Genomic DNA, 72,089 nt, shown 5'->3' on the forward strand with positions numbered 1-72,089 from the left:
AGCGAATGTACTCGTCCGAGCTTGATATTCGTGCGAATATTAGGGTGTTCGGGATGCTCGTTACTCGTAACGAGTACCATGCGGTGTTCCGGTTACTTTCAGTTTCCTCTCTGAGACGTTAGCGCGCTTTTCTGGCCAATTGAAAGACAGGGAAGGCATTACAACTTCCCCCTGTGACGTTCAAGCCCTATACCACCCCCCTGCTGTGAGTGGCTGGGGCGATCAGATGTCACCCGAGTATAAAAGTCGGCCCCTCCCGCGGCTCGGCTCAGATGCCTTGTGACTTAGCTGAGGGAAAGTACTATCATGCTGGAGCTGATGTAGGGAAAGCGTTAGGAGTCAGTGTAGGCTTCAAGAACCCCAACGGTCCTTCTCAGGGCCACATCTAATAGTGTGCAGTACTGTGTTAGCACTGTATTTTTTTTTTTTTTTTCAAAATTGGATCTGCAGAGCATTGCACCCAGCAATAGGGACAGAAGTGGTGGTTAGGCAGGGAGAGTGTTAGCAGTGAGTGTAGGCTTCAAGAACCCCAACGGTCCTTTCTAGGGCCACTTCTATCCGTGTGCAGTACTGTCCAGGCTGCTGTTAGCAGTGTTGCATATTTTTTTTTTTTTCTCAAAACCGGCTGTGCAGAGCATTGCACCCGGCATTAATACTACAGGGATAGAATTGTGTAGGCAGGGCCAGAAGACATACATTATTCATTGAATAGACGCAGTGTGGCTTTTCCTTTGAAAAACAAGGGAAAAAATTCTATTTGGCCTGCCTCTGACAGTCCTCAGGGCTCTGGGTACGTGTGTGCTGCGTGCAGAACGTTAAAAAAAATCAGACGCAGCCAGCTACGTTTTACTGCAGGCTTGCACCAATTTTTTTCCTGCATGGGAAATCCCTGATCTGCTGGAGCCAATAACTTTGCATCACTGCAGTTCTCTGACACATTTGCAGGGCCACAACACAGTTATTAAACTTAGTAGTATTCATTGAATACACGCAGTGTGGCTTGTCCTTTGAAAAACAAGGGAAAAAATTCTATTTTGGCTGCAGGCTTGTGCCAATTTCTTTCCTGGCTTGGAAATCACTGGTAATACAGCATGCTGAGGGGTAGGGGTAGGCCGAGAGGACGTGGACGCGTCCGAGGACGCGTAGGCCCAAGTGAGGGTGTGGGCACAGGCCGAGCTCCTGATCCAGGTGTGTCGCAGCCGACTGCTGCGCGATTAGGAGAGAGGCACGTTTCTGGCGTCCCCACATTCATCGCCCAATTAATGGGTCCACGCGGGAGACCTTTATTAGAAAATGAGCAGTGTGAGCAGGTCCTGTCGTGGATGGCAGAAAGTGCTTCCAGCAAGCTATCATCCACCCAGAGTTCTGCGCCGTCCAGTGCTGCAAATCCGAATCCTCTGTCTGCTGCTCCTCCTTCCTCCCAGCCTCCTCACTCCACTACAATGACACATGCTCAGGAGCGGGAAGACTCCCAGGAACTGTTCTCGGGCCCCTGCTCAGATTGGGCAGCAGTGGTTCCTCTCCCACCAGATGAGTTTATCGTCACTGATGCCCAACCATTGGAAAGTTCCCGGGGTCCGGGGGATGAGGCTGGGGACTTCCGGCAACTGTCTCAAGACCTTTCAGTGGGTGAGGAGGACGATGACGATGGGACACAGTTGTCTTGCAGTGAGGTAGTAGTAAGGGCAGTAAGTCCGAGGGAGGAGCGCACAGAGGATTCGGAGGAAGAGCAGCAGGACGATGAGGTGACTGACCCCACCTGGTGTGCAACGCCTACTCAGGACAGGTCTTCAGAGGGGCAGGCAAGGGCAGCAGCAGGGCAGGTTGCAAGAGGCAGTGCGGTGGCCAGGGGTGGAGGCAGGGCCAGACCGAATAATCCACCAACTGTTTCCCAAAGCGCACCCTCGCGCCATGCCACCCTGCAGAGGCCGGGGTGCTCTAAGGTCTGGCAGTTTTTCACAGAGACGCCTGACGACCGACGAACAGTGGTGTGCAACCTTTGTCGCGCCAAGCTCAGCCGGGGAGCCACCACCAACAGCCTCACCACCACCAGCATGCGCAGACATATGATGGCCAAGCACCCCACAAGGTGGGACGAAGGCCGTTCACCGCCTCCGGTTTGCACCGCTGCCTCTCCCCCTGTGCCCCAACCTGCCACTGAGATCCAACCCCCCTCTCCGGACACAGGCACTACCGTCTCATGGCCTGCACCCACACCCTCACCTCCGTTGTCCTCGGCCCCATCCACCAATGTCTCGCACCGCACAGTCCAGCCGTCGCTAGCGCAAGTGTTGGAGCGCAAGCGCAAGTACGCCGCCATGCACCTGCACGCTCAATCGTTAACCGTCCACATAGCCAAATTTATCAGCCTTGAGATGCTGCCGTATAGGGTTGTGGAAACGGAGGCTTTCAAAGCTATGATGGCGGCGGCGGCCCTGCGCTACTCAGTTCCCAGTCGCCACTACTTTTCCCGATGTGCCGTCCCAGCCCTGCACGACCACGTCTCCCGCAACATTGTACGCGCCCTCACCAATGCGGTTAGTGGCAAGGTCCACTTAACTACGGACACGTGGACAAGCACAGGCGGGCAGGGCCACTACATCTCCCTGACGGCACATTGGGTGAATTTAGTGGAGGCTGGGACAGAGTCAGAGCCTGGGACCGCTCACGTCCTACCCACCCCCAGAATTGCGGGCCCCAGCTCGGTGGTGGTATGTTCGACAGTGTATGCTTCTTCCACTAAAGCACCCTCCTCCTCCTCCTCAACCTCTGTCTCGCAATCTAGATGTGTCAGCAGCAGCAGGACGTCGCCAGCAGTCGGTGTCGCGCGGCGTGGCAGCACAGCGATGGGCAAGCGTCAGCAGGTCGTGCTGAAACTACTCAGCTTAGGAGATAGGAGGCACACGGCCCCTTGAACTGCTGCAGGGTCTGACAGAGCAGACCGACCGTTGGCTTGCGCCGCTGAGCCTCCAACCGGGCATGGTCGTGTGTGACAACAGCTGTAACCTGGTGGCGGCTCTGCAGCTCGGCAGCCTCACGCACGTGCCATGCCTGGCCCACGTCTTTAATTTGGTGGTTCAGCGCTTTCTGAAAAGCTACCCACGCTTGTCAGACCTGCTCGTAAAGGTGCGCCGGCTCTGCGCACATTTCCGCAAGTCCCACACAGACGCTGCCACCCTGCGCACCCTGCAACATCGGTTTAATCTGCCAGTGCACCGACTGCTGTGCGACGTGCCCACACGGTGGAACTCTACGCTCCACATGTTGGCTAGGCTCTATGAGCAGCGTAGAGCTATAGTGGAATACCAACTCCAACATGGGCGGCGCAGTGGGAGTCAGCCTCCTCAATTCTTTTCAGAAGAGTGGGCCTGGTTGGCAGACATCTGCCAGGTCCTTCGAAACTTTGAGCAGTCTACCCAGGTGGTGAGCGGCGATGCTGCAATCATTAGCGTCACCATTCCTCTGCTATGCATCTTGAGAAGTTCCCTGCAAACCATAAAGGCAGCCGCTTTGCGCTCGGAAACAGAGCCGGGGGAAGACAGTATGTCGCTGGATAGTCAGAGCACCCTCCTGTCTATATCTCAGCGCGTTCAGGAGGAGGAGGAGGAGGAGGAGCATGAGGAGGAGGAGGGGGAAGAGACAGCTTGGTCCACTGCTGACGGTACCCATGCTGCTTGCCTGTCATCATTTCAGCGTGTATGGCCTGAGGAGGAGGAGGATCCTGAAAGTGATCTTCCTAGTGCGGACAGCCATGTGTTGCGTACAGGTACCCTGGCACACATGGCTGACTTCATGTTAGGATGCCTTTCTCGTGACCCTCGCGTTACACGCATTCTGGCCACTACGGATTACTGGGTGTACACACTGCTCGACCCACGCTATAAGAACCTTCCCACTCTCATTCCCGAAGAGGAAAGGGGTTCGAGAGTGTTGCTATACCACAGGACCCTGGCGGACAAGCTGATGGTAAAATTCCCATCCGACAGCGCTAGTGGCAGAAGGCGCAGTTCCGAGGGCCAGGTAGCAGGGGAGGTGCGTAGATCGAGCAGCATGTACAGCCCAGGCAGTGCAACAGTCTTTAAGGGCCTGGACAGCTTTATGGCTCCCCAGCAAGACTGTGTCACCGCTCCCCAGTCAAGGCTGAGTCGGCGGGAGCACTGTAAAAGGATGGTGAGGGAGTACGTAGCCGATCGCACGACCGTCCTCCGTGACGCCTCTGCCACCTACAACTACTGGGTGTCGAAGCTGGACACGTGGCCTGAACTAGCGCTGTATGTCCTGGAGGTGCTTGCTTGTCCTGCGGCTAGCGTCTTGTCGGAAAGGGTGTTTAGTGCGCTGGGGGAATCATCACAGATAAGCGTACCCGCCTGTCAACCGACAGTGCCGACAGGCTAACACTCATCAAGATGAACAAAGCCTGGATTTCCCCAGACTTCTCTTCTCCACCAGCGGACAGCAGCGATACGTAAGCAATACGTAGGCTGCGCCCGCGGATGGAAGCATCGTTCTCTCTCACCATCCAAAACGGGGACATTTCTGCTTCATCAATCTGTGTCTAATATTCCTCCTCCTCCTCCTCCTGCTCCTCCTCCTGAAACCTCACGTAATCACGCTGAACGGGCAATTTTTCTTAGGGCCACAAGGCTCACTCATATAATTTTTCTAAAAATTTTTTATACGTTTCAATGCTCTTAAAAGCGTTGAAACTTTAACTTGAACCAATTTTTCGTTAAACTGGGCTGCCTCCAGGCCTAGTTACCACTTAAGCCACATTAACCAAAGCGATTAATGGGTTTCACCTGCCATCTTGGTTGGCCATGGCCAATTTTTACTGAGGTACATTAGTACTGTTGGTACACCAATGTTTTGGGGCCCTCACCTACAGTGTAATCATAGCAATTTGTATGTTCTTCGCCTGCACTCATGGTACAGAAGTGTGTGTGGGGTTGGCCTACACTTTAGCTACATAAATGTAACTTGGGCCTTGGCTATACTGCAGCTACTGAAATCGAACTAAGACTGCGCTCCCACTATACTGCTGCTTCGGAATTGTTACTGGGGCCTGTGTAGGCTGCTACAATGACTTAAATGGAACTAAGACTATGCTCCTCCTATACTGCTGCTTCGGAATTGTTACTGGGGCCTGTGTAGGCTGCTACTATTACTGAAATGGAACTAAGACTGTGCTCCCCCTATAATGCTGCTAGTGATATGTTAGTGGGGCCTGTCGCTAATGCTACGGCTGAAATGTTACTAATTCTGGGCTCTGCCTATACCGCTGCTAATGGTATGTCTCTGGGGTGTGGAAACAGAGGCTTCCCAAAGACATGATGGCGGCGAGGCCATTTCCCACCAACGCTGTTACTGTTAAGGTGCATATAACCATGGACACGTGGAGAGGACACGTAGTGCCTCCAAAACATCCCCCGCCACGGCCCACTTAATCCTGGCCACATTCCGAAAACCAACAAAATAAAACCGTGCTACTAGGTCCGCAGTCACCACCACATTACCACCAACGCGGTTACTGTTAAGGTACATATTACCAGTCTGACTGGGGCATACAGTGTTGGCCGGAGCCCACCTGCATTAAGCACGACATTACTACCTCAGCTGTGTTGGGCAATGCAATGGGATATTTCTATGTACCGCCGGTGGCTTCCTGGCACCCACCCATGCTGTGGGTCCACAGGGAATTATAAATGCATCTGTTTCCACTTCTAAAGAACCCCAGTCTGACTGGGGCATGCAGTGTGGGCCGAAGCCCACCTGCATTAAGCACGACATTACTACCTCAGCTGTGTTGGGCAATGCAATGGGATATTTTTGTGTATCGCCGGTGGGTTCCAGGGAGCCACCCATGCTGTCGGTCGACAGGGACTTCACAATAGGGAGTTGTACCTGCCTGTGTCTATGAATTAAAAAGCCCGGTCTGACTGGGGCATGCAGAGACACCTTGACAGAATGAATAGTGTGTAGCACATAGGTTCCCCATTGCTAGGCCCACGTGTGCAGCTCCTGATGGCGGTGGCACAGGATTCTATTTCTCATTGCTTCTGTACAGCATTGTGGGCTATCGCCCCGCCCCTTTTAAAGAGGGTCGCTGCCTAGCCGTGCCAACCCTCTGCAGTGTGTGCCTGCGGTTCCTCCTCATGGCAGACGCACTTCTAAATACACATGAGGGTTGTGTGGCATGAGGGTAGCTGAAGGCTGCGCAGGGACACTTTGGTGTGCGCTGTGGACACTGGGTCGTGCGGGGGGTTGGGCAGCATGTAACCCAGGAGAAGTGGCAGTGGAGTGTCATGCAGGCAGTGATTGTGCTTTGTTGGAGGTAGTGTGGTGCTTAGCTAAGGTATGCATTGCTAATGAGGGCTTTTCAGAAGTAAAAGTTTTTGGGAGGGGGGGGGGGCACTCTTGCCGCTATTGTGGCTTAATAGTGGGACCTGTGAACTTGAGATGCAGCCCAACATGTAGCCCCTCGCCTGCCCTATCCGTTGCTGTGTCGTTCCCATCACTTTCTTGAATTGCCCAGATTTTCACACAAGGAAACCTTAGCGAGCATCAGCGAAATACAAAAATGCTCGGGTCGCCCATTGACTTCAATGGGGTTCGTTACTCGAAACGAACCCTCGAGCATCGCGAAAAGTTGGTCCCGAGTAACGAGCACCCGAGCATTTTGGTGCTCGCTCATCTCTAATGATTAGATATAAATGTGATACAATAGTTGGTATAGTTTGTAAATTCATATGGTTTATTTATATATTATTTATGTTTTATTAGAGGGAATATGGAATAATTTAATGGTTGTTTTTTTTTCCTTTGTAGAAATGGTTTATTACGAGACATATTTATAATTTAAGTTTATATATGTTTCTATACAAGGGACATGTAATAATAATATAAATTTGGTTTAAAATCTAGAATAAGATTGATATTATACTATTTTTGAACACCTATGAGAGAATATATGTGTAATATTTAGGAGATGGTTTTGTCTGATCATGTGATAATGTTCGGACAAGGGATCGTAGTAAGGATCCTTTTTTATGAATGATACCGGTGACGTGTCATGCCACATGATTACTATGTGAATCGAAGATGGCGCCGAGACGCGGCGTCTTCCGTGATCCAGTGCTGTGAGTGAAACACTAATTTATTTGTATATATAAAGATGGATGTTGTTTGTTTTGTGTTATGCTTCAAAAAGACGGCTGTGTCCGTTGAAACGCGTCGCATTAATAAAGTGGAATATTAATATAGACTGTGGTCCTGGTTCCGGAGCACGGGGGTTCTTTTTTCTTGTTTGCCATTTTGGATATTTGAAGCCCATGCGAGGGCTTTCTACCCCGGGACGTCTCTCCTAGGATTTAGGATTGGGGACCAGGTTCCTTTTTGAGAAGCTATCGTAGAAACTGGGTGCCGGTGGCTCCTTTGTGCAGAGGGGTCCGCTGTGCACCAGGTGAGTGGACACTCACCATTTATTATATTTGATTATTTTTATTATATGTGAGGCGCTGAGATTCTGTTTTTCCTTTCATAATAGTAACATAGTATGTAAGGCTGAATGAAGACAATGTCCATTTAGTCCAGCCTGTTATTCTCCTGTGTTGTTGATCCAGAGAAAGGCAAAAAAAAACCAAGAGCAGGAGCCAATTAGCCCTTTTGGGGGAAAAATTCCTTCCTGACTCCCTAATGGCAATCAGACTGTTCCCTGGATCAACCCCTAATGGTTCCTACCTGCCTGTAAACCCGGATAAATAATTAACCTAAGATTTATATCCTGTAATATCCTTCGCTCCATAAAGACATCAAGTCCCATCTTAAACTCCTCTATGGATTTTGCCATCACCACGTCCTCAGACAGAGAGTTCCACAGTCTCACTGCTCTTACAGTAAAGAACCCTTTTCTGTGTTGGTGATGAAACCTGCTTTCCTCTAGACGTAGCGGATGCCCTCTTATTACTGTCGCAGTCCTGGGTATAAACAGATCCTGGGAGAGATCCTTGTATCGTCCCCTCATGTATTTATACATGGTTATTTGGTCGCCCCTTAGCCGTCTTTTTTCCGGGGTAAATAATCCCAGTTTTGGTGCCTCTCTGGGTATTCCAGTCCTCTCATTCCACTTATTAGTTTAGTTGCCCTTCTTTGAACCCCCTCCAGCACTGTAACATCTTTTCTGGCAATAGACTCCAGTCACTGCCTTTGGCCCATGCAGTAGACATGAGAGAATCATATGAAAGCATGGCTTTGATACTGGAGGCATGAAGAATACTCCATTGGTTGAGCTGAGTGAATTCATTTTGCCTCCGCTACATATCCAGTTGGGCCTGATGAAGAACTTCATAAAAGCTCTTGATAAAGAAGGTCAGGCATTCAAACATTTGAAAAATGTTTCCAAAATTGAGTGACGGAAAACTAAAAATCACTGAAAGATCCAACCTTTGATACTAAAATCAGAAATCTCAAATTAGCCACTTGGTCCTCTTTCAAAGTGACTGTGTATGGTTTTTTCGGCAAAAGAAAAGACAATAACTAGGTATCTATAGAGTGATCTATTGGACAGCTACAAGAACATGGTGTTATGTTCGTTTGGGCAAATAAGCACAAGGCCCACACGAACATGCCCAAAACAGGCTGGTTATAGCACAAACAAGGGAACCTAAGACGGACTTCAGACTGGACGTTCTGACCAAAACACCAACTGGACAGAACACTGCCTACTGCGGACTGGACAGACGGACAGACACAATTTAAGGACTGACAAATGATCACAACTCTCGCCATGCATACCTGTATACATAAGTAGATGATATAGCTATAGAAGTGCAAGATATTGGTTCATACATTGAACCACGACACGAGCCACGATAAAGCTCCTCGTGTCTTTGCGGTCCCTACATTAGCAAGACACATCTACTAGAGGACCCTAAGGGCCACCCTAGCGCAGAAATAGCAAACAAACTCAGCAGAACAAACTGACAGAAAATAAACGTACAAACGGACATGAACCAACAAACTCACAGCAAGCTACAATGGACAAGGATACATGACTGCTCACCCTGAACACCAAACAGACACTGACAGGAGCCGGGTTTATATGTGAGCAAAGACCTAGGGGATTGGCTAGCAGGAGATCACCACATCCAGCCAGCACAACTATGCTGCACCTGTGGGCTTGTGCTGCTAGAAACCATAGTACAACAGATCCCAGCCAGCACAACCCAACAGAACCCCCCCTTTAAAAAAGGGGCCTCTGGACCCTTTGCGCATAAAAAAATTATGCAACTCCTCCAAAAGTCACCTACGCAGTACAGGACTTACCCAACTGCCTAGTACTGCCGAAAATATGTCTCAACCAGGATAGGCGTAGCACAGGACTTATCCAACGGGCCTGATGCAAACACACAACATATCCTGTAAAGGAGGGAGCAAACTTAACACTTAACGTGCACGAAGCCAGAGGGGAAAACATGGCAACCCTCCCTACTGACATAGCTTGCACAGGACTTATCACTACGGGCCTGATGCAGATGCCAGCCAGTCAGCATGATAAGGGAAAAAGCTCAGGTACATACCACACAGGGGACTGCAGAAAACGGAACGGCTGGTCATGTATTACATCCGCTGGGCGCACCTCGCCACTGTACGGACACCAGGACAAAATGGGGATCGCCTCAATAAAGGTGGCCCCACACTGGAACCTCTGGCCTGTTATCCCTGAAAGGGTGATACACAGAACCAGGGGGAAACTGACAACAAAGCAAAAACAAGACAGACAAAACAGACCAAACAAAGCCCCAACATCCTCCAGCCAACGGACTAGGGGAAAGGATTCGGATCGGGCGTCCAGCTACCAACGAAGGAGTAGACATACAGAGACGGGAACCGTGCGTCCAGCAACCAATGGACGTATAAATCAGACAGGACGGAATGCAGACATAATTTATAAACACCACTCAACACGACATGCATGCCATCGTAGCTGTATGAAGCCACGACACCCACCGTACAAGGAAAGGACAAATCGTGGCCGGCATCACCTAGCCTGCACCATGCACAAGAAAATCAGATGTTTGGAGGCCGCACCTGCCAAGGGAAAGGAGAATCCTGCGAACAGCTGCACCTGTGCGGTTACTGTCCCACACTCTCCTGGGTGCACCATCCCAGAATGCCAGGAGGGGAGGAACAGCAGGTGTCCAAACCATCTGCGGGAAAATACGGGGAAACTGCATGTGAACACATAATGCGTAGCAACATAATGTACAACAACATACTAACATAATGCCTCCCCAGTTACAAAAGGGGGTGCATTATGTTAGGTCTGTGTGGGCAAAGACCCAGGGGATTGGCTAGCATGAGATCACCACATCCAGCCAGCACAATTATGCTGCACCTGTCGTCTTGTGCTGCTAGAAACCATAGTACAACAGATCCCAGCCAGCACAACCTAACACATGGGTTGTAGACTGTTTCTAAAAATTCACTTCTTACATTCAGACCTTGATTTCTTCCTGGAAAATTTGGGTGCCTTCAGTGATAAAAGAGTAAAACTTCACCATCCCATTTTGCCAAACCAAATCAGTTTGAACGTACAATATATAAATCTTAGTGTTAGGTTGTGCGTCTGGGACTTGTGGTTCTACAGGTTTCCATGAGCACAGCTTCACAGGTGAGAGATAATTGAGCTGGCTGGTTGTGGTGTTTCTCTAGCCAATCCCCTCTGGTCTGCTGCACATTAATACCAGCATCTCTTGGTAGAAGATACTGGTCATTTTATCTTGTCTTTGCATTCTGTGTTAATCCCACTCAGAGCTGGTGTCATGCATGCTTGTCTGAAGTGTCTCTCTCACCTTCCCTGAGGAGAGTCTGGACACCTGCTGTCCCTCCCCTCCTTGCATTCTGGGGTGAATGCATCTAGTAGTGTGTGGTACGGTGACTGCACAGGTGCATACACCCGCAGGTTTCTCCCTATCCTTTTGCAGGTGCGTCTGATGTCCTATGTGTGTGTCAGGTGGGTGATGCCTGACACTGTCCCCTGTATGTCAGCACAGTGGCTGACTCTATTCCCCTGGTGTGAGGACACTTGGACTAGTTATGGTTTACTATCTGTATGCATGTGAGTTCTGGGTGGGGTTCCTGTTCTATGTTGTATGCATTACCGTGTGTGTAGGTGTGAACAGCAACTTGTTTTGTAAGTCTGTGCAGATGGCTAGACGTGTGAACTGTCGTGTTCTGTGTTCAGTGTCCTACGTGTGTTTTGTACTTCTCTCCAGATTCCTAATCAGGGAGAGCCAGGTCCCAGATGAAGACCGTGGCGCTGTCCTTATCGGGACAATCACGAAAGCAGGGGATCCGCACTTTCCCTGATTAGTAAGGGACAGATGTCCTTTCATCTTTACCTGCAGAGGTGTAATTGGTCCATGCAACATTATGAGAGTTGTGGTTTTATTCGGACACCTTCCTGCGTCCGCCGCACGGACATAACAATGTTAGTGAGTTCTGAGCATAATTTGTTTTGTATTTGAAACCAGTCAATATTTACCAATACTGTATTATTGTCTCTGTATTAGGGCTCATGTCCACGGGCAAAATAAGAATTAAAATCCGCAGCAGATTTTAACTCTTCTCCCGCGCGCGGATCCGCACCCCATAGGGATGCATTGACCACCCGCAGGGTAGATAAAGACCCGCGGATGGTCAATAAAAGGGATTTTAAAAAAAATGGAGCATGAAAAAATCTGGACCATGCTCCATTTTCATGCGGGTCTCCCGCGGGGTCGGCTCCCGCGGGCTTCTATTGAAGCCTATGGAAGCCGTCCGGATCCGCGGGAGACAAAAATCAGAGTTTACTCACACGCTCCGTTTCTTCTCTTCGCCGCGGCGCCATCTTCTCTCAGTCGCGGCCGGATCATTTTGCTTCGGGCCGGCGCATGCGCGGGGCACGTCACCGACGTCATCATGCACATCCGCCGAACCGAAGAAAGAAGATCCGGCCGCGGCGAAGAGAAGAAACGGAGCGGGCAAGAGGTGAGTTTATTCTTATTTATTCTTATTTTCAGCGCTCATGTCTGCGGGGCAGGAGGGACCCGCTGCAGATTCTACATGGAGAATCCGTAGCGGGCCTGATTTTCCCCGTGGACATGAGGCCTTAGTGTCGTGTATTTTAGAAATGTGATGGGATAGATAGAATCTGATTCTTCCACTGAATGTAGCACCCCAAAACTAGGTGAATCAACCTATTTGCAAACCAGAAACAGAAAAAAAGTTACAATTTGTTGACTAGTGTAATCTACAAACCCGGGGATCTATGAACTATGATGCTGGGGATCTATGATGTAAAAAGCTATAATCTATGACCCTGGAGATCTATAATCTGTGATCCTAAGGATCTAATAATCTATCACCGTAGGGATCTCTAATCTTTGACCCTGTGGATTTAGCACCCTGGGGATCTATAACACATGACCCAGAGGATTTATGATCTTAGACAATGGGGCTCTATAAACTATAACCCTGTGTATCAATGATCTATGACACTGGATCTATGGCCTTGAGAATTTATGATCTTTAACCCTTGGGATCTATGAAGTATGACCCTGGGGACGAATAATCCATGTCTCTGGGGATCTATGACCCTGGGGATTTATGATCTATGGCTCAGGGGATCTATAATCTATGACCCTGAGGATCTATTACCTAAGATTCTATAATCTATGGCCCTGGGGATTTATGATCTGACCCTAGGGATCTATGACCCTGGAGATCGATAATCTATGACCCAGGGGATCAATGATCTATGACACTGGGAATCTATGACCCTGGTGATCTAATCTATGACCATAGGGATCTATGATCTATAACCCTGCGGGTCCATACTCTGTGGCCTTGGGAATCTATAATCTATGACCCTGCGGATTTCTAATCTACGAACTGGGGGATCTATGACCCTAGGGATCTATAATCTTTGACCCTGGGGATGTATAATCTATGACTGTGGGGATCTATGATCTATGACTTTAGGATCTTTAATCTTTTGACTGGAGATCTATGACCATGGGGATCTCTGACCCTAGGGATCTATAATCTTTGACCCTGGGGATCTATAATCTATGGCCCTGCGACCTCCAGCTGCCCTGCAGAGATTAACTGCTCCGTTCATACAGGGTCCCAGTGGCCAGGTACAACTTCCAGTGCCGGACTACAGCTACTGCGGAACCCATTAGAAGTTCCATGAAGGAAAAGCAAATAATACTACAAAGGAAACACTGAGAGAAGGAGGCATTAAGGGAAAAGCTGCATGCTACATCCGGCCTGCTGTCCTCTAGACGACACGACGTCACCCGGCACGCGCTCTCCAGCGCGCACCGCCCGTTCCTCAAGTGTTTTGAGCCGTCTGGGGCGCCGTAGGTAAGTGGCACGCATGCGCGGAAGTGAGTTCTCGGCAGCGCCATGGTGGCCTGCAGCCGGTTGGAGTCCGTGCTGAGGGCTGCGCGCCGGGCCCTGAGCAGCTCAGCGGGGAGGAGGCAGCGGCCGCTGGCGGCGGAAAACCCGGGTGAGGTCTCTGCACGTACGGCGGAGCAGGCTGCTGATGGGACTGAGGGGGGTTGGTATTTGTGTTTTCGGGACGTTTGGGGGTGATTCTCACTTTTGGGGTTTGGTGCTGATTTTGCGATGGACAACCCCCAGAATCGGTATTGTGGCTGCTGATTGGCCTCCGGGCCGTGCGCTCGCCGTTCCACAATGTTGCCTATTTGCCTTTCTGTGCTCCCGCCGGCGCCTTGTGTGGATCCGCGGCGGCGCCTTCCGTTTTTGTCAGGGTAAGTTCCCTCAGTGGCTTACAGAAGAATCGGCGCAGGAATCCGTATGTGGAGCGGCTCGCTGTCGGTGACTTCAGTACGGCGGGAAGGGAAATTGCTTGGATTTCCCCGCAATAAAAGCGAGCCGTTGTCGCCGCGGCACACGAGAGATAAAAGAGGCTTCAAGGGGTTAAATTATCCACATAATGCAATACTGTTGTTTGTCCTTCCCAGACCGGCATCGTACCGCAAAAAGCAGCTTTTCGTGCGTGCAGCGAATACGCCAAGAGCAAGCCAAGCATTCCGTGTTGGTGGCGTGCATCAGGAACGTCAACGAGAACCGCTTCCTAAAGTATCTGTCGCAGTTTGGAGAAGTGGCCAATCACTTTTTCTTTGACAGTCGTGTAAGTATTGGTGCCGCGTTCCTCAGACGCACACTGACCTATGGATTTTGGCGTTAACCCTTTAACCCCTTTCCGCTCCAGCGCCTAAGCGATCTCGCGCTATCCGGCCTGTATTGCCAGAGCCTGTGATCGTAGTAGTCCTGCCATGCCTTATCACAGCGATCATCGGTGCTGTAAGTCCCCTAGAGGGACACAAATAGTGTGTTTAAAAAAAAAAAAAAAAAAAAGAGAAAAATGTACAAAAAAGAAACATGTAAAAAAAACCTTTTTTGTGCTTTTTCACATATTAGCATAAAAGGTTAAAAAAAATTAAAATCCCACATATTTGGTATTGTCGTGTCCGTAACGAAGCGTACAATGAGTTGCACGTGCTTTTAATTCTGCATGGGGAAAAACGTAAGAAAAGCTATAAAACGGAGGCAAAATGCTAATTTTTTTAGTGTTTTGCTTTCCTAAAAACGCAATAAAAGTGGTTAAAAAAGCTGTATGTACCCCAAAATGGTACCAATAAAAACTACAGCTCGCAAAAAACAAGGCCTCACAGAGCTCCGTCCATAGAAAAATAAAAGCTATAGGACTTTGAATGCACCCATTTAAAAAAAAAAACAAAACCCAAAAAAGGGTTTTTATTGCAGAAAAGTGGAAAAACCTAAAAAAAAAAAAAATAAAAATAAGAATTTTGGTATCGTTGTAATCGTACCGACCCGCAGAAAGAATGGATTGTGCCATTTATGCTGCATGATTAACGCTGTAAAAAAAAAAAAATCTATGGCAGAATTGATGCGTTTTCTTTTACTGTTATTATAAAAAAAAAAAAAAAAAGTTTTACAATATAGTCCATGTACCCAAAAATGGCGCCATCAAAAACCACAGCTCGCCACGTGATAAACAAGGCCTTATACGGCCGCGTCGACAGAAAAGTTAAAAAGTTATGACTTTTGAAAAATGGAGATGAAAATCCGCCAAAAATCGTTGCGTTCTTAAGCCCAAAATAGGCGGCGTGACTAAGGGGTTAAGGACCTGGCGTCTGTTGCTGGATGCCATAGTAGGTCTCGAATGCTTCTAGTCATCCATCTAATTCTGAGATTGGTTTTCCTAGGATATGTTGTCCTTTATATTAGCGGTAAATTTGCATCAATACATTTTTTTTTCTTTATTAGGAAAAAAAAAAATCAACGTTTACTAAAAGTTTAGACAAACTAGTAATTTTCCTACTTTGAGTCGTCAATAATTGACATTTTCTTGCAGTCCTTTATAAGTGTTTGTTTTGAAGTATTGAAGTTCACAGTAACTTTTCAGATGGCTTTTAAGGACCTTTATATCAGAAAACCCCCATGAATCGCCACACTTTAAAAACTGCACCCCTCAAAGTATTCAAAATGGCGTTTAGGAAGTGTATTAACCCTCTAGATGTTTTACAGGACGTAAAGAAAAGTGCATCCGAAATTAGACCTCCAATTTGTTTGCAGCCTTTTAGTTTTGTATGAATCTTCTTGCAGGAGGTTTGGGATGAGATGCAGGAGTCTCCGGGTTCTGCAGTTGTTAGCGATGCCCCATATGTGGGTGTAACTGCTGTTTGGCACACGGTGGGCTCGGAGGAGAATGATTCCAGCAATACAGCGCCATGTTGTTTGTAGCCCCTGAGGTACCAGTACATTGGGGAGCCCATGTTGGAGACTCGACCCCCGCAGGGAATTCATCGAGGGTCGGACCCTGCAGGTGTTGTGTGACTTTCACATTTCAATTTGAAAACGAAAAATTCCAATTTTCCAGAAGTATCTAGGTTTATCTCTTGATAAGGAGAGCAGTCACCCCACGGTGTGTTACCTGTTCCTCCCGGAAGGCCCAGTCTGTGGACGTAAACCGCTGTTTGGGCGCACGGCCGCCTCAGAAGGGAAGGAGCGCCGTGTGGCTCTATGTATAAGCTGTGGAGTCCATCAGCAGAAATCTTATAACGCTTCAACGTGATAATAGGGTTATTTCCCGGACCTGCGGCATATAGTGAAGCAATCTCTTATGCTCTGGATGGTCACGTGGGACACGTTCCACAGCGTATATGGGGTCCTTCCTTGTTCCTCGCTTGTAGTAGACTCTGCACCATTTTTGGGTCCTTCCCTTCTTACCCACAGAGGGAATATCACTACATAGTATCAGAGTATGCCAGGCGGAAAAAAGACAAATATTCTTCCAGTTTAGCCTGTTTCCAACCATCTAAAAAAAACCCCAATGAGGCAGAAGCCGACTTACCCCATTTTGGGGGAAAAAAATTCCTTCCCGACTCCATAATGGCAGAATAATCCCTGGATCAACATTTGGAAAATTCCTACCTGACTCCAAGTCCGGCAGTAGGAAGATACCCGGATCACCAACCCCGCTGGTCACCTAATGTCTGTATCCAGTAATATCACACAAAGGCATCTAGTCCATCTTAACCTCTTAACGACCAAGGGAGTAAGGGTACATCCTAGTGTCAGGGTATGTATGAAGAGAGATTGCGGGGCGACCTCTTCATACAGCGCAGGCATCGGCTGTATATTACAGCTGACACCTGTGGCAGTAGCTGCAATTGGTCGTGCGACCAATCGCACCTGTTAACCCTATAAATGCCGCTGTCAATTCTGACAGCGGCACTTAAAGTTAGGGGGTTCTGCACCGCCTCCCCATGGTGAAATCGGGGGAGCCGTGCAGGTGTCATGGCAGCCAGGGACCTTCTGAAAAGCCATCCACGTGGGGTGGCTTGATAGACTGCCTGTCAAATCACAGTATGACGTAATGCTATAGCATTATACACACACCACACACACGTTATTGTAATCACACTGACCCAGAGAATAAAGTTATCCTGTCATTTTTGTTGCAGTTTGTGCGCCGTAGAAACAAGGCGCACTGAAAGATGGTGGAATGTCGTGTTTTGTTTTTTAATCTTACTCCACTTAGAATTTTGTAAAAGGTGGGTGGGTGGGGGGTGGGGGGCGAAAATGGGGGAAAAAAAGGGGCCGCGTCATTAAGGGGTTAAACTCATCTATGGATTCTGCCTTCACCACGTCCTCAGGCAGAGAGTTCCACAGTCTCACTGCTCTAAGGGCGCCCACCCACTGGAGTTTTTTTTTCCCTGTGAAATTCGCAGCATTTTTTTCTCTGCAGGGGTCTATGGGACTTGTAATGTTAAAATCGCGATCGCGCAAGATCGCGATTTCGCGGTAAATTGCGATTTTGCGCGATCGCGATTTTAAGGCCTCCTTCCCACGAATGGATTTACGCCGCGTAAATTCGCGGCAAAAATCCGCTGCGTGGCCCCCTGCTATTAGGTTCTATTGAACCTAATAGCACAATGCTCACGATGCGTAATTCCACCGCGGAATTACGCACCGCGATTTTTCCCGTCCTCACCCGCAGCATGCTCTATTTGCCGCGGGTGAGGACGGGCTGTACGCGCTGACGGCTTCCATTGCAGTTAATGGAAGCCGTCCGTTCACGCTATCTCCCGCTGTAACCAGCGGAAGATAGCGTGAAAAAACGCTTCCCCACCTACCGCCGCAGCGTCACTTGACGCGGCCGGCGCGTCACGTGACGCTGCTGGCCGCGTCACGTGACGCGGTGGGCGTGTCACACGACGCGACGGCGGTGGGCGGGGAAGCGTTTTCACGCTATCTCCTGCAGGTAAGTATAGGGGCTCTGGGGGGCGCCGTGACGGGCTTCACTGCGTAATATTACGCGGCGGAGCCCGTCACGCTCGTGGGAAGGAGGCCTAACATTACAAGTCCCATAGACCCCTGCAGAGAAAAAAATGCTGCGAATTTCGCAGGGAAAAAAAACGCCAGTGGGTGGGCGCCCTAACAAAAAGAACCACCTTCTATGTTAGTGATGAAACCTGCTTTCTTCTAGACTTAGCGGATGCCCTCTTGTTACCGTCGCAGTCCTGGGTATTCCATGTGTTAGTTTAGTTGCCTTCTTTGAACCCCCTCCAGCACTGTAACCTCTTTCCTGAGCTCCGGTGACCAGAACTGTACGCAGTATTCCATGTGAGGCCTGACAAGTGCCTTATATAGTGGGAGGATAATGTTCTCGCCCCTATACCTCTTTTAATGCACCTCAAGACTATTTGCCTTTGCAGCAGCTGACTGGCATTGCTTACTCCAGTTCAGTCTACAGTCCACTCGTACCCCCAGGTCTTTTTCCATATCGCTTTTCCCTAGCAGTAGCCCATTTAGTGTATATTGTGACATCCGCTTCTCCTGTAGTTACCAGGCTCCCTTCTTAAGGCCTCATGTCCACGGGGAAAATCAGGCCCGCCACGGATTCTCTATGCAGAATCCGCAGCGGGTCCCTTCTTTCCCGGGGACATGAGGCTGAAAAATAAGAATCAACTCACCTGTCCTGGACGCTGCGGGTCTCCCCCCTCCGTCGCGGCCGGAGTTTCTTTCTTCGGCCTGGCGGATGTGCTCGGCACGCTGGCAGCGTGCCGCGCGCATGCCTCGGGCACATCCGCCGGGCTGAAGAAAGAAGATCCGGCCGCGACTGAGGTAAGATCCGCAGCGTCTGGACAAGTGAGCTTTAATTCAGGTACGGGTGTTCCGCGGATCCGGATGTCTGCCCAGCGTCTGTTTGAAGACTTCTATTGAAGGAGAACTCCCCACCTTCCGTGTTAACCTGTTCCACTCATTGATCCCCCTCACTGTCTAATATCTAATCTGTGTCTCCTCCCTTTCAGTTTCATCCCATGGCTTCTAGTCTTTCCTTGTGCAGATGAGAATAGGGCTGATCCCTCTGCACTGTGACAGCCCTTCAGATATTTGTAGACCGCTATTAAGTCTCCTCTCAGCCTTCTCTTCTGCTAAACATTCCCAGATCCTTCAACTGTTTCTCATAGGACATGATTTGCAGACCGCTCACCATCTTGGTAACTCTTCTCTGAACTTGCTCCAGTTTGTCGATGTCTTTTATAAAGTGGGGTGCCCAGAACTGGACACAGTATTCCAGATGAGGTCTGACTAACGAAGAGTAGAGGGGGATAATGACCTCACGTGATCTAGACTCTATGCTCCTCTTAATACATCCCAGAATTGTGTTTGCCTTTTTGGCTGCTGCATCACATTGTTGACTCATGTTCAGTCTATGATCTATTAGTATACCCAAGTCTTTTTCACATGTGCTGCTCCTTAGCCCAATTCCTCCCATTCTGTATGTGCTTTTTTTTCATTTTTCTTGCTCGGATGTAGGACTTTGTATTTCTCCTTGTTAAATACCATTCTGTAAGTCGCTGCCAACTGTTCAAGCTTTTCTAGCTCTCTTAGAACAGGGGTCCCCAACTCCAGTCCTCAGGGACCACCAACAGGTCATGTTTACAGAATATCCCATGGTAAGAACACCTGTGGCAATGTCTGAGGCACCGACAATAATTACATCACCTGTGCAACCCTGAGGAAATCCTGAAAACCTGACCTGTTGGCGGTCTCTGAGGACTGGAGTTGGGGAACACTGCCTTAGAATACAAGTTCTATGTTCATCCATCCTGGTCTCTTTTTTTTTTTTTAATTGCTTCCCATTCTTCCTTATTTTAGGAATTGTTAACGATTGTGCTTTGAGAATCTCATTTCGCAATATTTCCCAACCTTCTTGGATATTTCTGTCCTTAAGAACATCCAGCCATTGGATTCTTCCTATCCTCTTTCTGAGTTCAGTGATCTCCTTCACTGTCTAATATCTAATCTGTGTCTCCTCCCTTTCAGTTTCATCCCATTGCCTCTAGTCTTTCCTTGTGCAGATGAGAATAGGGCTGATCCCTCTGCACTGTGACAGCCCTTCAGATATTTGTAGACAGCTATTAAGTCTCCTCTCAGCCTTCTCTTCTGCTAAACATTCCCAGATCCTTCAACTGTTTCTCATAGGATGTGATTTGTGAACCACTCACTACACTATCTTGGCAACTCTTCTCTGAACTTGCTCCAGTTTGTCCATGTCTTTTTATTAAATTGGGGTAGCCAGAACCGATCACAGTATTCCAGATGAGGTCTGACTAATTAATACTAGAGAGAATAATTATCTCACGTGATCTAGACTCTATGCATCTCTTAATACATCCCAGAATTGTGTGTTGTTTTTTTTTGCCTTTTTTTTTTTTTTTGCTGCATCACATTGTTGACTCATGCTCAGTTTGTGATCTATGAGTATACCCAAGTCTTTTTCACAAATGTTGCTTAGCCCAGTTCCTCCCATTCTGTATGTGCTTTTTACATTTTTTTTCTTGCCAAGATGTAGGACTTTGCATTTCTCCTTGTTAAATACCAGCCTGTTAGTCGCCGCCCACTGTGCAAGCTTTTCTAGATCTTTTTGAATTCTCTCCCTTGTATTGTTGGCAAATTTGATCAGTATTCCCTCCTCCAGATCACTTATAAAGATGAATCTCATTTCACAATATTTTTCAACCTTCTTGGACGTTTATGTCCTTAAGAACATCCAGCCATTGGATTCTTCCTACCCTCTTTCAGAGTTCATTAAAATCTGCCTTTCTGAAATCCAACCTTTTAGGTCTGAGTCTTCTCAGTTCTTCCTCCCCTTGTTGTCAAACATCCAAGGATATCATGTTCACTGCCTTTTAAGGTCCCAGCCACCCTTACTTCCTCCCTGTTGGTGAGAGTTAGGTCCAAGATAGCAGATCCCCTTGTTTTCTCTTCCACCTTCTGGAAGATAAAGTTGTCAGCAAGAGCAGATAAGAATCTGTTGGATCCATTACTTTTACCTGAGAGATTCCCACCAAATGTCTGGATGGGTAAAATCTCCCATGCTCACTATGTTGGGCTTTTTTTCAGAGCTTGGCCATCTGATGTAGAAAGAGTTCCTCCATATCTTCTGCTTGTCCAGGCGGCCTATAGTAAACGCCTACAATGGTGTCCTTTCTGTTGTTCTCTCCTTGTATTCTTACCCAAACAGTTTCTACAGAACTCCCAGCTCTGAAGCTTGAATCTCAGTGGAGATTAATGTTCTCCTAACATACAACACAACACAACACCTCCTCCCCTTTTATTAGGTCTGTTTATTATAAATACATTGTATCCCTCAAGCCTTGTATCCAATCATGTGTATCATCCCACCAAGATTCCGTGATGCCGATGACTTATTTCTTTTTTCCTGTGTTAGGAGCTCCAATTCTCCTTGTTTGTTTCCCAGCTTTGTGCATTTGTGTAGGAACATGTTAGTTTGTGATCGGGGTCTCTTGCTCCTCTACTTGCCTTCTGGAATTTTTGTCTTTGTTCTTTTTTTTCCACTTCTAATAACAAGGTTCTCAGTTGTATTCATTAGCTGTATATTTTTGCCTTTCACTTCCCTTCCCATATTTTTCTAGTTTAAAGCTCTCCTGATGAGTGCAGCAAGGCACCCACCAAATATATGCTTACCTGTCTGTAAGGTGCAACCCGTCTCTAGCAAGCAGTCCATCATATAAGTAATTCACTCCATGGTCTAGGAATCCAAACCTTTGCTGACGGCACCATCGACGTAGTCAGTTGTTCACCTCTAGAATCCTGTTCCATCTTCTTATTCCATGACCATCTACTGGGAAGATGGATGGGAAGACCACCTGAGCTCCTAGTTCCTTCAGCTTTTTTTTTCGAGGTCTTCAAAGTCTATGCAGATAGTTCCAAGGTCCTTTTTTGCACTGTCATTTGTCCCTACAATTTCATGTATTGGCTTTTAGCTCCACCTCCTGATCACATGATGGTGATGTCATCACAGGTCCTTTGTTCTCCTTGTGTACTGAATGACGAATTGCGAACTACATCCCCCACAAACCCTTGCACCCTCTGTGGTGACATGTTTGCACGACAAATGGTTTGTTTCAACACTGGACAACGGTTGACGATTTAGATGAAGGCTGGACCGGTGTTTGGCGGCTTTAGCACTTGAGATGACATGATATCATGATCAGGAGATGTGAAGATAGTGGGAAAGGACTCTGCTGTGATGTTAGTCAGTAGGCACCGCCAGCTATGGATGTGGACATTTGTGAGGTGTCATTTATTGAAATCTCCACATTGGGTATGCCGCTCTCTCAAAGCCAGTTACAGACTGAGTACTGCTGTATCCATAACAACTGAGACCGTGGGGGTTTGTGGGGAATGCAGTCCGCCTATAATTCCTCATTTAGTGCACAAGGATGAAGGCCCTGTGATGACGTCACCGCCATGTAATCAGGGGCGGATATCCGAAAATGTGACTGATCACATGATATGGCTGCTGTCCGGCTCTCATATATCTATACTCCACAACACTTCTGCTCGATTCAACCCAAACAACCAGTCGCTGTGAATCAGCCAACCCAAGCAAACAATCAGGTTGTGAATCGAGTAGAAGTGTTGTGGAATATAGATATATGCGTCCGGCTATGCAGGTGTTTAATAACACGAAGGACCTGTGATTACATCACTGTCATGTCCGGTCGGAGCTCAGATCATGTGACTGATCACAGGTCCTGTGAGCACACGGCTGCTGTCAGGCTTTGTTTTTATACGTAGTTAAAGGGGTTGTCTCGCGAAATCAAGTGGGGGTATACACTTCTGTATGGCCATATTAATGCACTTTGTAATATACATCGTGCATTAAATATGAGCCATACAGAAGTTATTCACTTACCTGCTCCGTTGCTGGTGTCCCCGTCGCCATGGTTCCGTCTAATTCTGATGTCTTCTTGCTTTTTTAGACGCGCTTGCGCTGTGCGGTCTTCTCCCTTCGGCTCCGCTCGGCAGCATCGGTGTTTTGGCTCCGCCCCTTGTACGTGTCATCGCGTAGCTCCGCCCCCGTCACATGCCAATCCCAGCCAATCAGGAGGCTGGAACCGGCCACGTCATGGGGGCGGAGCTACGCGATGACGCGTACAAGGGGGCGGAGCCAAAACACCGATGCTGCCGAGCGGAGCCGAAGGGAGAAGACCGCACAGCGCAAGCGCGTCTAAAAAAGCAAGAAGACATCAGAATTAGACGGAACCATGGCGACGGGGACACCAGCAACGGAGCAGGTAAGTGAATAACTTCTGTATGGCTCATAATTAATGCACAATGTACATTACAAAGTGCATTAATATGGCCATACAGAAGTGTATAGACCCACTTGATTTCGCGAGACAACCCCTTTAAGGACCTGCGATGACGTCGCCGTCGTGATTAAGGGGTGAAGCACTCGCACACTGATTGACAAGTGGTCGTTAGCACTTTGATTAAGCCTTATGTGCGTAATGCTGGAGAATCCGTATACTGTATGACAGGAAATATCATTCCAACATGTTGTCTCCCGCCACTCTGTAATGGAGAAGTGAACTAATTTTTATTCCTCTACGTCTTCTGCTTTGTCGCCTTCTAGGGCACTCATGCTGTTGTGGAGTTTGTGGATCTGCAAAGTGTAGAATCTCTCCTATCCGCCACTAGAATCCCGAGGGATACGGATGTATTTGTAGTACCGTACAAATCAAGATATATCAAAGTGAAGACTGCAGATGTGGGGAATCCGCCTCCCAAGTGCTGCCCGCAGTCCTCCATCCCCATCAACAGTTTGTTAATGAAATTATGCGCTGCTGAGAACGTAAGTTGAAAATTTGAAACGCTGATTCAGCTTTCTTAGGAGGGCAAAGACCACCTGCAAAAGCTTCTATCACCAAGAGTTAAAGGGGTTCTCCTCTCGGCCAAATATGGTTAGACAGGGCTGAACTGTCTTCATAACTCCTAGAAGTGAGTGGATGTTACGCAAACTCCTAACTAGCTACTCTTTCCACAACTTTGGAGATCACTGTACAGGTATGCAGCAGCACGTGATGCCTGTCAGCCACAATGTCCTACCGTCTGGTATGGATTTTTTTTAATTTATTTTTTTAAGGTAGCTCAACTGGGCCAAAAAGGCACCTTTGGTGATCAGTGTAAAAGGCAAACCTGTATGCACACCTATGTATATAATATACTGCCTAAGCATCCCAGTATAACCACAAGCCGCTTCCACTTCAGTGGTATCGATCTGTCCACTTGAGGTGCTGCTCAGCGTTTCTTCCCTGTTGGAGGCTCCTCCAGGATGGTACATCCATACGTGCCACAGCAAGAAGGTTTAGTGTCCGCACAAGAGTATGGGGCAGAACGCGGGGCATTACATGAGGAGAGCTGGGTAGGAGAATAGCCAGGACCAGGAGGAGCTAATAGAGCCCTAAAGAATGCCCTCCAGCCTCAGGACCGGAGGAGCTAGCAGAGCCCCCACAGAATGCCCTCCAGCCTCAGGACCGGAGGCGCTAGCAGAGCCCCCACAGAATGCCCTCCAGCCTCAGGACCGGAGGCGCTAGCAGAGCCCCCACAGAATGCCCTCCAGCCTCAGGACCGGAGGCGCTAGCAGAGCCCCCACAGAATGCCCTCCAGCCTCAGGACCGGAGGCGCTAGCAGAGCCCCCACAGAATGCCCTCCAGCCTCAGGACCGGAGGCGCTAGCAGAGCCCCCCCCCCCCCACAGAATGCCCTCCAGCCTCAGGACCGGAGGCGCTAGCAGAGCCCCCCCCCCCCCCCCCCCAGAATGCCCTCCAGCCTCAGGACCGGAGGCGCTAGCAGAGCCCCCACAGAATGCCCTCCAGCCTCAGGACCGGAGGCGCTAGCAGAGCCCCCACAGAATGCCCTCCAGCCTCAGGACCGGAGGCGCTAGCAGAGCCCCCACAGAATGCCCTCCAGCCTCAGGACCGGAGGCGCTAGCAGAGCCCCCCCCCCCCCCCCCCCCCCACAGAATGCCCTCCAGCCTCAGGACCGGAGGCGCTAGCAGAGCCCCCCCCCCCCCCCCCACAGAATGCCCTCCAGCCTCAGGACCGGAGGCGCTAGCAGAGCCCCCCCCACAGAATGCCCTCCAGGCAGCTATTAACAAATCTGTCATACACAGACACCCTGAGGGCCCGATGTCCTGCAGTGGGACCTTCGCTCACAGCTCGGCATTGGGCAGCTTTATTGGCATTCAGAGAACACCAGAATGGGTAGGTCCGCCATCGGTGCCCCGTTCTCCTCACCAATAAGGGCAGGTTGGCGTGTGAACTGATGTGTGACTGTGTTCCCTCCGTGGTTTTCTGCAGTGTATGTCCTGCTAACTCCTGCATTGTCTCCCCCATCAGACAGAAGAGCAGATGCTTCTCCTACTAGACGAGCTCCAGCTGACAGAGGACAGCCTCCGACTTCGTTACCTGGTCAGCTCTCTGATGGGTGACATCGCCACCGCCTACTTCCCCGAAGCCACCGTGCAGCTCTACGGCTCCAGCGTCAATTCTTTTGGAAAAATGGGCTGTGATTTGGATTTGTTTTTAAACTTAGATATTAAAGAATCTAAACCTGGAAAGGTAAGACAAATGTCATCCGGCGCGTGGAGGCTGGCCGAGCGTTCTGCACACCGCGTCTGACACTTATTGTTCCCAGCAGCAGAAACCAAGTCATCCTGTAGATAGCAAACACACATGATGTTACAGCGTCCGTCCTCAGGCCTAATATTCATTTAGGAGTAGTAATATTGGTCATTTATTTACATTGCTATTGGTTTTCATGGGTCAGTGCGAGGCAGAGGGGAATGAAGCGGGGTTGGAGCCGAGCCTGCTGTGTACCTGGCAGCCGATGGCAATGGCCACGCTCAGATTTTCCCATCTAAAGAATGTAATTAGAATCACTGCTTCCCAAAAAGTCATATCAAATATAGCGTTATTGTGAACACTGCAAAAAATACACATCAGAATTGCAGGTCTTTTTGTCATCTCGGCACAAAAAAAAAAAAGAGGTGAATTAAATGGGATCAAAAAGTGGTAGCAATAAAGACTGCAGCTCACCTCACTACAAACAAGATGATGGCGGAAAAAAGCAGTTTTGGTTTTTTATTTATTTTTTCTTCTAAAGACACACAAAATGAAATTACCGTCATTTTTGCTCCCCATGAAATCTGAAAAACAAGAACACCCCTTCCCGCCCCGAGTCTTAAGCTCTTCAGTACATCATATGAAGCTGTTAAATGTAAAATCTAACCCTCTCGGAATGCAGGGATGAGACATGGCTGCTCGTTAAGTATCCAGCAGCGGTCAATAGTCATACAGTGTTGATACATACGCCGTATTCTACGGGCTGCTGACCTCCAGATGGTAACAGATGAGGATCATTTTGGGTGTGATTACAACTTGTAGCGAGTTGTAGACGTGAAGGGATTGGAGTTGTGGACTTCTCCACAATGTTGTCTGTCCGAAGGTCCGGGGGTCTTTCGTCCTAGCACGTCTCTGCCACACTAGTCATCTCCAAGAGAGCTTGTTGATGCCGTACTTTGCTTATCTTTGGCAATCCCATAGAATTGAATAGCTTGGCAGCTTACGCATCTTGTATCTTTGAATCAACTACTTTAACCACCCTCAAGTGCCGAGCGGGTGTATGGAGCAGGACCAAGACACGTGTCCACTCTATTCCCGGCGGTTGACCGGATACCCACCTGCAAAGGCAGAGATTAACGCTAGTACCAGTCGCGACTGTTTAAACCCTTAGATTCTGGGTTAGTGCTGACAATGGCATTGTGATGTAATCACAGAGAACTGATGGTCGCAGTAGTAGCCTGGAGCCTAGGGAGGGCTCCCCGAGCTTCCATGGAATCACACCTAATACACCCTACCTTTTTGTTTGAAAGCTCAAGTACTCTATTGGGGACTAATAAAAATTGTGAAAATGAGTTTAATAAAATTTAAGATTCAGCTCCTTTCCATTTAAAGAGATCTAAAGAATTAGTAAAAATAAACATAATTGGCATCGCCGCTGGTGAATGCCACAAAAATAAATGTACTCAATTCCAGAATTGCATTTTATTCACACCACCTCTCAGATGACGTTTAAATACAAAGGGATGAAAGTCCCAAGCTCCCCATAATGGTGCCAGTAGTAAGTGCAGCTCAGTGGCCCACACCGCTCTATCGATGGGAAAATGACGTTATTGGGCTCAGAATATGGAGCCTGAAAGAGGTTTTCTTCGCACTGACCTGCAGAATAATGCTGACTAGTCATTCTTGCTGCACCATGAGCGTCACGAAAACAAAAGCTAAAAAACAATGGCACAAATGCTTCTTTTTTTTTTTTTCCATTTTCCCAACGTAAACATTCTTGAAGGTTTTTTTTTTTTGTTCCCACCCCCCCCCCCACCCCCAATGCATTTGGTAGCATCATCAAATACAACTTGTCTCACAAAATAACCAGCCCTGATATGGAAGGTGGGGACGATAAAACAAAATGGTCTACTACTTAATAGAAAGCGGTGCCATGCTTGTTCACAGCTGCTTATGGTCACTGAAGGGTTTTTTCTATTTGGATGGTCCTTTTTTGTTAGAAGGGTCCCCCCTGACAATAGCTGATCAGTGTTATTCCTCTTGACCTGTCAGTAAATCTTCAATTTCCCTGCAGCTCCCCCACAGGGGAAATGGAGTATTACATTGTGATAGTTAACATCAGTGAACAGTAAGTGTAATGGACCGACAGGCCGGGCCTCCATATGTAACTGCTGGCTAGTAGATGAAAGTCCAACAAAGTTACAGATGTGTTAGGATATTTAGAAATGGGTGCTTTATGATGATTGGGGTTCTTTGACTGTGTTCAGAATTGTCTTTTTTTTTTTGTGCCTGCAGACTACCAGTGCTTACACTGCAGAGTTTTGGATGAGGCGCATGTCCTCAGGAAGGTTGGCACAACAGAAGATCCTGTCTGTCATTGGTGAATGTATAGAAAGTTTTGGCCCTGGATGTAATGAAGTACAAAAAATCCTAAACGCTCGCTGTCCTCTCATACGGTTCACCCACCAGTCTTCAGGCCTCCAGTGCGACCTTACAGCTGACAACAAGTAATTGCATGATAAAACAAACCTGGAATGTCATATTGCTTAGGATGGGAGGTGGGAGAATGCCTACAGTTGGTTCCTCACCTCCGTCAGGCTCCGGATTTCGCCGGGAGACGCTGCAGCCTCTGCAGCAGCCATGGCGCAAATGTATTGCGTCATGTAAATGAATGGCCAACTTTTTTATACAAGGGTTTGAGTCTCACGGAACAAGAGCCGCTTGCATAGAATAGCTGTTAGTTCTGGCTCACAGGGACCCCCCCGCACACTGTGCGCCCTAACAGAAGTTCTCTTCTGGAGACCACCCTTTATACAATTAAGTTGTTTCTGTTGCTGCTTGGATGAACAGGTTTTATAAATTGGGCCGGTTCCTGTTCTGTGGATGCTTTCTGTGCTCGTTGTGCCGAGGGGTTGACCCAAGTTCTAGCCTTCAAGGGTTTAATTGTCTGATTGGTGGATGTCCATCCGCTGGTCTCAGCCGCTGAGCATTCCTCTCTATGGCACTGACGGTGATGGTGCTGTACTCGCCTTCTCTTCGCCAGTCTGATGGAGACGAATGAAACGTGCATGATTGCCTGTTTCTTCATTCATAAGGGGTTGCATGGAACCACCAATCGGACCCCATAGATCAGACACTTTAGCCCTTCAACAACTCCTTTAAGGCTGGAGAGGTAGAAGCAAGGGAATGGCGCCTCTTACGGGAGTCCAGTTTTGGTGGCACTTTGGCCTCAGTAGCCAGATTTGGAACTGAAGAATACAGAAATGCAATTTTGGCCTGGGAGAGGAACGCAGTCGGCTCAATACAAACGGTTCCAGAGGAACACCAGCCATAAATGGTCTCATATCTATTAAATTGTTGCGTAGCTTTAAAATTTTGAGTGACGCTTGTGGGAGACAAACTGTGATTGGGAGCGTTGGTGCAAAAGCAAGCAGACCGGTGGTTGATATAAGCATAGGCTATAAATACTGACGTGTCCCAATGGCCGCCGTGCCACCCGGATACCCTGCAGTCAAATAACTTGAAGGTCTTTATCTGAGACGATGGCCTATCAGTTAAGTCTCACGTAGGTAGTTAAGTGGTATTCCAAATACATATCAAACCGTGCATGATCCTACAGAAATAATGCCAACATCACAGCAGCCTACTCTAAGGCCAGCTCTACTGACAGCTCGGCTCCTGCTCTAAGGACCGGGAGCGGAGAGACCTATGCCACAGCAAGCAGAGCCTGATGAATAGTTGGCCATGTGTACCAGCCTGCGGCTGTCGAGAGCGTGCGATCCGGCACTGTGTAGATCGTGTTGTAGTGGGCCATTCTTTGGACAATCGCATCTTCAAGTTTCCTTGTGGAGGAGGAGGAAGGGGGAAGTAAAGTCTAATATGAAAGTGTTCACAAAAGCCCAATTTTTATGGAAACCATTAAAAACTGCACTGGGTGTTACAGTACTTTCAGGCGAGTACAAGTACAGTATCATTTTATCCCACACCGTGTAAAAGAAAATACAAAAGTCAGATGTCAAAGTTAGTTTGTTCTGCCTCCTCCTCCCTAAAAAAAGCAATATAATGCAATAAAAAAGTCACACCGAAATGACACCCAATGGAAACGGCAACTCGTCCTGCGAAACCCGAGACGTGGCATGGGAATGTGCTGATTCGAATCCAGTTCTGCAGTGTTTTTTTTGTTTTTTTTTTAAAACCCCTCGAAGGACCAGGCTGTTTTGAACTTAAAGACCAGACACTTTAAAGGGATTTTACCCATGGGGGGGGGTTACTGCCCTATTATCATTTTTTTCTTTAGCTACTAAAATTATTTTTGATGCATTTTATTTTTCTGTGAGATATAGGGTTATTTTTAAATATCTTCACTTTTTTTCCTCCCATATATTTACCATGCCTGGCCCCTAAGGGGTTAAGTAAGTGTTATTGTACTAAAGTACCAAAAAAAAAATATATATAATAATTTGGAATTACCTCAGTCGCACTGACCCAAAGGATAAAGTTTACATGTCATTATGTCATTTATAGCGAATGGCACTGCTTTAAGAAAGAAACTGCAAAAAGAATGTTGGAATTATATGTACCCCAATAATAATGCAACTAAAAATTATATCTGAAAGGGGGAAAAAAGGCCTCACGTGGGTGAATGTGTTATGGGGTCATAATGAAAAAAACTGGTTTGATCATTAAGAAGCAAGATAGGCCAGTCACAAAGGGGTTAAAGCGGCCAACAATTTAAGGTGTTGTGCTAGATATGGGGAAAGCTAGAGCCGCTCAGATGCTGCGCTCTAGTGGATGAGAAGGAATTGTTAAGCTGGTGGGTCCCTCTGCTGGATTCAGCGGAGAACTGCAGCTTCTATACCATTGAAATACAAGTAGATGAATTTCCTATTTTAATAATGCTGATTCTATAAAATGTGTGGAACACATTGCATTTAGACACAAACTCAGAACATATCTAGAAAACGTACCAAGAGCTCCCGTCTTTTACTCTTCTTGTGTTACAGAATTGCGCTGATAAGCTCTGAGCTTCTGTACCTGTACGGTAACCTGGACCCCCGGGTGCGAGCGCTGGTTTTCACGCTGAGATGCTGGGCGCGTGTCCATGGGGTCACCAGCTATATTTCCGGACATTGGATCACAAATTTCTCCATCACTTTGATGGTCTTATTCTTCCTACAGAAGAGAGAGCCTCCTGTTATCCCAACACTCGATCAACTGAAAAGTCTTGCAGGTAAATTCGGGGTAAGTGGAGGAGAGAGTGGAAAACAAGGCCGACTCTTCTTGGATCCACAGTACTTGTGGCGCTAGATGCTGGTGATTACACCTTGTGGATGTATAGTGGCACTTCTGATCTGAAACATCATGTTCAACATGACCTTGACCATTATTTAGCGCCAACATATTCCGGAGCTCTTACAAGACGGGGAACAGAAACAAAACCCCGGTTACATGTAGTAAATGGCTGATGGAGACAGTAGGGGTGTGGGGCTTACAGATAATGCGGGGGATACAGAAGATAAAGGGGTGGAGATATGCATGGTATGGCGAGGTGGAGAGTGAGGGATGCTATACAGATAGACAATGGTCAGGCTGTATAGTGGCTGAATCGATATGACTGCAGGGGGTGGTTGATGGTGGCTGGCAGGGATTGCAGTCAATAAGACGGAGCATGTTATCAGGCGGGGTACAGAGGGGTTTAGTTTAGGGGATATGGTATGCCTTCCTGAAGAGGTGCGTTTTTTTTTAGGGCACGCCTGAAGTTTTGTTTCTCTGGGATTGCCCGGATAGTTTTGGGTAGTGCATTCCAGAGGACTAGTGCTACTTTGGAGAAGTCTTGGAGGTGGGAATGAGAGGTTCGAATTAAAGGGGCACTTAGTCTAGATTTAGAGCGCTAGGGGGCGTGGGCTGGGTGGTGCAATGAGATGAGAGAGGTACTGTAGGGCGGCGCTGCACTGTGGGGGCTTTGTGGATGAAGGTAGTGAGTTGGAATTGAATTCTGTGTTTAATGGGCAGCCGGTGCAGTGACCGGCACAGGGCAGAGGCGTCCAAATAGCGGCTGGACAGGAAGATGAGCGTGGCTGCCGCATTCAGGATGGATTGGAGGGAATAGTCTGGTCCGGGGAGGCCAATCAGCAATTTGCAAAAATCGAGCCGAGAGCTGATCAGGGAAATGGTGAGCGTTTTTAGCGTGTCCATGGTGAGAAAGGGGCGGATTCTTGCGATGTTCTTGAAATGCAGCTGACCTGTTCAGAAGAGAGATTGGATGTAGGGGTTAAAGGAGAGATCAAGGTCGAATATAACCCCAAAACAGCGGGCATGCTGGGAATTATGGTGCCTTGTTGGTGTTCTGTCGGCATCACTGCACGCTTTGGTCGCCATGCATCTGCTGGAAGCTTCGGGGAGACAGAATTCTGCTTGTATTTATGATCCCTGACTCCTGTCATTTTATTTTTTTTTACAATCACCTGGTAAAAGCATCAGGATGCATAGAAGTATAAATCGGACTCTGTAGCGTAGTTTTTTCAGTAGTCTGTTACCGCGGAAATGCACAGTCTGCGTAGAAGCTGTAGACACAAAACAGTAGATGTATAAGCAGTAATACTATTAGCAAAGTGGCGCATTTAAAAAATTTTTTTTTAAAAGACCCTGTGCCAGTCACTGCGCCAATGCCTCCCTCACCCCCATGCCAGTCATTGCACCAGTCGTCCCATCCACTATAGCTTACAATTTATACTCCCACTCGTTCCTTCACTCTACTAATGTAATCTTACACTAAGTTCCTCCATAACCTGAACCTCCGAACTCAAAGACTTCTCTTGAGCTGCACCAGTTCTTTGGCGTGCGCTACCCCAGACAATTGGGGTATCTGCAACGCCCACAGTTTTAGGTGTACCGTAAAGCACGTCTCTTTAGGGAGGACAATCTCTTCCCCTAAACTAACTCTTCTCCATTTCTACATTCCCCCACCCCACATATCTGGACATAGTCAGCAGCTGGTGAGCGGCTCGTACAGCTTTATGTATACTACCTTATTTATGTAAAAGATGGCTGACCCTTGAACAGAACAAGTGCTCCTACCTCGTGCCCCCCCCCCCTATTTCCTCCTCCTAGATTGTAAGCTCTTGTGCTTCCCCTGATTCCTTATACACTGTAAGGGTGCTTTTCAACAGGAAGGATAGTCATTGACTGGAGGCAGAGCGAGCCGTAGATTGTTCCTGCCCGCCTGCCTCCATTCACAGGAAGCAGGCAGTCATTAATCATTTATGCTGCCTGCTCACACGGACAATTCCTCATTCAGCCTTCTGCATGCAAAAACTGAACAACGAACGAGAAGCGAACATGTGTCATGTGATTTCTTTCAAGGTCCCATTGAAAGCAATGAGCAATACATTCCGAAGGAGCGCCCAAATTTAGACCGTGCTGCATCTTTTTTTTTTTACTTTGCAGCATTGCTGTAAGGAAAAAAAAAATGCTCGCGTGAATAAATCTATCCAAAGGGCTCATGTCCACGGGCAAAATGACATTTAAAATCCGCAGCGGATCTCCCGCGCGCGGATCCGCACCCCATAGGGATGCATTGACCACCCGCGGGTACATAAATACCCGCGGATCGTCAATAAAAGTGATTTAAAAAAAAATGGAGCATGAAAAAATCTGGACCATGCTCCATTTTCATGCGGGTCTCCCGCGGGGACGGCTCCCGCGGGCTTCTATTGAAGCCTATGGAAGCCGTCCGGATCCGCGGGAGACCTAAAATAGGAATTTAAAGCATTTACTCACCCGCAGCGGGCCGCGAAGCTCTGCTCTTCCTCACGGCTGCATCTCCCTTGCTTCGGCTCGGCGGATGTGCCCGGCGCATGCGCGCGGCACGTCGACGACGTGCCGGCGATGTGCCGCCGGCGTCAGGAATTCATCCGCCGGCCGAAAATGAAGATCCGGCCGTGAGGAACAGCTGATCTTCGCCGTCCGCTACGGAAAGGTAAATGCTTTTAAATTGCTATTTTCAGCGCTCATGTCCGCGGGGCAGGAGGGACCCGCTGCAGATTCTACATGTAGAATCTGCAGCGGATCTGATTTTCCCCGTGGACATGAGGCCAAAAGAGTGGATTCCACATTTGGTCATGTGACTAACACTCAAGCGTTTAACCTTCTGGTTTCCTGTTTCATCAGAAGACATAATGCCAGGTGGACCCATTGACTATAATGGGGTCCATCCAGCTTTCATCCTGTGTGAAATGGCATCGATTGGTGCCTCTGATGTAGGTGTGAACTAGTGCTGGGCAGTTTGGCAGAAAACTAAAATCTTTTTTTTTTTTTTTTTTTTTTAATTTGCCCCCTCACCCCCCCCCCCCCAAATCTCTTCTTGCATAAGAGAGTCACTTACACAGCAATTCCCCAATATCTGAATTAAATGACCGTTCTGTTCTTGATCAGGGAAGTGTCATGTATGCAATTCTCTTATGTAAAAGAATGGTGTTGAACTTCAGTTATGTTACACATGAAGGAAGGGGTTGCACATATCCTCCAGTCATTCCCTTACTTCCCTGTGTGCTATGCACACACCATCAATTACTCCACATACTGCCCCACCCACCCCAATCACATCCCTCATGTACTTTCCTCCCCTCAGTTATCACAGCCCTGTCATTCTGCAGGACTTCCTCGAGGCCCAATATTGGCCCTGTCTACAAAGGGGAAGGGCTAATCTCTATTCCACCATTCTTACAGAAGTTGGAACCGTGCCTCAACAAAATGGCAGTTAATCAATTTCTATTTAGTGCCCCGCTGTAATCTAAACAGTCTCCCTTCTCACTGACAAATTGTTACATACTGCTCATAGATGTCTGTGGAGAGGAGAGGGGGAGGGAGAGCCGGGTGAGAGGATTGCAGAGACTCTCACAAATAGTGGTTTATCTCCAAGCTACTGGAATCATAGCCACGCTGCTCAGGACTGCTGTATAACCTCCTCCATGCTGCTGCTCTATATAGGAGATAATGATAGGGGAGCTCATCTCTGTGCAGTATATGTGAGACCTCATAGCAGCAGTCTCCATCCACCAGCCCAAAGACAATTGAGAATTAGAGATGGACCCTGCAGAGAGGAAATCTGGAGATGACTGTGGGATCCTTATGTGCGCACATGGCAGCTAAGACCCAATGTGGGAGTACTCCGTTAAGACGAAAAGATTAACTGTGTCCTATTGGAGCAACACTGAAGAAAATGAATAGCCATTCATTGTTGTTTTTTTTCTAGTCCCTGAAACCCCTTTTAACAGCGATTAGGTACAGAATATAACATGGGGTGGCATTTTCCCCTTCCTTCTCATTTTAGAGCTCTTTAAATTAATACTTAAAGGGGTGGTCTCGCGAAACCAAGTGGGGTATACACTTCTGTATGGCCATATTAATGCACTTTGTAATATACATTGTGCATTAAATATGAGCCATACAGACGTTATTCACTTACCTGCTCCGTTGCTAGCGTCCTCGTCTCCATGGTTCCGTCTAAATTCGCCGGCAGCTTGCTTTTTTAGACGCGCTTGCACAGTCCGGTCTTCTCCTTTCAGCACGAGCCGCTTCAGTGTGCTCCCCGCTACAGCTCTTCTGCGCATGCGCAGACGAGCTGTCACTGCTCGGGAGCGCGCTGGAGCGGCCATTCTGTACCTTCCTCTGTTAGAGGAAGGTGCAGAGCTGCCGAGCTGTCCGGAGAAGCCGCCCAGCTGTCCCGCCGTCCAGCTGTCCTGGTAAGTGATGGTCCGGGGGAGCTGCCGCTGCGCCGGGGGAACTAGCGCTGGGCCGGGGGGGGGGGGGCTGTCGCTGCGCCGGGGGAACTAGCGCTGGGCCGGGGGGGGGGGGCTGTCGCTGCGCCGGGGGAACTAGCGCTGGGCCGGGGGGGGCTGTCGCTGCGCCGGGGGAACTAGCGCTGGGCCGGGGGGGGGCTGTCGCTGCGCCGGGGGAACTAGCGCTGGGCTGGGGGGGGGCTGTCGCTGGGCCGGGGGGGCTGCCGCTGTGATGGGGGGGGGGGGGGGGGGGCTGCGCCGGTTACCTTCTGCCTGGCGGTGGGTGACAGGTCGGCCGTGTTCACTCCAGGGGTCCGGTCGGCGGCTGCGGGGCGTCTGGTTGCCATGGAGACACAGCTGGTAGCGTCTCGGGAGCGCGCACGTCGGGCTACAGCAAGCGATGCGAAAAGAGCCGGCGGCCATCTTGGGAAAAAGTTTTATAAGTTGCTGAAACGCTGGAACGGTAAGTAGAAACCAGCTAGGAAAGTAATTTACAGGGGTAATTAGTAATGTATGTTTAATTAGGGGGACTGGGCCAAAAAAAAAAAATTCGCTGCTTCCTCGAGACATCTCCTTTAACTCTGATCAGATTTCCTGCATCCTATTTCAGGCAAAAACGAAAAATTCATTATCGACGGCCAAGACTGCACGTTCGTAAGAGATCTGAACAAGATTGGGCGATCTGCAAATACAGAGTCGCTCGGTAAGTCCAATGCATTTGCCACTAGGATGAAGCAAAGGTAAACCCATACTAGAGACTAGGGATTACCGGTCCGTGAATTAGGGGTTGTCTATAGCAGTGTTCCCCAACTCTAGTCCTCAGGGACCGCCAACAGGTCATGTTTTCAGGATTTCCTCAGTGTTGCACAGGTGATGTAATTATTGTCGGTCCTCAGACATCACAGGGGTTCTTACCATAGGATATCCTGAAAACATGACCTGTTGGTGGTCTCTGAGGATTGGAGTTGGGGACCCCTGGTCTATAGAACGGGGCACTGACAGAGGGGCCTTACCATGGGACCTGTGTTGGAACTGGGTCGATAGTGGAAGTTCTGACACCGCAGGTCTATGTAGGTATAGACAACCCATTTAATTGAATAAAACTAAAAAGGGTCTACTTTGTTCCAGAAGCTGCGCCACTCAGCCCAATTACCTTTTAGTGTGGTTGAGCTGCAGTACCAGAAACAGCCCATTGACAAGAGTGGCACTGTTTCCAGCAGAGAAAAAGGACTCTCTTGCTAATCTTGGAAACTCCTTTAAAGCTGTGCCTCATCCCTCAATAATCACACTCTTACCCACCTGTAGTTATAGGGTTCTGTATACCAGGAGGCACACCATAGGAAGAGAATGCCTCGATGAACCAGCCATTTATACCCAATAAAAACCACCCTAATACATTGCATTCCATTCTCCGTTTTCTCTAACGAGGTTTAGTACTTATAGCCTAATTGCCCGTTGCTCCCGCAGCATCCAATGGCGTGCACGACACACCCTGAAACTCAACCTCACCCGCGATGTCTGGTATGAAGAGCATTGCCCACACCTTTAGGCTCATGTTGTTAGCATACGGAATGTCGCTGGGCCAGTAGGATGCAGTAACCTCGCAGGCGAGGAAATCGGCACATCATGGAACGTTTTAGATTACTACTAAATTGCGTATGGGCGGCATGTAAGGAGCATTAGAATAGCCTTAAGGCCTCATGTCCACGGGCAAAACAAGAATTAAAATCCGCAGCGGATTTTAACTCTTCCGCCCGCCCGCGGATCCGCACCCCATAGGGATGCATTGACCACCCGCGGGTAGATAAATACCCGCGAATGGTCAATAAAAGTGAATTTAAAAAAAAAAAGCATGTAAAAAAACGCGACATGCTCCATTTTCGTGCGGTTCTCCCGCGGGGACGGATCCCGCAGGCTTCTATTGAAGCCTATGGAAGCCGTCCGGATCCGTGGGAGACCTAAAATAAGAATAACTTACCCGCAGCGGGCCAGGCACGTCTTCTCTTCCTCACGGCCGGATCTTCTTGCTTTGGCTCGGCGGATGCGCATGCGTGCTACTCGCCACCGGCGTGCCAAGTACATCCGCCGGCCGAAGAAAGAAGAATCCTTAAAGCACTGAATCCTTAAAAGGGGTCATGCATTTTTTGACTTATTTTTTTTTTAAATCTTCACTTTTGAAAAATCGTAAAGCGGTAGTGCTTTGGTGGTCCTTTTTTGGCGGTTCATATGATTTTTTTTTTTTGATCACTTTGCTTTTTTGGGGAAGAGAAATGAACAAAAACAGCATTTTGGCTCTTGCTTTTTTTTTTCTTTGCAAAAAAGGAAAGCGTTCAAAAGCTGTGCTTTTTAACTTTGAAATGTTTTTACGTTTTCTTTCTCTGTCCTTGAATGCAATCCTATGATCGATCAGATAATACACTGCAATCTTTCGCTACTGCAATGTTTTTCTCCTTTTTGACTCTACCCACCATCCCAGCCCCAGAGGCCTGTGTAAAGGCCCTTTTAAATGCAACAATTATCGCTAAAACGGCCGAACGACTAGCTAATGAAGGAAAGCAATTCGAATGCATTATCTTTCCTTTAATTTTATGCAAAAAAAGTCAATTCGTTTAAAGTAAATTTGGCAGGATTCCATTATCTTCTCCTTCTATGAGTAAGCATTGCAACACACAATGAGTACACTGTTTACTGTCCTCAAGCCGCTCAAAAGACAAAAAATTCCCATTGAAATGGAACGAATTTTGAACTGACAGCTATTTTTATGCCGGCTGAAAACCAGCCATAAACGACAAGTGAAGGAGTAGCGCATGACTGCTTGCGTTAACATGTAACCATTATCCTGCAAATTACTTCATTTAAACAAATTTTGAGCGATAATCATTGCGTGTAAATGGGCCTTTAGGCCTGCAGTTGCCATGGCCACCCATGGGTCCTCTGTGCTTGCAGTGTGAAGAGCAGGTAAGCCGTCATTTGCTATGGTCAGCATTGATCCCAGCATCTTTGGGTTTAACGTCCGGAATCAGACTTCTCATGAATTCCGGCCATTTCAGCAGTTAGTCTCTGTGGTCATGCAATTATCATGATGTATAATGTGAAACCACGAGAAGTGTCAACGTAAAGATGATCCGCAGCAGACTTGCCTTGGTGTAAAAGCACTTTTCTTTATTCCATCCTTATAAAACAGGTACAGGCAGCGACGTTTCGATCATGCTTGATAAAGACCAATAATTGGTCGAAACGTCGCTGCCTGTACCTGTTTTATAAGGATGGAATAAAGAAAAGTGCTTTTACACCAAGGCAAGTCTGCTGCGGATCATCTTTACGTTTTGGCTTTGTGATACGAGGAGACTGGTCTATCCTCGATCGGCTGTGCAGAAATGTTCTCCCCTGATTTGGGTCATTACCTAGTGCTGCTGGGTCTACAGATTACAACCACGAGAAGTGTCTGGTACCCATGATGTCTGGGGGGGGGGGGGGGGGAGGGGGGTGCAGAGGGTTCTCAGGCCTCCACACTCTGTGAATGTGAAGAGGACCCTTCAAAAAGTATGTGAACAGTCCATGATTTACCCAAAGGACACGGTTTGTTTACATTTATTAAATGAGTTTTGTGTTTTTTTCATTTGTAGATAAGCTGCTTATTGAATTCCTGGAATTTTATGGGAAGTTCGACTTCAAAACAAGCTGCATAGATATCCGCAAGGTCTGTATCTCCTGTTGTAGCTGTGACTCCTGTAGTGGGAAATCGGTGGGATGCGCGGTTTAACCCCTTGAGGTCACCACCATTTTTTTTTTTCCTTCCTGCCTTCAAAAAAATCATAACTTTTTAGTTTTCCATGAACCCAGCTGTTGGAGGGCGTGTTGGTTTTTGCGGGACGATGTGTATTTTTCACTGGTCCCATTTGGTTTACCATACAATGTACAGAAAAGGCATAACCCCATTTTGGGGGTATACACAGTGCTGCACCAATGACCTGGTATCTTGTGGGTCAGAGCTTTTAGGGCGATACATTTATAGAACAATTTTTATTTTGTACTTATGAAAATCTTTCTTTAGAAGAAGAAAAAAAAAAGCTTCCCGTCGCCGTCTTCTAATCCCCATAACTGTGAGGGCTTGTGTTTTGCAGGGTGACCTGTAGTTTTCTATTGGTTCCATTTTGGGCTACCTGCTGCTTCTTGATCACTTTTTCTAAATGTTTTTTTGTTGCAGATTATCTTTATTGGATAAATAATGCCTTCCTTTCATAGATTACATTTTTTGGGATGCGGTGACGGCATCTATGTTTTTGTTTTTTAGTCATTGCAACAATGAAAAAAAAATCTCAATCTTATTTTTCCTTTTTTTTTTTGTCCCCATAGGAGACCTAAATTTGAGATTGCTTAAACGATATGCTGCCGGGTTTAATAGGCAAAAGTCCACAGCTTCCTCCCTCGGTCCATTTAAATGCAGCTGTCAATACTTGGTATATAGTGTCTTAATGGCTTGGATCGGAATTACATCCGATCCTGACTCTTACAGCTGTGTCAAAGACAGCCGTCACCCACTATGTATGCAAACCTCATGGGGTTGGCTGTGGCTTCCCCACCAAATTGCCATTTTGTTGGGATGCTGAGAGCTGGGCAATGCAATGATCACTCAGAGCCCCGCCTTGTCTAGGGGGTTTTGTCTCTTGGTATCGTCCCCATAACAAGTTGCTTAATTTAAGTTTTCATAGCGTCCATCATGACAGCACACATGGAGGTTGCTCCGCCTGCGATCCTTGGGACAGGAAGGAGTTCTTTAAAAGCCACCTCCCACCTCTTGACTCCAGTGTCTTCCTGTCCCAAACGGACACAGGAGGAGTTCTCCGTGCTGAGGATGGAGACGGGGAGCTGCGAGCACTACTCACCGGGGCGCGGAGTATCCGGCCAGGGGAGGCAGCTTCCTCGCTCTGTCCGGAGGAATCAGCAGTTTCAGTGGGGAAGGAGCGGCAGGTGCGGGGTGACTGCTCTGAGCTTCCACTCCCCGGCGTCTAGCGGCGGCCGGTTTCCGGGTAGGAGGCGCCGCCGCGTCGTGCGCGATGACGTCAGACGGGATGACGTCAGACGCAGCGCGGGCGCTTAAAGGCGCCAAATTCAAAAGAAAGATGCCTTCCATGTCCCAGGCATCTCTCTCCTTCCTGGCTGAGCAAGTATGGATAGCGCTGAAGGGGATAAGAGTGTGCCAACCGTAAGTAGTCCACTTGGACAAAAATGGGGGACTTTTTTCTTGTGAGTAAAGAAGTTTTTCCTTTTCACACCTGGTATTAGTAATGGCTTCTCCTTATAGGAAGAAGCATTAAAAACTAAGCAGGGAAAAAAAGAGGATCAAAATGTGTGCGTTATGCGCCAAAAAAGTGGACGATAACGCCAAGAGACCCATATGCTCGGACTGTGCTACGAAAATAGTTAAAGACGAGCAACACAACCTATTACTGGGTATCCGTGAAATGGTGCGGGAAGAGGTACAGGCACTAAAAGAGCAAACATTGGACGCCCAGCCGGGACCATCCCAGAAAAGGGCCCGCACGGAAACTTATATGGTCTCTTCACCCGAACATTCCAAGGGAGAGTTCTCAAACCACTCCTCGGAATTGTTAACCCCCACAGAAGGGGATAAAAAATTCTTTTTTTTTTCAAATACGGACCTGGAGCAGCTAATCTCTGCAGTCCGTAACACCATGGAGCTCACTGATACACCGCAGGTAAAATCAGTCAAGATGAAATGTTTGGGGGCCTCAGAACTCGCTACAAGAAATGCTTCCCAGTTAACGAAAACCTGCAAAACATGATCTTGGATGAATGGCGCAAACCCACACGAGGGTCCAGCATCCAAAAAGAGTTCAGAGAGACTCTTTTGCTGCAGAGGATGCCGCTCTGTGGCAAGTAATCCCCAAGGTGGACGTTTCAGTCGCAAAGCTGACAAAAAAGACGGCGCTCCCCTTTGAGGACTGCTCCAAGTTAAAAGATCCCATGGAGCGTAAAATGGAGGGGTTTCTGAAAGGCGTATGGGAATCGGCCTCTACGGTCATAGAGACCAACATAGCGGCCACATCGGTGGCAAGATCCCTACACCTGTGGCTCGATCAGTTGGATTCCCACCTACAATTAAAAACCCCTAGGGAAGAGCTTCTCAAATGTCTACCCCTAATTAAAAAAGCGACAGCTTTTTTAGCGGACGCATCGGGGGGAATCTGTGAGGTTCGCTGCAAGAGGTGCAGGCCTAGGGAATGCGGCTAGACGGGCCTTATGGCTCAGATCATGGACAGGAGACCAAACATCCAAGTCCAGATTATGCACGATCCCTCTGGTGGGCGAATACCTTTTCGGAATAACACTGGACAAAATTTTGGAGAAAGCAGGAGATGAAAAACTAGGCTTCCCAACAGACTATCTACCTAAGAAAACCATCCCCTTTCGGAGAGAGTATTTTCCAAGAGGAAAAAGCAAAGGGAAGACGGGTAGGTGGTCCTACTCGAAAGGGGATAGAGGGAGAACTTCGGGGTTTCCCTCTAGAATTGACCCAGGATAAAAGCGTTAAAGTGGGGGGTAGACTTCTCCAGTACTCAGAAAATTGGCTGCAGATCTCAAAAAGCCCCTGGGTTCTGGAGATAGTCTCTACAGGCTATAAAATCAGGCTGAACTCAAATCCCCCCGATAATTTCTGCATAACACCACTGCAGCCCCCCAACCTCCAAGCAAAATTGGAGGAGGGAGTACTTAATTTGATTAAAATAGGAGAAGTTATCCCTGTCCCTACGGCGGAACAAGGCCAGGGTTATTATTCCCGTTTATTTTTGGTCCCAAAGACGAACGGCAAGTTTAGAGTTATTTTGAATCTCAAAAAATTGACCGCTTATGTGAATAATTATACGTTTAAAATGGAAACCATACGCTCGACGGTCCCATTAATTGGTCGGAATAGCGTTATGAGTACTATAGACCTAAAAGATGCGTATTTCCACATCCCCATCCATGCGACATCTCAAAAATTTTTACGATTTTCAGTTTATATGGATAATACTATACGGCATTTTCAATTTATCTGGCTACCGTTTGGTATCTCCTCAGCCCCCAGGGTGTTTAATAAAATCATGATAGAACCAGTTAGGTTCCTGCGGAAACGCAATATTAAAATCATCCCCTATCTAGACGACCTTCTATTGATAGCAAGGGACGCTAAAACCATGAGGGTCCAGTTAGGGGAGACATTACATCTATTCAAAAAACTAGGTAGGATCATCAATTACGAAAAATCTAGCCTAGTTCCAGAAACCAAAAAGATTTTTTTGGGGATCCTCCTGGATTCAAATAAAAATCGGTCCTTTTTACCCGGACCAAAAGTTTCCCACATTTTGAAAGGTACGGAATTTCCAGAAGAAAAAAGGTGTCCGTAAGGGAAACAATGCACATCTTGGGCCTAATGACATCCTGTCTTCCGGCAGTTCTCTGGTCTGTTTCACTCCAGGTCTTTACAACAAAAATTGTTGGCGACCTGGGATCGCTCCCAGGAGTCCTTGGAGGAGAAATTTAAACTACCACCATGGGTAAAAAAAATCCTTAGACTGGTGGCTGAAACCATCAAATCTTAGGAAAGGAGTCCAGTGGACACTCTCTCCATGCGTCACTATAAATACAGACGTCAGCAGTACAGGATGGGGAGCCCAAGTGGCAGGTGAAGCCTTACAGGGATCCTGGTCTAGGTTCACCAGTACCCACTCATCCAATTACAGGGAGCTAAGGGCGGTCTGGGAGGCCCTGATTAGATCTGAGGATGTATTGAAAAACAAACAGGTAAAAATACTGTCAGATAATATGACTACAGTTTCCATTCTCCGTCACCAGGGAGGCACCCGGTATCCTCGCCTGCAGTATATGGCGAGCAAAATCCTATCGTGGGCAGAGGTCAACACAGCATCCCTCTCGGCGGTCCATTTAACGGGGACTCAGAATCAGGTGGCGGACTTCTTGAGCAGGGAAAGACTGGATCCGGGAAACTGGTCCCTCAACCCGGAAGTATTCCAACAACTTACAGACCAGTGCGGGCTACCACAAGTAGACCGGTTTGCCTCAAGAAAAAATGCAAAATGCCGGGACTTCTTCTCCCTAGATCCAGCAGACCAACCACTAGCACTGGACGCACTATCCCAGGAATGGGAAATGCCCCTGGCTTATGCGTTTCCTCCCTTACTGTTGGTAGTCAGATGCCTACAAAAGATCGCACGCAGTCACACCACCGTCATATTCATCGCCCCAGCGTGGCCAAAACGACCTTGGTATCCAATGATAAATTGGTTGGCAATACAATCTCGAATAGCGCTACCCCTCAGAGAGGATCTCCTATCCCAGGGCCCAGTGTTCTTCCAGAAAATCCACTGGTTAAAACTGAGGGACCATCCCCCTCATGGGACCTCAATTTAGTCTTGGAGGGCCTCTGTGACCCGCCATTTGAGCCCATTAACCAAATCACGGTTAAAAATCTATCCATAAAAGTCGCTTTCCTGATCGCCATTACATCGGCCAGGAGGATTGGCGAGTTGCAAGCCTTATCCAGTAGAGAACCCTACTTAAAGGAGATGTCCCGCGCCGAAACGGGTTTTTTTTTTTTTAAACCCCCCCCCCCGTTCGGCGCGAGACAACCCCGATGCAGGGGTTAAAAAACCCACCCGCACAGCGCTTACCTGAATCCCGGCGGTCCGGCGTCTTCATACTCACCTGCTGAAGATGGCCGCCGGGATCCTCTGCCTTCGTGGACCGCAGCTCTTCTGTGCGGTCCACTGCCGATTCCAGCCTCCTGATTGGCTGGAATCGGCACGTGACGGGGCGGAGCTACACGGAGCCGCTCTCTGGCACGAGCGGCTCCATAGAAGACTACAGAAGACCCGGACTGCGCAAGCGCGGCTAATTTGGCCATCGGAGGCCGAAAATTAGTCGGCACCATGGAGACGAGGACGCCAGCAACGGAGCAGGTAAGTAAAAAACTTTTTATAACTTCTGTATGGCTCATAATTAATGCACAATGTATATTACAAAGTGCATTATTATGGCCATACAGAAGTGTATAGACCCACTTGCTGCCTCGGGACATCTCCTTTAAGGATCTTAGATGATCGGGTAATATTCAAACACACCCCTGACTTTTTACCAAAAGTCGTGTCTCCTTTTCATTTAAATCAGGAAATAACACTGCCATCCTTTTGCCAAAATTTCAATAACACGAAAGAAGAGCGTCTTCATAGTTTAGATGTCCGTAGAGTAGTAAAAACCTACCTAGAAGTTACTCAAACTTTCCGAGAGTCAGAAAAGTTCTTTTTACAATACAAAGGGGCAAATAGGGGCAGACCAGCTTCTAAGGACACTATAGCTAGATGGATCAGATTAGCAATCCAGGAGACCTACAAAACCAGAGGTTTGGTAGCTCCGGAGGGGATGAGGGCCCACTCCACCAGGGCACTCGCCACCTCCTGGGCAGAACGCAGGGGAGCCTCAATAGATCAGATATGCAAGGCAGCAACATGGTCTAGTATAAATACGTTCGCAAGACATTATAGACTAGATCTCTACTCAAACACGGAGTTGGCCTTTTGGACGGAAAGTACTCCAGGCAGTAGTGTCTTGATGGTAGGGATAGTAGGGACTTGATGGTAGGGGTGCCAATTGGTTAGGGTTATAGAAGTGAGGGCCTTTACAAAGCCCACTCAGGCTGCCATGTATGTGAGTCTCCATAAGAATGACATGCATAATGCACTGCAATACAGAAGTGTTGCAGTGTATTATTGTAAGCTGCGGGGAAAAAAAATCCTAATTAAAAAGTCTTTTTTTATATTTTATAACTTATAATTTTATATTTATTATAGAAACAGAAATGAGAAAACTGCAAAAAAGCTACTTAATTACCACAGAGAACACTGTAAAAACAAATCCCCAATATGGTGGTTACAAAATACCCCACATGGCCACAGGAAAGTAAAAATGTATGGCCTTTGTAACGCCAAGATGTACAACGCCTCCAAGAATGCAAATAGCCTATCGCCCTGCATCCTGCTCTCGGCACCTTGGAGCTGACTGCCACTTTCTGCAGCTAACATTTCACCTTCATAGGCCGCTGGAGGGAGATGTAGTTTTTTTCAGTATGGTCATTCACATGATACCTGGATAGCACAAGGTCCTCAGAAGGGGTTCCCGAGCGGATGTGGACGACACGTCATGTCCTGCGTTACACATCAGCCGCTGTTCACACTGTGAATGGTCCGTGAGGCTGCTGTAAAGCATATCTCTTAAGTGCTGACAACTGCAGCTCAGACAAGCAGGCCGGCCGCCACAGTCATGTACAGACAAGGGGGCGGGCCCCTGTAGTCACAGACAAGGGAATAAAAAAAAATCTACAGTTTGAAACCTTTTCTATTTTTCTTATGTTTTTATTTTCTTTTTGGTTCTAATTAGTCAAGTTTAAATCTAGGTGATACCGTCCCTTTTTAAGGCTGTGGCAGGGTTGGCCATCTGTAGTAGTTCATACCGGCTTGTTGGCACTGGACAGTTCTTATAACTTGTGTATTTGTTGTCTTATAGCACTGTGGAATATGTTGGCACTATATAAATAAAGATTATTATTATTATTATTATTATAGGGTGTAGAGAAGAACAAGCCGGAAGCTGCGGCTCTCTACATTCAGAATCCATTTGAGCAGACATTGAACATAAGTAAGAATGTCAACCAGTCCCAAGTCCAAAGGTTTGTGACCCTTGCTCAGGAGAGCGCTTTTATCTTACAAGACCAAGTGGAAAAGTCACGCAAGAAGGGAAAGCCCTGGGGTCTGGCTTCAATACTAATCGCTGCAAGCTCCGCCAAAGGAACCAATAATAGGAAGGTGATTGCGGCCCAGATCGGAGACCTCCTGGACTCTCTGAGGGACAGTGAAAACGCAGGGAAAAAACAAGTGGAGCATTGACCATTTTATAGCCATCGAGGGCTCTTTGCCTGTTTTAGTGCTTTAGAAATCCATTTTATATTTGATTGTTAAAATGTAAAATACAGGAGCGTCAATGTGGTCATTGCAGGGGCGCCTGCTGGATTGCAGTTTATAAAAGCACTGACCATGAAGACCCTTGACCCTGCAATGAACATGGTGAAAAGTGTATGAGTACCATAAGGTGTACCGTAATAAAGAGGTGGCTCTGACATTTATTCCTTGTATTTGCTGCTTCACCTTATCAAGTATATGAAAAAGTTCACACACTGACTGCCCCTTTAATGGAGACCCCCCCCCCCCCCCCGCCCCCCATCGAGTAGCGTTGGACTACTTTTTCCTTCAGAACCGCAGTGATTCATCATGCTGTAGATCCCACTCGATGATGAAATGGTTCTGCAGGAATATCGGCCCCTGCGGACAGGAAGCTTCTTGTAGTTGCCACAGATTAGATAGTTCTGACCGGCTGACAGGAAAAGGTCAGCGATACATGCTGCTTGTGCCAAATTCTGACCTCCCATCAGCAACAGAAGAATGGATCCATCTGACCAGGAGATGGTTTCCCACTGCTCAGTGATACAGGTTTTGCGCTTTTTTTGCCCGCTGGAGTTTTTCTGTTTCTCTTAGACACAATGGCGCTGGAACTGGTCATCTGCTGTTATAGCCCATCCATGCGGAGGAACAGCGAGTTGTGCGTTCGGACACGTTAGTTGGAGCTCCAGCGTTGTATTCAGCTGACTGTGCAGCCTGTTGGTCAGAACAATTCCTGACATCCTTCTCCGACCCCTTTCAGTGATGAGTTGTTTCCGTCCACAGGATCCTCTTTTGGCTAGTCTAGCACCGATGATCAGGCCTTGCTCGATGTCACTCAAATCGCTAGATTTTCCTATCTGATGTGTTCACAGACGACACCTAAAATTTATAAACTTTTATTGATGAACTATTAAAGCGCTAAATGTAGTAGAGCAAATTGTAAAATTTTCACATTAACCCCTTGAGTGACAGGCCTGGAAATTTTCCAGGACAAGCTCTACTGCCCATAGCGATATAGCCCGGAAGATTTCCGGGCTATGTTTTACTATGGGAGCTGCAGAACACACTGCCATAAGCTGTGGCAGTGTGCTCTGCCTGCACAAACCCACACAGAACAGTGCAGGACTTTGAAAAACAGAAGCAGGAAGATATTGCCGATCTGCCAGCAATCTCCCGCTTCTAAATTCAAAGTCCTGCACTGCTTTGTTTACAGGTTGCCATAGAGACCATAAGCCGCAGGTCTCTGTGGCAGGGAGAGCTGGTGCTTGGCTGTCAGAGGACAGCCAGGCACCAGCTCTTAGAGCAGAGATCAGAGAAAACCTCTGATCTCTGCTGTGTTAACCCTTTAAATTCTGCAATCTGTCACCATCAGACCCCTGGAATGTGATCAGGGGGTCCTCATTGGTCTCTGTGGAAGTCCCCTAAAGGGACAAAAATAAAAAAAGTTAAATTATTAAAAAAAATAAAAACAATTGTCTCCCTTTACTTTGTACAAAATAAAAAATAAAATCACACATGTGGTATCCATGCGTCGTAATGACCCAGAGAAGGAAGTTAGTACATTATCTAACCCCTTAATGACATGGCTTTTTTTTTTCTTTTTTCCCCTCCCATTTCTTTTTTTCCTCCCCCTGTTTAAAAAATCATAACTCCTTTATTTATCCATCGCTGTCGCTGTATGAGGGCTTGTTGTTTTTTGTGGGACGAGTTGTAGTTTTCAATGGTGCTATTTAAAGTACCGTATAATGTACTTAAAAACTTTTACGAAATTGTAAGTGGAGTAAAATGAAAAAAAGACATTCCGCCATCTTTCGGTACATTTTGTTTCTACGGCGCACAAACTACAACAAAAATGACACAACTTTATTCTATGGGTCAGGACGATTCCTACGATAAACGTGTTTTTTTTTGCTGTAGTACTTGTATTTTTTTTCAAAGACATTCAATTTTTTTAAATTGTTTTCTGCGCGCAATAACTTTTATTTTTCTGTCTACGTACTTGAGCAAGGGCTCATTTTTGCGAGATGTCCTGTAGTTTACGTTAGTGCTAATTTGGAATACATACAACTTTTACTTTAATACAATATTTATACTGCTCAGAGAATGCAGTGAAAAATAAAAAAACATGACAATTACAAATTTGGTTCATCTTGCCACTAGAAAAAAATGGAATAAAAAGCTATCACAATTTTACATGTTCCGAAAAATTAGATAAATGAAGACTGGAGTTCATCCTGCAAAAAACAAGGCCTTGTAGAGCGCTGCCAATGGAAAAATAAAATTAATACGGCTCTTGGAATATGGCGATACAAAAGCAAACCCGTTTAAAAGGTTTTAAATGTACAGAAATAGCAAAACAAAAATAACGGTGTGAATTTGGTATCACCGGAATCATGTTGACTCAGAATAATGTTATCACGTTATTTAGTCTGCACACTGCACGCCGAAATGAAATCCAAAAAACCAATTGAAGAATTCCCCCCCCCCCCCCCAATCTCCCTACAAATGTTTTTACAAAAGTTCTGCAAAACATTATATCTACCCAAAAATGATGCCATCAAGAAGTACAACTTGTCCCGCGAAAAACAAGCCCTCCTATGGCTGTGTCAGTGGGAAAATGAAAAAGTTATGGCTCTTGGAACACGACTGCAAAATGAGTTGAAATTAAATGATTAGACCATTTAAAAAACCTGCCCTGGTGGGCACGACGGGGTCGTAAGAAACCCGCCACAAGGGGTTTAAGCGATTTTCTGTCGTGCAGGATAATGTAACGTCCAGAAACGTGTGACAAGAATTTTTTTTTTTTTTTATGAGGAAGCCTATCTTTACTCAGCGGCATACACTCTCAATGTAAAGGGCTACACATATGGAGTTCCAACATTGATCCTCAATAAGAAACCAATCGTCTCGGGTGCAGTTATAGCACCCAGCTTGGAAAAAAATATTTGGCTCAAAATCGATGAACAATTCTACTGGATACGATAATGGATTTAATGGATGTGTCAGTTTCCGCCTCTTTGAGCTAGACTATTTTGAAAGAGGTGCAGTTCCCCTAACAAAATACATTTTTCAGATGATGATAGAAGAGAATTCTGTCTGGCCAAGCTGATTCAGGCTCAGAACAGCAGTTTAATTCTGTCTTAGCAAAGAATTTACCAGTTGGCCATAGGGCTATATTAGCTGAACCAAGCGGACTCTGGCTGAGCTCAACAGCTAGATTCCGTCTGTGACCCAATGCGTTTCCCTAAGCCATTACTTGGGTCCTCAGGGGCCCAATAAACCTTGAAACTAAGATAGATCGTCACTCAGTAAATTTCCCATTCATTCACAACCCTGGTGGATCTGGAGCAAAAATACTGATGCTAGCGGAGCCTTCTGTCTGTCAGACAGCAGCAGAGCTCTTCCCACTATCTATCTCTTGTAGGTTGGATATCCGAGTCCTAATAGACACTGAATGATCGGAGCTAACCTAATTGAAATAAACAGCCCTGGTGGTGGACTGGCGGAGTAGATTCAGAGCCTTCAGTCTGGCACTCGCTCAGATGGTTTTAAAGCCTACCTGAGTGATGTCCGCTAAGGGGGCGCAACAGGAGAACCCAATTGTCATCAGTAGGCGTGTCCGCTCATCTGGAGGATGTGAAGTCGTAGACATGTGCCCGTCACCCTCCTGGTAACCAAGATGCTGGATGAAATGCACACAGCTTTGGCCATCCAGAAGCAGGGAGGACACTACCCTGAGAGACGATCAGCCTGCGGTGTGGATTTAAGGAGTCTGCCTCTAAACAGGAATCCACTACAAGTATCAAACAACTGAAGGAGATGCCATCAGACGGTCTATGATTATTTAGAAGAATAAGTGCACTCAGGATCCAAGACATACTAACAGACTTTGTTAGAACATACAAGTTCTAATGTTTGGTATAGAGGGAATTAAACCTCTATACCAGAATTAAACCATGATGCCATGAGTTATTTACATACCAGAAGTCCTGAAAGGACATTTGTAGTAATTTTTAAAGTAACTTGCAGCATAAATATATCTTTTCTATCACTTTTTCCCTCTGTGTATCCCCCTTGATGCTGCTGCTTAAGTGCACTGGAAGGGGGTGGGGGGTGGGGCTGGGTTCTGGATGAAATCAGTCTCCTTCCCTCTCTGGCTGCTGACAATATAGTCCCTCTGTTACAATCGTGTGGGCAAACTAAGCACGGGGCCCACACGATCGTGACCAAAGATGGGATACACACGAGTTTCAGACAGCTGGCCCTGTGCTATAGGGAGGATGACGTGGCCCTATCTAAGCGGGCACATCGCCCCAATAAAGGCCGGCCCAGCGGTCTTCGGATTTTGGCCCTAGCTGCTCCTAGGAACCACGCCACCAGAACAGGATACATACACGTGACAGGGACAGGACACATAGCCAGAAAACACCGCATACAGCAGCCAAAATGCAACCACTAGTAACAGATAATAAGCTATATATAAATACTAGGTATTAGTTGACGTTTTGCTCAAAACCTGGAAGCTAGCGGGCCATTTCACGGCTCCTGGTTATACCGCTAGTCCCTACGCTAACCAGGAGTCCAGCGGCATCGGACACAGCAAGCTGTGACAGAACAGAGCACAGATCACACAGCAAGCTGTGACAGAACAGCACAGATCACACAGCAAGCTGCAACAGGACAGAACAGAGCACAGATCACACAGCAAGCGGCAACAGGACAGAGCAGAGCACAGATCACACAGCAAGCTGCAACAGGACAGAGCACAGATCACACAGCAAGCTGAAATAACATGACTGCTCACCCTGAACACCAGACAAACACTGACAGGAGCAGGGTTTATATGTTAGCAAACATTATGGGGTATTGGCTAGCAGGAGATCACCACACCCAGCCAACTCAATCATTCAACACCTGAGAGCTGTGCTGCTAGAAACCCTAGTACTACAGGTCCCAGCAGCACAACGTAACACCCTCCTTTCTATTTCTGCTTTACAATCTTAACAAGCTGAGAGAGCCTTCTTGGTTCTATTGGAGATTCTCTGCTCCATCCCTGTAGAGCAGCGCAGACTTAAAAATGAGCCCCCCAATATCTTAAAGTGGTTAGTAACTTCACATATAAACGCGTGTGACCACAGGTGGTAGAGAGATTTACAGCTTGCCAATGTCTAATGTATAGCAATTCTGTGCTGCTGTCTTCTATCTTTAGGGACCTTTCAAACAGGACGCCATTAGTCAGGGCGGACATTTCTGTGTCACGTTATGTCTATTGGTCTTGAATTCTCCACCTGTTAAAATTTGCGTGTCTTTACTTCAAAATTGTAAGATTAAATTCTACAGCAGAAAAACTTTCTGCCGCAGAATTACGGACATCTTGCAGAATTGTTCTTGCGGATTTCAAACATACAGGAGATGTAATTCTGAGACTAAAGTCTAAGGAAAAATATGGAAGAAATTCCACAAGATGTTCCGCAGAATGCAATCCGCATTAAAAAACACAACACATTCTGCACTAAGTGGCAAAATCTGCATAAGCACTGCATCTTACAGACAATTCCATCCCATGTGAAAGGTCCCTTAGGCTCTGCCTCCTCATCAGTCAAGTGCAACTGCTCTGTCCTAGAAATGGCTGTGGATGGAAGGGCACGTGGTACGACTCCATCCATCAGCACAGCTCATGCTCTGCGCCAGTTCCCCGTTTGGTCAGGAAGGACACTGGTACAGACGTGGTACATGGAAGGTGCTGATGGGCAGGGTCGCATCACGTGTTCCTCCATCAACCGCTATTTTTAGGGAGGAGTGGCTGCATTCTCTAGCAGTAAGACTTTGATGCTGAGCGGGTGGAGCATATTAAACAAGCGTGCAGAATTGCTACACATTAGTAAGCTACAAATGTCTCCATCATACACTGTCTTGTACGTTTTATATGTAAGGTGGGCAATCCCTTAAAGAGATTTTCCCCGACCTCTTTTTAAAGGGCTAAATCACTAAAAACTGAATACTCCCCATCTAGTGCTGCAGCCCCGTTGCCTGTTACCCATTATCCATGTGGCCACTCAGTCACTCACAGTATTCAGCAGCCATAGAAGATACATCAATAAAGCCTGTGAGTGGTCACCTGCACAATTAGCAGCTCATGGCCACCCACTGCTTCTTCTGGGTTCAGTGTGATGGGCACCAGGACTGCAGCAGTCGATAGGTAAGCAATTTTTGAGTTTAAAGGGGTTGTCCCGCGGCAGCAAGTGGGTCTATACACTTCTGTATGGCCATATTAATGCACTTTGTAATGTACATCGTGCATTAAATATGAGCCATACAGAAGTTATTCACTTACCTGCTCCGTTGCTGGCGTCCCCGTCGCCATGGATCCGTCTAATTTCGCTTTCTTCTGGCGTTTTTAGACGCGCTTGCGCTGTGCGGTCTTCTGCCTGGTGAATGGGGCCGCTCGTGCCGGAGAGCTGGTCATCGTAGCTCCGCCCCGTCACGTGTGCCGATTCCAGCCAATCAGGAGGCTCGAATGGGCAATGGACCGCGCAGAGCCCACGGTGCACCATGGGAGAAGACCTGCGGTCCACCGTGGGTGAAGATCCCGGCGGCCATCTTGGTGAAGGAAGAAGGAAGACGTCGCAGAGCGGGGATTCGGGTAAGTAATATATATATATATTTTTTTTTAACACATCCCTTGGGGTTGTCCTGTGCCGAACGGGGGGCCTATGGAAAAAAAACAAAAACGTTTCGGCGCTAGACAACCCCTTTAAGCCCTTTTAACTATTTTTTTTTTATGTCCTGAAAAAAGCTTTAAAAGTCTACGTTGCACATTCAAAATTGACAAGGATTTGATCCAATATCCGCATCAAAATGTGCATTCCATTCATTTGAATGGAAATCCAAGCCCTAGTTGATATGGCATGGATTTGAAATCCAGGTTGCAAAAAAAAAAAAAAGGATTGATATGCCACTTCTTGATGCGGAATCCATGTGGATTCGCCCCATTGAATCACGATGTTTGTAAATGCAAATCTGCAGCAGTAATCTGAGGTTGAGCCGTGGATTACGATGTTTCAGCATGCTGTGAAGCTCTTAAAGGAGATGTCCCGCGCCGAAACGGGTTTTTTTTTTTTTAAACCCCCCCCCCGTTCGGCGCGAGACAACCCCGATGCAGGGGTTAAAAAAACCACCCGCACAGCGCTTACCTGAATCCCGGCGCTCCGGTGACTTCTCTACTCACCGCTGAAGATGGCCTCTTCCTCCGTGGACCGCAGCTCTTCTGTGCGGTCCACTGCCGATTCCAGCCTCCTGATTGGCTGGAATCGGCACGTGACGGGGCGGAGCTACACGGAGCTACACGGAGCCCCATAGAGAACAGCAGAAGACCCGGACTGCGCAAGCGCGGCTAATTTGGCCATCGGAGGCCAAAAATTAGTCGGCACCATGGAGACGAGGACGCTAGCAACGGAGCAGGTAAGTAAAAAACTTTTTATAACTTCTGTATGGCTCATAATTAATGCACAATGTATATTACAAAGTGCATTATTATGGCCATACAGAAGTGTATAACCCCACTTGCTGCCTCGGGACATCTCCTTTAAGGGACATCCTAGGTTGTGGACAGAGAGTGGCAAATATGGATTTTGCGGGCTGGTTGGTACTATGGAGGAGGACCAGTAAAGGGTATGAGAAGTGAGGAGGGTCTCGTATCATGTGGCTAAGACACTGGTCTCTATCTATTATCATTTAGAAGAGACGCACTAAATACCCTTATGGTATGCATTCTGTAAAATACATTTTTCCACAGACACTTTTCAAAGTGTTTAAATGGAAAATGGTGGATAGTTATTTGAAAGAGAAATTATTCTCTATTGAGAAGTTTGATGTTTTCTGGCAGTTTTGACAAATCCTGATTTTGCTCATGCGTATCACCAGGAGACGCAGCTTAAGACCTTGGGTATAGCTACTGCCACTAGAAGATGGACAATTAGCAGAAGAAAACACCTCTCACCAGCTATATCCCTCCTGCAGGCACCAGTTTTTTTTGTTTTTGTTTTTTTTTAAGCTTCCTGTACCTAGGAGGCAGACATGGTCCTCACTAGTTTGCAACAGCCTCTTATACAGTTTCCCCAAAAATAAGACCTGGCCCGAAAATAAGCCCTACCCAGGATTTTCAGAGAGGTTTGAAATATAAACCCTAGCAGCATTACATTAAAAAAGAGGAATGCATTACCTAGCAGGCTTGGTCCAGGTCCCTCCCGCTGCTCTCTGGAGGTGGGATTAAAGAATTGGCCAATCAGTGCCTCAGCTCAGCCAGTTCACAAATCCCACCTCCACAATGCAAAGGCTGTGATTAGCTGAGCAGTGGTCGAAGAACCAATCATTGCAGCGCTCTAAGAACCAGTCACAACCATCGCATTGGTTCATCGAGCGCTGCATTAATTGGCTGAGCAGCACTTGAAGACCAATCAGAGCCATCGCTTTCTGGAGGTGGGATTTATGAATCCCATAACCAGGAAGTCATCTTCTGTGGGTGGCCGAGGACTGCAAGAAGCCTATCGGAGCTGCGGAGAGCGGTGGGATAGACCTGGACCAAGCCTGCTAGGTAAGTATAATAAGACCTAGCACCTCTTTTGGTGATAGCCAGATGCAGCAGATTCTCATATTTAGCGGGAGTTTTGCATGATGGCAATTTTTGCCGTGCATCGTCACTGGCACTTTGCAGTTAAAAACGTACGTACCAGCTTTATGCCTAGTTCGGACACTCCCTGGGTGCGGTGCTGTCAGGTAAGGGGGAGTAGGTGTCTCTATTATGTAGCCAAGAAACAATGGAGGTAGGGCTTCCTCTGTTCTTCACCAATGCCTGCACAGCCATCCTGCAAGTTCAGCCCTCATATCCTGTCTCACGCCCTTCAACTTCACTTTCTTCACAAGGTATGGCTGAGACCTGTAGTATCAAACACTTCTCTTAATAAGCTACAACTCTCACAGCTCTGCTCTGGACCGGGTAAGCTCTGCCTGGCGGCTGGCTCTCCTGCACTATTAACTCTCCTACTGTACATCTTGATTACTAGAAAGGAAGCCTGCCATAATTAAATTATGGCAGGCCCTCTACAGTACATCTTGCAGTAATTTCTACAAGTGCTGTTTTAGCGCCATGTCCGACTCCAGATCGGAAGACTTCAGACAGGGGCCAGCAAGAGCCACATACTATGAGTGCTCTCACTTTAATACTAAAGTTACATGTGGCTAGTTTGAACAGTTTTGTTCTATTTGTGTTCCATCACAGCAAGCAGCCGCAGAACCAACTAATGGCACCCCTTCTGCCCAGCCTATATAAATGGCTGACCCACAATGGTCTTGCTCTTTGTCACAGCCAGTCACTGACCTTACGAGGGTGTCTACCGCTATTTGAGAAAGACTAGACCATTCTGTCCGTCAATATCGCCAAGATTGCCTACTTGCGCAGGTTTTTGCCTGTGGTGCATCGCCATCCTATCCAGTTATTCCTGAACCGAGATAACAGTCTCTCCAGAGACAGCAGTTGGGCAGAGGACGAACTCTCTAAGTCCCCTTTTGATTCTGATCTGGATGAAGAACGGACTTCTAAAATTTCCACTATGATGGATAGCCTAATAGTTGCCATAAGGGATACCTTTCAAGTCCCTGATCAGACTCCTACTACTGCAGCGGTGTCTTTCATTTAGATGTACAAACCGTTCTCCAAAGGTGTTTCCTCCTCAAAAAGAGCTTGAGGACATACTGAACAGGGAATGGAGTATTCCCGAGAGACGCTTCACTAAACCTAAGTTTCTAGATATTCTGTATTTTTTTTGGATGACGTAGTAAAAATGTGGCCATCTTCACTAACAGTAGATCCATAAGTGTCCCATCTGGTGAAACACACCACTCTCTCCGTGGCTGACACTTCGTCCTTTCAAGACATTTGTGACTGGAATTTAGAGTTACTAGACAAAACTTCCTTTGAGGCTGTGGAATCATCACTCTGACCGGTTTTCACCTCTACTTGGATTAGCAAGGTATCTAGTAAATGGGCTAAGCAACTAAGCCGAGGTATTCTCTCTGGATCTTCTCTGGAAGAATTAGCAGAAATGGAGCAACAGTCCCATTAGGGAAGTTTAAATGCAAAGCTTCCCTGGATATGGGAGGCTACTTGGGGCTAAGACTCTCTCCACAAGACAGACATAGACATACAAGAGTTTTGCAGAGGAAGAGAACTCGTCTTTATTCCTTTTGCCGCTCAAGACACGAGAACTCTGATAGTAAAAAAAACAAAACAAAAAAAACCCACACAGGACCAGAAACGAAGGTTCCTCGTACTGGTGTCCCTGTTCTCAAGCCTTAAAGGCTTCTTCCACTAAAGCTTCTGCCTGAAGGTCGTCCCCCACCCCATCCATTCAGAGGGGGGGGGGGGGGGCAATTATCCCTATTCAGGGAAACTTGGGTTCAAGAAGTCGGTTATGCCATAAAATTTACGAGACCACCGTCAGATCGTTTCTTCGGTTCCAGAATTCCAAGGTCTCCTTCAAAAGCCAAAGCCTTTCTTTGGGCAATAGACAACCTGTTCCCTTAAGGCAGAGTTTTTCAACTCTAGTCCTCGGGGACTCCCAACGGGTCATGTTTTCAGGATTTCCTCAGTATTGTACAGGGAATGTAATGGGGGGTAGAGCAAAACCTGTATGGTTGTGTTAATTGTGAAGGATGAATCTACATATAAGGTGAAAAGAGTAGAATGATCTCTTCAGTGGTGAAGGTGCTGCCTCACCAGATGATGCACCACCTGGGTGGGTGTAATAGATAGGTGCAAGAGGATAGGACTAAAAGCCGGCAGTGGAGCGGCACAACACTCCTTTCCCGGCTAACCAGATGACGCACTGCCTGAGTGGGTGTAATAGAGCAAGAGGACAGGACTAAAAGTTGGCAGTGGAGGGGGAACATCAAACAGCCGGATCCGCGGGCGCGGGTGAGTACGCACTGGTCCCTGCAGGCGCTCAGGCCGGGTCCCACAGCGAGAATCCTCGCAGCTGGATCCGACCCACCCCTCTGCAGGCGGCCTTAGTCCTATCCTCTTGTTCTATTACGCCCACCCAGGGTGGTATAGAACAAGTACTGAAGTAGATTGTTCTTTTGATGGCAGTCTATTAAAGGAGATCTGTCACCACATTCATGCTCTTCTCTCAGAGGGTATTTATAAGGTCGCGTCAGGCAGCCTGATTGCAGTGATATGTCTGACTTATGTATCTGTCAAGTAATTTCTCAGAAGTGCACATTTTATCATTAGCAACCACACATAGAGGACTACAGGAAGTATTCCTGAGCGACAGGCTAGTCCCTGATTTTTACCTATTAAACTAACGGCACATGGCTGTATTTTGGTTCAAAATATTTTTCACAAATTTTCAGATTATAGCATTTGTGTACATGAACTCTGTTCACTGCTTATCAATATATTTAAACTCTAGGAGCTCATTCACGGCTTTGAACCGTGAGGTACAATGTAAGGAATAGAAAACAAAAAAAGAAATTATACAGATAAAACACCGAAAAAAACCCACAGGTCAGGCAATAAGACATTTAGGCCATTGGACAAAGACATAACTGGGGAACACAGGAACGAAGGGTGGAGAGCATGTAAAAAGGGGTGTGGGGGAGAAGGGAAGGTTTGGGTATCGGGGCGAGCCCCAATATGAGTACCGATCTATTCAAGCCTCTTACAGGGTTACCTGGGCCACTTCTCAAAGCTGGCCAGATTCTACCCATCTCTTGAATCTTTGCGAAGACCGAAAGGAGATCCAAACCTGCCAAATATTATAGAACTCCTCATGAGTATACATGGCTGTTTTTTCACGCTGTATACTGTCTGTGTCATTTTACGGACACCACTCAGCCCCATTCTAGCCTACAAGGCTAAGCACATAGACTTTGTCACATGCACCAATGGTCTGCATGAAAGAATGCATGGCATGTCACGCGTGAGAAATAGAACATGCACTGCCCCTGAGTGTGCATAGCAGGCGCTCTATCCACGTGCGCGACAGTGCCAGTTGTGTACAAGACTATCTGGTTTAACTTGCAGTTGTGGCTTTGTGTACCTAGCCTTACTGTTGGAGAGACACAGCTGTCAGGGGCAGGAGGGTGGCACTAACTTGTAGCCCATAATTATGTTGAGAACTAATTCCTCTTGTGACTGCTGCTGATAAAATGTACGTTTCTGGGCAATGACTTAAAGGGGTTGTCCCGCGAAAGCAAGTGGGGTTAAGCACTTCTGTATGGCCATATTAATGCACTTTGTAATATACATCGTGCATTAAATATTGGCCATACAGAAGTTATACACTTACCCCCTCCGGTGTTGGCGTCCCCATCTCCATGGCGCCGACCGAAGCCTTCTTCTGCCTGGATTAGACGCGCTTGCGCAGTCTGCTTCTTCTGTCCCGCTGAAGGGGCCACTCCGGCGTGCTCGCGCCACACAGGTCTTCTGCGCATGCGCAGAAGACCTCTGCGGCGCGAGCACGCCAGAGCGGGACAGAAGAGGGCAGACTGTGCAAGCGTGTATACATACTTATAACAAGCCTGCTAACTTTCCCCCCTCCAACAGTAATTTAGGGACCATAAAACTTTCACTCCGCTATCAGTGCCTAGACAAAAAAAGTTTGTTTGCTGTTGCAGAATTCCTTTTAAGTGCGAACCAATCACATCCATATCTGTGCCTTGTCATAAGTATGTATGTTATAAGTGTGTATAAATATGCATGCCTCTTCAGATCCAATCCATAAGCCTGAAGAAGAACCCTGCGTTGGTTCGGAAGCTCGCTATTATCACATCATGTATTTTTGTTAGCCATTAAAAGGTATCATATCTACAGGATTACGTCGTTTCTCTTGCTGGGAACAATCACATTCTGTTACCATGGACACACATCGGTCTGCATAAGAGTTGGGTGCCTTCACACTTGTGATCGCGATATTGCTGTTTAACGCAAATGTCAATAGGAATTTCTAAAGTTAAAAACACATCACAAGTTTGTACTTTGTGATTTTTGTGCGATGCGTTTTTAACATTAGAAAGTCCTATTGATATTTGTGTTTTAATAAATGCAGCGATATCGCGATGGCCAGTGTGAAGGCCCCTTCTAGACACAAGATGACCGGAGATTTTTCTTTATGACAAAGTTACTTTATTTTTAATTTTACATACATTGAAACAATACAAACTATTTAAAAGCTAGAAGTACCTTTTCACTGGCACTTTGTACCAAATCTGTAAGTGTTTGGATTTGTGTCCGTACAACATCATCATCCTCTTCTCTGTAAGTTTCTGATCGTATTCTTACTCCCTTATGAACAAATGCAGCCATCAGCGGAGGTCAGGCATTTACTTTCTAATATCTTGAGGCGACTTGAAGGTTAGAAAGTTCCTTCATGAACGCTCTTCTGTTCAGCGTTGTGACCGATCTGATAAAAAACATAACAGTTCATTTTGGAATGTAGAAATATGTTTCTTGGATCCCCATAAATATTAAACAGATTCTGAGCACTTCCACTTGTGTGGAGGCCAGAAAAAGTATAAATTAGGGTACAATCTGTAAGATTACAAAGGGGCCAGACAGACGGCTTGGAACATAAACCGGCTGGATATTTTCGCATCAGACAAAACGGCAAAAATTAGAACATAAGGCAATAAATGTAATATGGAGGTCAGCTTCTATATTAGGTATCTGGGTGTGTCTGTCTATCAGCAGGGGCGTACCCATAATGGTTCCAGAGGGTGTGGTCACACCCAGGGCCTGGAGCCTAAGGGCTCATTTATATGGGTGCATGTAGTTTTGGTACAGGAATATTGCACTGTGCATATTTACTGCACATATGGTTATCCACTGCATTATAGTTGGGGGCCCTGTTAGAGGTTTTGCATTGGGGCCCAGGAGCTTGAAGTTACAACTCTGTGTTAAGGGGTTAAGAGAAGTTGGGTTGGCCCCAAGATACACTTTTGCACCCGGTCCCATGAACCTTTAGCTACGCCCCTGGTTCTCAAGATTGATTTTTTTCGCTGGCTTGCCCTGTCTTTCTGCATTTTAGGCAGAAAGCTGCCAAAGAAGTCTATGGAAGGTTAAAAAATAAAAGGGAAGTTATGATGCTGCAGGCAATGCAGGGGGAAAAAGACAGCTGGCCTTTATTAGGATTTAAATAACCATTCTTTTTCATGGAAAGAGAGTAACACACATGTGAACTGGCATTTTGAGCACAGAAATTACATTACTATGCGCTGGCACTCCATTACGGTAAGTGTATTTGCACACACACTCATCTGTCAAAGCCTTTATACTCAAACCTGGTGTGGCAACCTGGGGGTTATTCACTTACGGGATCGCCATCTTTTCCATTCAGGATAGTTGGTACCACTTCCATAGAGGCTCAGGAGACTCTAATATCTTTAAACTCTGGCTCCCACTAGCTCTATTCCACATCACAGCAAACACTTGTGGTACATACAATGATTTCAGGTTTCACAACCCACAGGATCTCCGTCACTATCCCCCACTCAGGGTGACTAGAGGGCATCCTCCTATGTCAGACCTTGTGACGGTCCCAAACTGGTCTCAAGCAGGTTTCAAGTTCCTAATTCTGCCTCTCTCTCTCTGGCTGGCAACCTGCTTTCCCCCTGAATGTGGCAGGAACTGATACTTTGATCTTACTTCCTGCCACACACACTGGTGTTTTCTCTCATTTCTGGTACAATAATGCCTGTCTACAGCTCCCTACAGACCATGTGTATTTCTCTTCTACATATCCCCCCCCACACCTGATAAAGGCCATAGGCCTTGTCACTGCTTTTGCCCCTCCGAGGTCAAAACTTCAGACTCAGGGATCTATTTTTATTTTTACTACCTCTTCATGTTGCTTAACTGGCACTTTCCTAGCTGCCATATCAACTTTCTTATACTCATTCCTGAACTGCTGTCGGTTCTTCAGTTGCTCCTCTTCAGATCCTTGTCTGGAGTCTGCCTCTACTGACTGTTTTATTACTCTCTGCAACTTCTTTCATGTGGTTTTCCTCACCTGCAGCTTCTCTTTTTCAGTCTGCTTTTTAGTGGCTTTCTCAGCTTCAGCAGCCTGTGAGATGCACAAATATGAACCCCATTGTCTTGCATGGGTTTATACACATTAGGGATGTTTTCTTTCATGGCACTGCGATGCTATGCAGGTAACAAATCACAACATGTTCTATCTAGCTACGAGTGTCTTGCAGTGCAGCCCCATTGTGAAAGCAATGGGAGAACTCCGTGATTTTCTTCTGCAGCTGTGACATCCGCGGCGAAGGATTCCCTTTATCCCCACAGTGATGTGAGGCTGTTTTCACAGCAAAACACCTCACATCCATGGGGCTTTCACATGGTGGGGAGCGCGATAGTGGGGCAATGTTCATGGCTCAATATCGCCTTCACCCTTGTGAAATTAGTCTAAGGGTGACTACCCACTACAGTTTTTTTTACTGCGAAATTCGCAGCGTTTTTTTTCCCTGCAGGGGTCTATGGGACTTGTAATGTTAAAATCGCAATTTACCGCGAAATCACGATTTTCCGCGATCGCGATTTTAACATTACAAGTCCCATAGACCCCTGCAGAAAAAAAAACCGCTGCGAATTTCACAGTGAAAAGAAAATTGTAGTGGGTAGTCACCCTTACTCTTGGGATCTTTGCATTTTCTTGAAGCCCTGTTTACACTGCGCTTTCAGACATAATCTGCGATCAGCTTCAACTTTAACTAACCTTCTGAGGTGCTCATTCTCCTTTAAGACAGTTGCACTTTTTATTTTCACCTGAGAAGCTTCTTTCAGACTGGAGAAATCCTTTGGTCTCTGTTCAGACTAGTCCATGGTAGCCTCCTTGCCGTTAAGGACTTCATCACACTCCCATGGGGTTTGACTGGCCACTTTGCCTCTGGACATCCCTGCATGTTAAAGTCCATTAGTAAACAACGCCAGCAGGGCTCTTTTTGGTGGTCTCCTTTGACAACTGCCATCTTTTGCTGCACCATTAAATATAGCCTAGACCTCTGCTTAGATAATACCTTTGTTGCCGCACGACAACTGCGCTTTTGGACCTCCTGACCCTTTAAATGCCATTTGCAGCAATGCACACAGGAGACACATCCGCTGTCTCCCAGCAGCAACACTGGCTCTTTACTGCAAACCTTTTTATTATAAAAGTAAAAAAACATAACAAAGGATAACAAAATAAAACATAATATACCAACACGGTTCATAAAAAAAATCAAAAGCAAATAAAGTATATTTACAATTAGAGATGAGCGAGCACCAAAATGCTCGGGTGCTCGTTGCTCGAGTCGAGCTTTCCGCGATGCTCGAGGGTTCGTTTCGAGTAACGAGCCCCATTGAAGTCAATGGGCGACTCGAGCATTTTTGTATCTCAAGTTCCCAGGTCCCACTATTAAGCCACAATACCAGCAAGAGTGGGCCCCCCCCCCTAACAATTTTTACTTCGGACAAACCCTCATTAGTAAGCCACACCTTAGCTAAGCACCACACTACCTCCAACCAAGCACAATCACTGCCTGCATGACACCCCGCTGCCACTTCTCCTGGGTTACATGCTGCCCAACCCCCCCCCCCCCCCCCCGTAGACCCTGCGTCCACAGCGCACACAAAAGTGTCCCTGCGCAGCCTTCAGCTGCCCTCATGCCACATGCTGGCTTCATAGCCACACCACCCTCATGTCTATTTATAAGTGCGTCTGCCATGAGGAGGAACCGCAGGCACACACTGCAGAGGGTTGGCATGGCTAGGCAGCGACCCTCTGTAAAAGGGGCGGGGCGATAGCCCACAATGCTGTAGAGAATCGATGAGAAATTGACGTTCGATCTTTATTCCAATCCTGTGCCACCTCAGAAGCTGCAAACAAGGGCATGAGTGACATAGCTATGGGGAATCCATGTGCCCACACAGTATTCATTCTGTGTTGGTGTCGGATAACTCAATTGACCCCGCAAGGGGAAAGCCATCTGCACTCTGCCCCCTACCCAAGTCAGTCAGTGTCTTTGTGCCAGACAGGTCAAACACCGCGATGGGAACTAAGTGGGCACCAACAGCATAGGTGGGTCCTAGGCGATCCAAGACATGAACAATAAATAAATCAGAGCGGCCAAACATAGCAGACTTGCACCGCGCCGACGACATAGGCCTCGGCCCACAGCTTCAGCAATCATAGGCATGAAGCGGACTTCAATGCTAGTTCATCTGCGACGGGCTCATTAAATCAGTTACCTTTCCTTTCACTGCTCCAATGACTGGATTAGCAGGAAAAAGTTCCACATCTCCAACCTGGTGTACTTGCAGTTTCCCCGGGACATAGGCCTCGGCCAACAGCTTCATCAATCGTAGGCATGTAGCGGACTTTCACTGCACCCAGGACATAGGCCTCTGCACAAACCCTCAGCAATCGCGGGCCTAGAGCGGACTCCAATGCTAGCGTAGCTGTGAACGTCTCATTAGCGCTGTATCGCTCCTCTTGTTTGTCCCATTGCAGTGCCCCGGATAGCTGCGGTAACGTCATATACAATACACGTGGGCTTCGGCCCACACTGCATGCCCGAGTCAGACTGTTTTTTTTTAAATTAATAGTCACAGGCAGGTACAACTCCGCTCTGGGAAGTCTGTGTGGACCCACAGCATGGGTGGGTTCCAGGAAGCAACCGATGGTACATTAATAAATCCCATTGCAGTGCCCCGGACAGCTGAGCTAACGTCAGATAAAATACAGGTTGGCTTCGGCCCACTCTGCATGCCAGAGTCAGTCTGAACTTTTTTCATAGTCACAGGCAGGTACAACTCCGCTATGGTAAGTCTGTGTGGACCCACAGCATGGGTGGGTCCCAGGAAGCCACCGACGCTATACTAATAAATCCCATTGCAGTGCCCCGGACAGCTGAGCTAACGTGAGATCAAGTACAGGTTGGCTTCGGCCCACACTCCATGCCCTAGTCAGTCTGTTTTTTTTTTTTTAGGACCAGATACGTAGAACACCGCAATGGGAAAACTTAGTGCACCCATACTATGCACAGACCCCTGTAATATTCCAGTAGCAAAGGTATAAGCTGACCCCACTAACAGTTATGTGGCAGAAGTCTAGGGAGACACCAGTAACATTTCTGTAGTTACAGTATAGACAGACCCCAGTAACATTTCCGTAGCAACAGTATAGGCAGAGCCCAGTATTAGTAACATTTCAGTGGTAACAGTATAGACAGACCCCAGCAACATTTGCGTAGCAGCAGTATAGGCATAGCCCAGTATTACTAACATTTCAGTAGTAACAGTATAGACAGACCCCAGTAACATTTCTGTAGTAACAGTATAGGCAGACCCCAGTAACATTTGTGTAGCAGCAGTATAGGCAGACCCCAGTAACATTTATGTAGCAGCAGTATAGGCAGACCCCTGTAACATTTGTGTAGCAGCAGTATAGACAGACCCCTGTAACATTTCTGCAGCTGAAGTATAGGCAGCCCCTGGTAACATTTCTGCAGCTGAAGTATAGGCAGACCCCTGTATCATTTCTGCAGCTGAAGTATAGGCAGACCCTTGTAACATTAATGCAGTTACTCTCCTCTCCTTTGGCCCAAACAAGTTTCTCAAATAACTGTGGTAACACGAGAGAAAATGCATGATGCGCATTGCTGATCACCTGACCCCAAGCAGGAGGAGGAAGTGGCCTTACAAGGCCAAGAAACCATGACCAGGACCTGCTGTAGCCTATGTTGAAAGGATGTGAGCGGGCCCTTGGCCAGGCTCGGTCCCAGCAAATACCTTGTGAGACCCAAGGTGCTGCGACTGACATAGCAATGGGCAGTCCATGTGCCAACACAGTATTCATTCTGTCTAGGTGTCGGATAGCTCTAGCGACACCGCAAGGGGAAAGGCATCTGCACTATGCACCCTACCCAAGTCAGTCAGTCAGTCACTTTGTGCAGGACAGGGAAATCACCGCTATGGGAAGTCTTTGTGCACCCACAGCATAGGTGAGTCGAAGGAACCCAAAGACAGCATTAAATATGAAGGAATCAGACTGCCCAAATATGGCAGACTTTCACTGTGCTGAGTACATAGGCCTCTGTACACACCCTCAGCAATCGTGGGCATACAGTGGACTCCAATGCTAGTACAGCTGTGAAGGTCTCATCAATGCAGTAACGCTCCTCTTCTTTGGCCCAAACCAGTGTCTCAGATAACTGTGGTAACACGGGAGAAAATACATGATGCCCAGTGCTGATCCCCTGACCCCAAGCAGGAGGAGGTGGCATTACAAGCCCAAGACACCATGACCAGGACCCGCTATAGTCTGTGTGGGAAGCACATTAGCGGGCCCAGGGTCAGGTTCAGTTCCAAGCCTCCACCTTTGTGACCCAAGGTGCCCTGAGTTACATAGCAACGGGAAATCCATGTGTCGCAACATAGATAGCTCAACACTGGAAGGGACAGTCTTTGAGTTCCTTGGCCTAGCCTATGCTGTAAGTGCACAAAGATGGTATTACACAGGAAGAAATCAGAGTGCCCAACCATGGGAGAATTTCACCCCGCCAAGCAACTTGGCCTCGGCCAGCAATTCTGGCCTAGTCAGTCAGTGTATTATTTGTGCCACATAGGTAAAACACCGCGATGGGAAGACTTAGTGCACCCATAGTATAAACAGACCGCTGTAACATTTTGGTAGCTGCAGTATAGGCAGACCCCAGTAGCATTTCTGTAGTGGAAGTATAGGCAGACCCCAGGAACATTTCTCTAGCAGCAGTATACGCAGACCCCTGTATCATTTCTTTAGCAGCAGTATCAGCAGACCCCTGTAACATTTATGTAGCAGAAGCATATGCAGACCCCAGTACCATTTTTGTAGCAGCAGTATAGGCTGTGAGGAAGGCGGAGCAGCAGCCAGAGGACTCAGAGTTTCAGCAGTGGACTGCGTAGAAGACTGGGTGCCCGATACATTGCTGGATGCCTTTTCTGCCATCCACGATAGGACCTGCTCACACTGCTCTGTTTGCAATAAAGGTCTACCACGTGGACCCATAAATTGTGATATGAAGCTGGGGACCCCAGAAACTTGCCTCTCTCCTAATCCCGCAGCAGTCAGCTGCGATACACCTGGACCAGGAACTAGGCCTGTGCCCACACCCTCACTTGGACCTCCGCGTCCTCGACCCCTATCCCTACCTCTCAGCATGGTGGATTACGAATAGAGCAGACACAGACCGCTGTAAATAATTATGGAATTATATGCGTACACTTTCACGCAGAGAGCGGAATCGTAACGCTAACTCCAGGCAGAAAAAAATGGAAGGAAGGCCGCAAACAGGCCTAGCAATGCAATAGTGATGCACCAAAACTCCCACCAGGCACCCAGTAAAATGCAGACGGTCAGAGGTAGCCCAATGAAGGAGCTTTTTTGGGGTTTTTGAAAAAGAAGACAGGCTATATACTGTGTATATCACTTTCCCTCTATCAGTCGCTGTGGCCGTACGCTGTGCGTCAAATTCACTGCAGACACAGGCCGGTGTAAATAATCTTGGAATTATGTGCGTAGTCTTTGTCGCTGAGAGCGGTATAGTAAGGCAAACTCCAGGCAGAAAACTTATGCTTCAACTGTTTCTTAGGCTAGGGTCACACAGAGCGGATTTGCTGCAGTTTTGACGATGTTTTTCCATTGCGGTTTTGCCGCAGAAGAACTGCTTCTGCAGCAAAACCGCTTCAAAGGTTAATTTGGGCTTGTGGATTTTGCTGCGGATTTTTGTGCGGAAAAATCCGCAAGCGTTTTTTCCCGCAGCGCTGTTTTACTTTTTGCCGCGTATTTGGTGCGGTTTTGGCTGCGTCCATAGAGGTCTATGGACAAAAAAGCGCTGCGGAAAAGACCAAAAAATAAACATGCTGCATCTTTTAAAACCGCGACGCAGTTGCATTTCCACACTGCGGCTGTGCGGAAAAAATCCGTCCTGTGAGAACAGCTTTTTGGCAAATCTCATTTGTGCTGCATTGCACTGCAAACGCTGCGGTTTTGCCGCAGGGCGGATATGCAACGGCAATCCACGGCAAATCCGCCCTGTGTGACCTCCAGCCTTATAGTGCCAAGTCCCTCTGTGTCTATATCTATTAAACTTTTCACCTCCTCCCTCTCTCCCTTTCACTACTGATCCGGGCCATATTGCCAATTACTCTATTATTAGTATTATCTTCTGCATATGTTGCTGCATTTTTTGCATTCATGTCTACTCTATTATCCTGCTATGCAGTCTAATTTGAATCTATGAGCCCGAATGCATTAATTATCCAAGCAGTATATTTGCATTAATCAGTATATTCTACCTTTTCTATACATTGTACATTGACTTTTGCACAAGTTGTCTCTGGATTAAAAACAATTGATAGATACTGCCATGCTCTATTCCTCTATGGTTGGCATAAATATCAACCATCATTTATTGGGTATACATGTAATCCAGATACCCTCTACAGTGATACAGTGACCTTCCTCTTCAAATACTATTGGATGGCGTTAGGTACCGCATACGACTTACAGCATTGTCTTTTATTAAGATCGCATCCTTCACACACAATTACAATGATTGCCTGGTCCGCTACGCCTCCTGTAGATTCTCTATTCACCGGCGCTACGCAATGTATGTAGCTAATAGATTCCTTCTATCCATCGGCGCTACGTACTGTACGCAACTACGTCATTACGCTACTCTCTATCCATCGGCGCTACGCTACATACGCGACTGCGTCATCACGCCACGCATGCATGCGCATTAACACCCACAACATCGGGATGAATGGCACAGGTATTATCAAGATTCCTTAGCAATCTCAACTGTCGGCATGAGATCGCTTAACAGTAGGTCACTGTCAGCCCTTTATTCATCACGCTCATATGCTTTGGAGGGCTATTAATACATGAAGGGCTCCCCCGTAGGGGTTAATTTGGGCAAGATGCCCCGTGCCTCCCCCTTATCTTTGTACATATTCAAACCATTGCGTGTTGCACATATCCCCGCCTCTAGGGGAGGTTCTCTACCGGGTATATCTAGCACAGCGGCTGAGACAGAGATCACAACCTGTGGTTCACCATCAGAGCCACAGGTCTTATCTGTCTGTCTGTATCATTGCATGTTCTGGTGCTCTGGCTAGAATTTGATTAGGATCCTTAGATTTAGGGTAATCTGTTTGGCATACTCGAGATTTGATTCTAGCCTCTACATTAGGGTTAATATAGAATATTGCTATCTAGTGTCTCTTAGGGGAATTGAATTTTTTCCCCCTTTTTTTCTGGTAGACCTCTCTTCTTAGAACCCTCTTGGTCTCATCTATAGACATCAAGGGGTAGTGTAGAAGTGTCAGTGTCAGCAAACCAATTGACACTTCTCCAATCAGTATGCCCTTTGCACACTAGAATCTGCCGGTGTGCCTCACCCTAGCCTTAATTTTGTATTTCCTATCTAGGACTTAAAGGGGTTGTCCCGCGGCAGCAAGTGGGTCTATACACTTCTGTATGGCCATATTAATGCACTTTGTAATGTACATTGTGCATTAATTATGAGCCATACAGAAGTTATAAGAAGTTTTTCACTTACTTGCTCCGTTGCTAGCGTCCTCGTTTCCATGGAGCCGACTAATTTTTGCCGTCTAATGGCCAAATTAGACGCGCTTGCGCAGTCCGGGTATTCTTCTTTTCTCAATGGGGCCGCTCGTGCAGGATGCCGGCTCCGTGTAGCTCCGCCCCGTCACGTGCCAATTCCAGCCAATCAGGAGGCTGGAATCGGCAATGGACCGCACAGAAGCCCTGCGGTCCACCGAGGGAGAGGATCCCGGCGGCCATCTTCAGCAGGTAAGTAAGAAGTCACCGGAGCGCGGGGATTCAGGTAAGCACTCTCCGGTGTTCTTTTTTAACCCCTGCATCGGGGTTGTCTCGCGCCGAATGGGGGGGGGGGGGGGGGTGTTTGAAAAAAAAACCCCGTTTCGGCGCGGGACAACCCCTTTAACTCAAGATGTTGGCTATTAGGATCCCTTTACTGAAACTCCTGCTTATATGGGTTTTCCCATTTTCCTATCCAGGATCAGTCTTTGTCTTTACATCCATACTAAATAATCAGCCATCACCTGTTTTATATCTTGTTGTAACAAGATATAGGGGTAGTTGTTTTTCTCAAATTCTATAAAAACAACATAATACATCTGAGTTTATCCAATTGAGTCAGCTCCTTCTAGCTCCTGATGAACCGCTCTTCATCGAGGGGGAAACGCGTTGAGCTATACCTTTGCTGATCTGTTTCCGAGCTTATGATTCTCTCTAAGTCTCATCTATATACACTGTCAACCACATGGTTAGACACTCAGAGCTGTATATCTATATAAATTGACTTATCACACCTATTTGGACATTATAAGTGATCCCGTTATCTTTCCGGATTTTCCATTAGGTGTTTTCGTACCCCAAGTTCTATGTTGAGTCTGTCTGTCGGCCCGTATACGTTATTTTAAAGCATACCAAATAAAGATTATATTTTTTAAGTCTATATCTGTGAAGGGCTTTTTGTTTTTTTTTGGTCAAAGAATACAGGCTATATAGTGTGTATATCACTTTCCCTCTATCAGTCGCTGTGGCCGTACGCTGTACGTCTCTAATTCACTGCAGACACAGGCCGGTGTAAATAATCTTGAAATTATGTGCGTAGACTTTGTCGCTGAGAGCGGTATAGTAAGGCAAACTCCAGGCAGAAAAAAAATAGTCAGGAAGGCCGCAAACAGGCCTAAGTGCAATAGTGTGGGACTACAACTCCCATCAGACAACCTATAAAATGCACACGGTCACAGGTAGCCGTAAGAAGGAGCTTTTATTTTAAAAAATTTTTGAAAAAGAATACCAGCTATATAGCGTGTATATGACTTTCCCTCTATCAGGGGCTGTTGCCGTACGCTGTGCGTGAAGTTGACGGCAGACACAGAGCGGTGTAAAAAATTTTGGAATTATTGGTGTACAGTTGGAGGCTGACAGTGGTTATGTAACGCTAACTGCAGCCAGAAATTTTTTTTACGGAAGGCTGCAAACCGGCCTAGCTGTGCAATAGTGATGGACTACAACTCCCATCAGACAACCTGTAAAATGCACATGGTCACAGGTAGCCCTAAGAAGGACCGTTGGGGTTCTTGTACACAGGATCCTACACTACCACTCTCCCTATCTCAGCAACACTGTCCCTATACTATGTAGTACAGACTGCAGCCTGAGAACGCTATAGCTGTAATGGGGCTGCATGCCCGATATACAAAAAAAATAAAAATTTGCAAAACTGCTACCAGCAGCCATAACAGTAATGCACACGGTTAGATGTGGTCCTAAGAAGGACCGTTGGGGTTCTTGTACACAGGATCCTACACTAACATTTTCCCTATAGCAGCACCAGCACTGTCCCTGATCTCTCCCAGTGTGTGACTGTGGCGAGCCGCGGGCGGCCCCACTTTAAATGCTCGGGGGTCACTTGATCTCGCCAGCCACTCACTGCAGGGGGGTGGGATAGGGCTGGAACGTCACAGGAGGAAGTTGTAATGCCTTCCCTGCGTTTCTATTGGCCAGAAAATGGCACAAAACTTTCAGGAAAGGAAATGGAATAGGCTCGAGCATCGTGTGGTGCTCGCCTCGAGTAACGAGCATCTCGAGTACCCTAATACTCGAACGAGCATCAAGCTCAGACCAGTGTGCTCGCTCATCTCTATTTACAATATATTACAAAACCAAGATAACTAGTCCAGCCGTAGAACTATTCAAAAAGATCTAGAAAAGCTTGAACAGTGGGTGGAGACTAACAGAATGGTATTTAACAAGGAGAAATGCAAAGTTCTACATCTGGGTAAGAAAAATGAAAAAGCACATACAGAATGGTAGGAATTGGGTTAAGTAGCAACACATGTGAAAGACTTGGGTATACTAATAGATCATAGACTGAACATGAGTCAACAATGTGATGCAGCAGCCAAAAAGGCAAACACAATTCTGGGATGTGTTAAGAGAAGCATAGAGTCTAGATCACGTGAGGTCATTATCCCCTTTACTCTTTCTTAGTCAGACCTCATCTGGAATACTGCGTCCAGTTCTGGGCACCCCACTTTAAAAAAGACATAGACAAACTGGAGCAAGTTCAGAGAAGAGTTACCAAGATGGTGAGCGGTCTGCAAATCATGTCCTATGAGGAATGGTAAAAGGATCTGGGAATGTTTAGCAGAAGAGAAGGCTGAGAGGAAACCTAATAGCTGTCTACAAATATCTGAAGGGCTGTCACAGTGCAGAGGGATCAGCCCTATTCTCATCTGCACAAGGAAAAACTAGAAGCAAGGGAATGAAACTGAAAGGGAGGAGACAGAAATTAGATATTAGAAAAAAACTTTCTGACAGTGAGGGTGATCAATGAGTGGAACAGGTTGCCACAGGAGGTGGTGTGTTCTCCTTCAATGGAAGTCTTTAAACAAAGGCTAAGCAAATATCTCTCTGATATGATTTAGTGAATCCTGCTTTGATCAGGGGGCCCCTTCCAACTCTATCATTCTATGATACACACAAAAGAACATACCCAATAATTCCACACCCTTCGTGTGCTAGAAAGAAAACACAAAAACACATATTAGTTATATCTAAACATGTACCCTATACCATATAGCCCATACCCATATATCCCATACCCACT

The 72,089-nt window shown here is 47.1% G+C and overlaps 1 protein-coding gene across 1 annotated transcript; it reads left to right on the forward strand.

The window, feature by feature from the left end:
* Positions 1-13,413: 13,413 nt before the first annotated feature.
* On the forward strand, positions 13,414-46,519 carry MTPAP (mitochondrial poly(A) polymerase). Its single transcript, XM_066585199.1, has 9 exons — positions 13,414-13,552; positions 14,031-14,200; positions 23,552-23,770; positions 25,316-25,537; positions 27,836-28,047; positions 30,544-30,770; positions 35,930-36,022; positions 38,946-39,019; positions 45,963-46,519. The coding sequence occupies exons 1-9, from the start codon at positions 13,450-13,452 to the stop codon at positions 46,281-46,283; spliced, it is 1,641 nt and encodes a 546-aa protein (XP_066441296.1). The 5' UTR covers positions 13,414-13,449; the 3' UTR covers positions 46,284-46,519.
* Positions 46,520-72,089: the final 25,570 nt, after the last annotated feature.

The sequence above is a fragment of the Eleutherodactylus coqui genome, chromosome 12, assembly GCF_035609145.1.
Source record: "Eleutherodactylus coqui strain aEleCoq1 chromosome 12, aEleCoq1.hap1, whole genome shotgun sequence".
NCBI classification, from domain to species: domain Eukaryota; kingdom Metazoa; phylum Chordata; class Amphibia; order Anura; family Eleutherodactylidae; genus Eleutherodactylus; species Eleutherodactylus coqui.

Bases quoted from the DNA above. Each gene is read 5' to 3' on its own strand.
- MTPAP (XM_066585199.1), top strand. From the start codon at position 13,450: ATGGTGGCCTGCAGCCGGTTGGAGTCCGTGCTGAGGGCTGCGCGCCGG. The intron at 14,201-23,551 runs GTAAGTATTGGT...GTCGCCTTCTAG, and splicing joins ACTTTTTCTTTGACAGTCGT to GGCACTCATGCTGTTGTGGA. The intron at 36,023-38,945 runs GTAAGTCCAATG...TTTCATTTGTAG, and splicing joins TGCAAATACAGAGTCGCTCG to ATAAGCTGCTTATTGAATTC.